Source organism: Thermobia domestica, chromosome 11 (genome assembly GCF_964235325.1).
Source record: "Thermobia domestica chromosome 11, izTheDome1.hap1.1, whole genome shotgun sequence".
In the NCBI taxonomy this organism is placed as follows: domain Eukaryota; kingdom Metazoa; phylum Arthropoda; class Insecta; order Zygentoma; family Lepismatidae; genus Thermobia; species Thermobia domestica.
In genome coordinates, this window is record NC_137464.1 from 189,608,346 (window position 1) to 189,680,434 (window position 72,089).

The following is a 72,089-nucleotide window of genomic DNA, read 5'->3' on the forward strand; positions in this document are numbered from 1 at the left end:
TGGGGCAAACTGAGAAATTTAATTAGAGTGTATTTTGTTTTTCATATTACAAGAGATGAGTCTTTTTAACTTCTTGACTCAGTGCATAATCGGTAATTTTAAACACTGCATAGCGGTGAGTTCAACAAATTCTAAGTTTGGCGCCTTTTCCTACGTTTTAGGATTTCCTGTAACTTTGTTACTATATTCACCCATAACCAGAGAAGCAATATTTTTAAAAATATATATAAACTAGCCTTTGGCTAGCTGGGAGTTCCGCCCCCAGGCACCTGTGTCTACTCGCCCTACGACCTCGCATTTCGTACCTATCGGACTTTGCATCAACAGTGAATTTCGTGAACTTACTCTTCATATTTCCTGAATTTGCCCATCCGGGGGCTTCGCCTCAACACACTCTTTGGTCGGCCTACGGCCTCGCACCTCTTGAACCCATAACTCTATCGTTTCTTTTCTTATTTCAACTATCTAAAAAAAAAAAAAAATAATAATAATAAGATTTTGTATCCCAAGAAAACGCCCATGTAAATAGCATGGGAATTTCTTCATTCCCCTTTAGACCCCTAAAACATTAAAAATATTCATTTTTGGCAATTTTTCTGTCGGTTAGTCCTGGAAGGCTACAATCATGCCAAATTTCATCATTCTAATCCTGCCGGAAGTGCCTAAACATTTTTGGGTGTAGAAGATGTCCCATATAAATAACATGGGAAAGATTTTTCAGTTCCCCATAAAACCAATCTACGGTTGCAAATTTTTATTTCTGATGATTCACTTACGTAAAGCTAACAAAAACGTACAAGCACACAGAATTTCAAGTTTTTATTCCAATTCTAAGTGCCTAAAACATGAGATTATATTTTTGAAAAAAAAAGTCCCATTTAAATAACGGAGAAATTCTTCATGCCCTCTTTAGACCTCCTAAAAATGAAAAATATTCACTTTTATAAATTTTTCTGTGGGTTTGTTCCGAAAAGCTACAATCATGTCAAATTTAATCATTGTAGCCCTACAGAAAGTCCTCAATAATTTGGAGGTGTAAAAGGTGTCCCTTATAAATAACATGGGAAAGATTTTTCAGTTCGCTATAAAGCCACTCTAAGGTTAGAATTTTTTATTTTTATTGATTTGCTTAGATAGTGCTAACGAAAAGATGCAAGCACCAAACTTTTAGTGTTTATTCCAATTCCAAGTACCTACTGTAAAACATTGGACAACACTGGACAACAAAATTTAACTTTTTTCATGCTTCGGAAAAGAAAGGTACATTTTCTTATGCAAATGAGGATGCTGAATACGAAAATGAAAATAAAAATGCTGAATTTGCTCGAGTTTAAGTGTAATCGACAAAAATATGTGTTATGCAATGTTGACACTTTTAGATTCTTGAATTTTCTATTTGGCCTTTTACTGAAGTAGCTATTGCTTCATTTTGTTATCCGAGTATCGTGGTTCATATGTCATTCGCTTCAGGATAAACCAAACTAGCAAATAGTACTATGCGCATGTGTACACGATGTATAAGAGGAGGAAAATTTAAGGTAAAATTAGAATTTCCCGTCCAAAAATGTTTTTTCCAAATGTAGCAAACCCTGATACGGCCCCTGCTAAAGGTACAGAAATATATCTAAAACTACTGTAACATATATGTAATACATCTGTCAAGTTTCATTGTAATATTTACAGTAGTTGTGAGGGAAAAAAATACTTATTAGTTTTGCTTGACAGTACTAAATTTCATATAGAGAAAAGTAAGATATAAAATAAAAAGAATCCAAAGAGTGCTATTCATTTGAGTATCATGACATATACGTCACTCTCTTCAGAATAAAGCAGGCTTTCCAATGGTATCATGAGAATGTACGTGTATGTGGTGTACAATTTTCCGTCCAAAAATCTTCTCCTTATCTTTTAGTCCAGGGCTCAGCCTATACCCCCGTAAAAATTTTTAGGTCCAGAGAATTTGATTGCTGGAATGAGTTATACAGTGACCAAATATAATTAAAATTTTAGGTAGACATCTGGTATCCTGTTCATTTTCTCTGGGCACCCATTTTCCAAAATGGCTGCCGCTCATATGTAAATGTCTATATATCTCGTGAACCAAGGTACTTAGAAAGGTGATTTTGGTGTCAATGTATATGTTTTCGAGGTCGCTAAATTCAAATATGGCATCATCGGTAATGTCACTTAGAAAACTTACTAGCTGGCAACACTGTTGTCTTTAACCGCCAACTATGAAAAGCTACGGTACTGATTCATATTGCACAAGGATGTAGCGTGCCCCTTCCAGGACTACAGAAAACCAATTTTTGCTGGTAGTTGGCATCACAGAAAAACAGATTTTAGAAATTAATATAATATAAGAAAAAAGTGACTTTAAATTCAACATGGCGGCCAATATGGCAGCTAGTGACCAGGCCGCCGAGTAATGGACTTATTCAAATGCCTGTAAGGCAGTCACTTATTGGCCTAAAGAGTTCAAACAAGAAGCAGGATGTACAGAAAAGGACAGACGTTCCACGCGTTTACGGTTTAGGCCCAGGGAACGAAGCGTATTCTCAGGGGGGAAAGATGGGCTGGGGCAGGGGCAGGCATTTTTATGAAAAATAGGGATTTGCTCCAGATAATTATGCATATAACGCACAGTAAAGCACTAAATCTTCCCTGAAAAATGTCATAAGATTCAATTCCTACTTTGTCCATACTGTCTATAGTTGTCTGAGATCAGGAAGCAACTCATCTTTATTGTATTCCATAGTATCTTTTCAGATGAACGAGTTTGCAAGGAGTCTAAGCCATATATGTTGGACCATATTCATACCATGATTGTTCACTTACGTGCCACAAAAACTATATAAAATTAACAAGTACAACTTCTTTTCTTATTTCAGGTAAGAAACAAAGATGACTGATAGTTCTGCAATAAGTATTACCCCAGGTGTTCAACTTAGTCGTGAACGCATGGAAGAGCCTTTCAACAGAAGCAGACGCGTAATTTGTCAACGGAATACGTCGGAACAATTGACCAGTACAGCTGCTGGGATGAAAAGACTAAGAGAAGTTGCTGAAATTTGTGATGACGACGTAAGCAAACGTATAAAAGCAAATCACGGAGAGAAAATAGTGTACCACAGTGGCAACGCTTGTTACAAGACATATATATTTTAAAAAACATGTAGATGCTATTTGAAAAGCAAAGGAAACTGAAGTAACTGAAAGGGCTGTGGAAGAGACAGGATGTTCATTATTCCCACCACAGAAACCATCGCTTCGCTCAGGAAAACGAGAACGTTCAGAACCTAGCAGTGTTGTTTCGCGGTACCAATTACCGTGCGTCATATGCGCAAACGTGGCAACTAGAGGAAATGTGGGAGAGATTGTGAGGAAAAAATATAGAATTTGTGAGTGAACACGTGCAAACTCATTTCTAGCTGCAGCTAGCCATTTCCAAGACGAAGTATTTTGTCGAGTTGCTGACCTGGAAAGTGAGGGAAAATGTTTGCAGCCGACCTGTAGGCAACATATTCGTGGACAGCTTCCAGACCAATCTATTCTTCCGGTATCTTGTGATGAAGCAGTTTTTCGGACTGTGGCGGACATAATACTCCTTTGGAGTTTTAGGATTTATATCCCATGATGGGCACTTTCCATATGACAAAAATCGCATTACGTTGTGCCGGTAATTTCTTGATTGGAAGTGGAATGGAAGATGCTATGATTGAATGTGAAATTTTTGGAAATAAAACAATACAGACTGTGCTTCATGGAACACATTATGTCCATTCTCTTCAAGGTATGCATATCGTTTCACAAGTTATACGAACTCCTCAATGGCAAGCCTTCTGGGCAAAGCACGAAAAAAAAGTTTTCCAAACGCAGATACAGCTAGCAAAATCGTGTCAAAATGCCTTAAGAGAAAGATATCATATTCAGACCCACCACTGTTAAACAGCTGTTGCCAGTGTTTCACGAGTTCGATTGCACCAATTATCTGCGATATGCTTCGTGGCACCTGGAAATGGCCAGAAACCTAGAAATGAAATTGCCGTATCTTTACAGCAAGTTTAAAGATGGACACTTCGTCGTGAAAGACAAGAACGGTTCCTTCAATGCAGTCTCTCCGGATATGAAACTTGAGCAGACTATTCAAAGATCACAAAAAAGCTCGAAAGGGATTGTTGGGCAAACAAGAAAAGTGGAATACGTTGCTAAATGGCAGTTGGTGTATCATGAAATTCTGGAAATAACCAATATATTTAGAGAACTGACAAATTCTCGTTTAATGGGTCACCAAGAAACTGTACTTCATCGTGACTTGATCAGGAAAAGAGGTGAAAATTTTGGTGTGCAAGTTAAGCGTTTGCTAGATTTTGTGATTCAGCAAGGCAATCCATTTGATTACCAGCAGCATTCAGTAAAGCTGCACAACTTTCTAACTAGACAGTACGTACACGAAGAAATTGCACGTCGCTTGTTAAATGTTTTGGCGGAAGGAGAAGAGAATTACAACCAACTGAAGAGGAGAGATTTGTACTAAAAAGTAAAACATCTCACTGACACTGTATATCGCGTCAGTTTGCTCACTTTGTTTGCTTCAAGAGCACATGCTTCTAAAGTTGGGGATGTTGATACCATATCCAACAAGCTGTTAGCTCAAGCTCAGAGAGACGTTGATGTGGCGAAAGAGCGAGGTGTGCCTATGCAAGATATTCTATCACATGACCTGTTCAACACAAACGCACTTTTCGAAGGAGACGCACCAACGAAACCACAAAAATACGTTTTGGTGTCGGAGCTAGAAGCCAACTCCAATCGACTCAAAAAAACGATTACCAAAACATCCCATCTTCCAACAGTTTTGATCGTCGACTTCATGGCTCAGTTGCGTACCATTAAAATGTCATCACTGAAAAACTCCGGAGAGGTGATGCACCGCTTTCTGCAGACAGTGATGTCCACTTGTGATGCCCAAGAGTTGCATATTGTTTTCGGCAACTATTTTCCCTTATCAGTGAAACAATAGGAGCGGATAAGGAGATCATTGGATTGTTCAACAACCGAAATGGTATATATCGACTCTTCAACCCTCATTCCTATTCAATTACATAAGTTCTGGACGTCAACAGAAAATAAGATAAAACTGCAAATGTTTGCGCGAGATTTCATGTTACAAGACTCATCAATGATGGTTAAGGGTCCTATTGTAATTATTGGTAGAATACTTAATGATGGTGATGAGCTACAAGCAACCCAAATCTCTAATCACGTAACCTCAATTGTACAAGATCTTAACAGTAACGTGGAAGAAGCGGACCTGCGTATTGTACTTCACACATAATTCACGGAAAGAAGAGAGTTGTTGTTCTTTCACATGACACCGATGTTGCTGCATTCCTTTTTCGTTTTGTCGAGAAGTTTTTGCTCTTAAGTTTGCAAGAATTTTGGGTAAGCTATGGAACTGGCGAAAAACGATGTTTCTTACCTCTTCACACGCAATTCTCCAAATTTGGTTCACTTTTCTGCAACAATCTTATAAAAGCTCATATACTTACAGGCAATGATGAAGTTAGCAAAATTGGAACCAAGAAAGTTGCTATGCTTGCTGAACCTATAATGTATTTACAGAAGTTTGTAGAGACAGAGGACAACACAATCGGAGTCTCTGTTGTTGAGAAATACCCAGTGTTCGTTTGGAAACCTAGCACAAAATGCTCAACTTTTAACGAAATAAGATATGAAGAATATATAAGAAATGTTCCGCTGGCAAAATTACCCCCAACTTCAAAGTCAATCCAAGGTCACATTCTCCGTGCCTATTATTCAATTAGAAAAGGTCTTACCATATTAGAAACATCGTTTCCGGAACTGGATCGGTATACTTTTGGATGGACTGAATTGAATGGTGTTTTGCGACCAATAAAATTCACGAACCTGTTGCCAAATGATGTGATTCGAAAATGTGGATGCAAGTGTGTAACAATTATGGATGTCTTTGTAGAAGTGTATTTTACAAGTCTACGACTTACTGCAAGTGTAATAGTGCACAATGTAATAACAAATAATAAGTGCAAAGTGAAAATTATAAGCAAACAAACTGCTTCATGACAGAGATAACATAAAAACTACATTATACAAAGAAGATCGATAATGAATAAAACTATCATAATTATACGTTAGAAATATATTTGTATCCAGCGAAACATTTTGTACATACGATTTTTACTATTCCTTATAAATTATAGAATTTTACATCCAGTATTATCATTCGCTCTTTACCTACATAAACTAAAATATTTGATTCGTATTCGCCCTTACAGTATAATGTCTTGGTAGTATTAATTTCCAAAATCAGTGTACTACATTTAAAATTAGTTTGAAAATAATTTCATATGATTGAACAAAACCAAAAACACCAAGTGTAAGTGTCTCCAATTATAATCTGGTGGGTGTTATACCAACCGCCATATTGAAAATGGTTGCCATGATGGAATCAACGGGATATTAGATATCTACCTGGGATTTTATTCTCTTTGGTCACTGAATAACTCATTCCAGCAATCAAACTCTCCGCACCAAAACAATTTTACAGGCTATAGTAAATTTTAATTTTATCTGGCCTATACGGGGTTATAGCGCCGGAAACGAAAGAATTAACAAAAAACAAGGGTTTCCTCCCTTGTCCTCACGTAGTTATGCACAGTACGGACATACTACAAATGGAATCTTACGGGAGATTTCCAAGGAACATTTTGTAGGACATTTTGAGTTGAGTTGATTTTAGTTTAGCGTCCCTTTCAGCAGCGAGGCTATATGAGACGTGGACCTACTGATTAACGTGGAATCCGAACCACATGAGCTCCCGCCGGGAATCGAACCCGGGTCCTCCACGCCAAAGGCAGTAGGACATTTTGTAGCTACATCCTTGTAGGTATAGTTGTCAGGAAACAATGGGTCAAACAGGGGTGTAGCCAAGGGAGGCCCATCGGGGCCGGCCCCCCCCAAATGGTTTCCTGGCCCCCCCAAATGACCAGCTTTTAAAACATCATAGTAAAATTATCTCGCTTCATTCATTTAAAAGTAACAAAGTTTATTGACAATTAATAATTTATGGTAAAATAGTAAGGGGAAATATTGTTTTTTTCCATACCGATCGAAAAATAGTATAGTATCTCTTCCTTATACCGATCGAAAAATACGATACTTTTTTTTTTTTTGTGACAGCAGATTACACAATTTACTGCGATTTATGACAGTTTGAAGACAAACGTTTTAACAAGGTACTATAAATACAGCCATAAAACAAAGGTATTAAACTGATTTGTAAGTACAGTTTATTTTTATATGCTTTAACAAGTGTTTTAAAAGACATAGAGGATGGAAAATTTGGTGACAAACAATGCTTTTATTCAATTTGGATTTCATTCGCTTTCTCTTTTATTTCTACTCAGTGTAATAAAATAATTATGTTTTTTTAGTCACGAATAATAAATATTTTTGTCAGGAAACCCTAAAGAAATTACGTGAAATTTCAAATAAAATCAATCTTGTGTAGATAGGTTCTGTATACAAGGTCTTAAATATAAATATAAAGGTAACCAAGAAAAGTTCTGTTGCTTTTTCACCGACCACCTTCGAACATTGATATGTCACCTAACCTGGAAGATCAAAAATAGTCCCCATCAGCATCGACGACCTTCTGAAAACGTTCTGGAAGGCCATGGAATCCATCGCGGTAAAACTGGGTGGGCCGTGAAACGACGAAAGTATTAGGTGCATTTTGGACTTTTTACTAGGGATTTGAACTGCCGTCCTCTAAGGTGATTGTTCAAAGAATGGAACAGGTGATAATCGGACGGTGCAATACCCGGGGAATATAGTGGTTGCAATATTGTTTCCCATCAAAGGCGGAAAATTGTGTCCTGAGTCATCTTAGCCACGTGGGACTTAGCGTTGTTCCGTAAACGAGGACCCATTTGCAATTCAGAAGCGATGGCTCCAGAGTTTTGAGTTTTTGTTGAGTACAGCTCAACTGCTGACACTACACAGTTGCATTGATACTCTGACCAGCTGGTAGCAGTTCCCGATGCACGATGCACCAAACACACAGAAGGACCTTATTCTGGTACAGTGCTGGTTTCGGCTGTTTTGAAATCGGTTCATGGGATGCTAACCAATGATGACGGCGCCGTGGAGCTTCGTATAGGACACACTTTTTATCACATGTCAACGCCCTATCCAGAAATGGCTCCGAAACAGTAAATAAACACAGGCGACTGCCGCGTTGCCTTCTGGCCCGGAGTCAAAATATGTGAGACCCACTGACCCAACTTGTAGTGCTTCACAAGTTGATGGATGTGCTGCCGAATAGTTTCTCCACACACTGAATTGTAGTCCTAGTTCCTCTTTGTACATGTGTTGGTCTTCTGGCACGTGCTGTTTTCGGGTGTTTCGTCATCGTCCTTAAACTTGTTAAACCATCGCTGCAATGTCCGCGTCGTCACGACATCCTCACCAATGGCCTGGCATATCTTCTGTCCCGCTACAGCGGCGTTTGACCTCCATTTGAACTGGTTCAGCATACATGCTCTTATGACGCTCTGTGGATGTCCCATGTTCCCTCTTTCTTTACGCAATTTCACGGTGTGTCTGAATTGGCACAACCAGGTAGTATGTTGGATATACCCACACCAACAACTGACGTTCGCCTTTTCTCCACTCGCATTCAACTCACGGTGTGAGGTCTAATTGAACACAGACTTCCACGAAAAGGGATAGAACTTTCTTGGTTACCTTTATAGTTATGCACAAAAGTATAGCGTTTGGTCCCGGGCAGTAGTTCTTGATTAAGCATAATAAAAACTACCTTGAATATAATTTATGGATATAATAATAATAATAATAATAATAATAATAATAATAATAATAATAATAATAATAATAATAATAATAATAATAAGCTAAAATAGTGTCTTTAGTTTTCCAGAAGAAAACCAAAATTTTCCTTTCTTTCAGGCCTCAAAAACACTAGCAGCAACACCTTTTTTTTTTTTTTTTTTTTGGCTTTGTACATTGTAGCTGCCCCCCTCAAAAACGACGGGCCCCCCTACACAAATCTGTTGGCTACACCCCTGGGGTCAAAGCTCTGTTTTTCATTTAGAATGTGTGCATTTTTTAATTCTGTCGCCCCTCCTGAGAAGACGCTTCGTTCCCTGGACCTAAACCGTAAACGCTTGGAACGTCTGTCCTTTCCTGTACTTCCTGCTTCTTGTTTGAACTCTTTAGGCCAATAAGTAACTGCCTTACAGGCATTTGAATAAGTCCATTACTTGGCGGCCTGGTCACTAGCTGCCATATTGGCAGCCATGTTGAATTTAAAGCCACTTTTTTTCTTATATTATATTAATTTCTAAAATCTGTTTTTCTATGATGCCAACTACCAGCAAAAATTGGTTTTCTGTAGTCCTGGAAGGGCACGCTACATCCTTGTGCAATATGAATCAGTAGCTTTTTATAGTTGGCCGTTAAAGACAACAGTGTTACCAGCTAGTAAATTTTCTAAGTGACATTACCGATGATGCCATATTTGAATTCAGCGACCTCGAAAACATATACATTGACACCAAGACCACCTTTCTAAGTACCTTGCTTCACGAGATATATACACATTTGCATATGAGCGGCGGCCATTTTGGAAAATGACTGCCCAGAGAGAATGAACAGGATACCAGATGTCTACCTAAAATTTTAATTATATTTGGTCACTGTATAACTCATTCCAGCAATCAAATTCTTGGGACCTAAACATTTTTACGGGGGTATAGACTGGGCCCAGGACTACTAGGGATTTTCCAACTATTCGATCGAGCTGAAGGAGGCTCTGATGAAAAAACGTCGGGGAAAAGTGAGCAGTGGTGTTCAGTTTCTCCAGACTCATCCTAAAAGACTCATCAAACCATGCAATTGCTGATGGTTTCACCTGTGTACCTCACCCACCCTACTCATTGATCTGGCCCCCTCCGACTATCACTTCTTTCCACATTTCAAAAAACATGTCAAGGGCAAACATTTTCCATCCGATGAGGCACTCATTGTGGAGGTGGAGGGTTGGTTTGCACAGCAGGACAAGACCTTCTATTTGCAGGGGTTAGAAATGTTGCAATATGGTTGTGAAAAGTGTATTGAGCTTCGGGGGAATACGTTGAATAGTGTATTAAAATGGTTCTTCCAGGTAAATTTCTTCTTGGTGATTTCATGAACTTTCCAGCATCCCCTCGTAAGACGCTTTTTAGAGATAATCGTCACAAATTTACAATAGAAAACTTGGAGAAAACTATGGTGGTCCATTGCAACGCTTCCAAAAAATAGGCTGCTAAGAGGTAAGCATTTTGAAACTCATTTTTAAGTTTTTATAATACACATAATATTTATATTTCTATTACAAAATATTTTTGTTCGTCACATATTTTTCTGGTTCTATCACATATTTTCAAAATTTATTGCCCATAAATGAATATTCCTGAGCTTTTTAGTGTAAAAAGTTCCGTTCCCTAGAGAGAATTAAACCAGAAATGACGAGCGGCGTGTTTTAGGATACAAATAGCGCCTCAGTTAGGACGGCAGAAGGAAATAAGATGATGGGCACCCCCTGATGGCATTGTCCATTCCCCATGACTGTCCCCTGACAGTTTGCATTGTAGCAGGGGGGTCGAGCCGTGCTACTGCCCAGGGAGGCAAGTCTAATGGGCGGCAAAATTTGAAAAAGAAAATAATACTATCAAAATATATTGCTTCGTAATCGGCCCACAAATTGAAAAATAAACTTATGTTCACCTGAGAATGTCATCGAACTTACTTCACTCACATTCAGGAAAATACTCACTTAGGAAATTCATAGCATACCCCCTCATTTTCAATTATCAAACTACTAGCCACAGGTATCTCAGGTTCAATATTACGCTTGCAGCGGCGTAGATAAGATTTTCAACTAGGGTGGATAAGATTATCAAGGTGTCTTTTATATATATATTTTTTTCCTATTCAGTAATGTTCTAACATTCCACTCCAAGTTTGCAAAAAGTACTCTCCCAATTGAGACCTACAGCATCTACAACGTCTAGAGACATTTAGGTTCTAGCAGCGTCTTTAACTATTTTACAAATTGTTCATTCCGAATATAGGAAATCGTGCAGCATATTTTTTCTTGGGTATGCCGAAGAGAATTTAGAAATAAATTTCCGAGCCTTCTATGTTGTTTGCAGTAGTCATTCACTAAAACTCGTCGTTAATGATGCAGGCACAGCATCTCAGTACGTCGTTTTATTTTATATTGTGTGTGTGTGTGTGGTTAAAAAATATGACTTTTTTGCGTCAGTTCAACGTTGGGCCATGCTAATAAAGGAACATATTAGCAGTCTCGCTTGAAAATCATTAAGCACCACAAGGTGGGAGAGCCGAATTGGTGCTCTTACTCCACTTAGATATCAAATTGGGAAAGTTTATGATGCCTTACTTCAAATAAGTAACGACAATAGAAGTGATAGAATGGTCACCCACAATGCTCTGTGTATAGCAAATCAGCACGTGACTTTACTTTCCTTTATTCATTCGTTGTCTGGTATGACTTTTTACTCCACATAAACATAGTAAGCAAAAATCTCCAAAGCATTGATTTTCATGTGTTGGATGCAGTCGGGTTTGTTAAAAAATATATCTGAGTACTTTAAAAGGAGCAGAAATGATGGAAAGTTTCAATCTTACTTAGGCCTAGTTGATGCGATGGAGTTGGCATCAGCATTAGATATGGATGATCCACGGATAGGTAATACAGTGCAAGCTCGAAGTCGAAAGAAGAGTTTCAGTACGAGCCAGAGGATGAAGTTATTGAAGATCCACAAATAAGATACGAGATCGATTTTTACTACAAAGTTCTAGATGTGATTGTGTTAGCTTTAGGAGAAAGGTTTGAGCAACTTAAACATCACAGCGAGTATTTCGATTTTCTTTGCGATATAAGTAATCTTAAAGATATGCCACCTGAACTTTTGTCTGAAAAATGTACTAAACTTGCCAGCCTTTTAACACATGAAGAATCGAAAGATATTAACCCCAGTGATTTGAAAGAAGAACTGAAACTCTTATCCACTATAATTAAGCCTAAAAGTTCACCAAAAGGGACTTAAATTAATTAAGGAACATGACTTTGCTCGCAATGTCAGTATTGCTCTTAGGATTTTGTTAACCTTACCGCCCGGTAACAGTGGCAAGCGGAGAAAGAAGTTTTTCGAAACTTAAGCTTATTAAAAACTAGCTAGGCCCTACGTTCTTCCATGTCTGAAACACGCTTGAGTGGTCTAGCGATGATATCAATAGAACACGAATTGGCAGAAACATTGGACTACGCGAATGTGAAAAAGGAATTTGCTCATATCAAAGCAAGAAAAGTTTCTTTCAATTAAGATATGTTGATGTATCTCTATTGTGTTTTAGTACATTATACAGCTTAAGCTAATCACTTAGTTTTGCCGTAGTATCTGATTTACTATATTATCTTCATGCACCATAGTCTATTGGAAACACCTTTCGATATAAAATAAACTTAAAAAATAATATTCTTGGTCGTGACTAAAACATATTTTTATTTTATTTTCCGCATGCGCTACTGTATACCACAAATATACAGCGAAATTGAGCATACTGAATGTTGTGTCATATATGGATTCGTTTAAATATTACGTAAGCATTCGAAAAAAATTAAATGAAATCTTTAAGTTTAACGTCCTACGGTTATGCCGGTTAGGCTAAAGGAGACGGTGATGATGAGAGATGAGTGAAATGGTGGAATGAAGAAAGTGGGAGGAAACGGGAGGACCCCGAGAAAACCTACGAGCACGGTGTTTGTCTACTACAAAGTCCACACGGCGCGACCTGGGATCGAACCAGAGACCCCAAGCACCGGAGGTGAACGCTCTACCATTGTGACGTAAGCATTCGAGAGAGATAGTTCAATTTTGTTTATTTAATTTTTTAAAATTTCATATATGTTTTTAAATGGAGTGTCTTACTTTTTCGTGACACTTCAACGCTTTCTGTCTAAAATAAGGTTTGCGGATTAAAGGGGCGGCATGTGAAAGTACTGCCCAGGGCGGCAAAAGTGCTAGCGTCGGCCCTGCATTGTAGTGTAAGTTAAGTAATATAAAACTATGTTTTTGCTATACAAAAAATAGCTGTCCACAAAAATGTATTTGCTCTTCTGCTTTCCCCCTCCTAGAAGTTAAAACTGGTGTCATCACTACTGAGCCCATGAGATTATAGGGAGACATAATTTTTCATTGTAAATGACGCCATTGAACTATAACTATACCAAAATGGTCCTTTACGCTAGTTATGATAGAGAACTCAGCATGATTAACATTTTAAAATAATTAATTTTCATAGCAAAGAATGCATTCTTTTTCGATTGAAAGGATACAATTGTGAGAGTACGTTACGTGAATATGGACTGATTCTGCTTAAAAGAAGGAGGCACAGATTACCAAGTGAAGTAACCTCCTATATATTTCACATACAAATCAGTACGGAAACTTATCTTTTGGGAGTACCTGGATATCATTTTTGAAGGTAATGATAAATTTTGGGGAATTACTTTTAAGCACTTGGGGAGGATGGGTATCTCTGGGAATTATTCTTGAGACATTTATTCATATCAAAAAATGTTTCTTATTATCGCATACTGTTTTTACTCTGATGTCTGTCGACGGATAGACAGGCAGACAAAAATTCGTTCTATAAGACTTCCCATACTAATACAAACATAGTTAGAAGTCAAAAATACATGTTAAACTGCAAATGAATTTTTCTTGTAAGCTCTGCTTAAAAAGTCAAATGAAATCTTCTGTTATCCATTTCGACAAGTGCAATGGACGAGTAAATCGACTTTGGGGCAAGAATTACAAAAGATAACTCATTTGATTTTTAATAGTAGTAATAATAATAATTCTAACATAGCTATAGGGCTATGCAACATGAAATTTAAGATTTGATAAAGTACTAAACTAATACTCAGCATATGTATCCTAATATAACTCAGTTTGATATCTTGAAATAGGCAATAGATCTGCTCAGAGCAATAAGGAACCCTATTTCTTAGAAGAGATAGAAATTACTACTGAGAGGACATCAAACAACACAAATGCTTACTTATTTATTATTTATTAAATCTGTAATAGAGTTCTGGATCCTTTGCACATCTCATTCTTGATGCGTATATCTTGGTATAACGACCTATCAGGAACAGTTATATAGGTTGCTAAGGAACAGTTATTTGGGTTGGTATGGTATACATGAGTTGCTAAGCCCCATGTCCACCCCTAACTATGGGTCTGCTCTACATTTTATTTATGTTCGCCTGCATAATTCAAGATATGTATGTAGCATACCCGCCTTTGGCGCGGGAGACCCGGGTTCGATTCCCGGCGGGAGCTCATGTGGTTCGGATTCCACGTTAATCAGTAGGTCCACGTCTTATATAGCCTCGCTGCTGAACGGGACGTAAAACTCAAAATCAATCAATCAATCAATCAAGATATGTATGATGGATGTAGGACAGGAGTGAGGGGCGCGTAACAAAAGAGTTAAGAGTTAAAGTAGGACTTCATCAGGGATCGACTCATAGCCCACAGGTTTTTGCAGTTGTGATGGACGAGTTTACAAAGGATATCTGAGAGTTAGAATTTAGGACGACATCGTGCTGAGAAACGAGACTAAGGCAACACTGCAAGAGAAATTGGGATATCTGGAATAGGGATGGCAAGAACCGGTTTCGGTTTTCGGCTCTGAACGGATCCGGTTCCGGAACCGGCTTTTCGGATTCAGGTCTGGAATCGGTTCTGAAAACGACCAAAACTACAGAAAAATGCAAGAATAGAGGAAGATACAGCAGAATTAACAGCAACTGGACAGAATGAAGAGAAGCGGTAGGTGTGTGACCGTAGGCTTACGAAACAGTAGTGAGATCTACCATATTATACGAAGCGGAATCTTGGACGACGAAGAAAAGAGAGCAACAGAAGTTGTACGTTGCGGAGATTAAGATGCTACAGTAGATGTATGGAGTGAGTTGAACTGACAGAATTAAGAATGAAGTGATCTGAGAAACAGGAAATGTGAGACCAGTAGTAGAAAAACTGCTAGGGGCATGTAAAAAGAAAACCTTTGGAATACATAGCTAAGTTAACGTTGTGTACCAGAATGAAATAATTATTCTTTGGAAGTGCATCTGGTCCCACACCTTTGATGTTGTCATGATGCAATAATAAACAACTTTAGTTGAAAATCGTAAGAATGAGAAAAGTTCTATCTATGGGAGATGTTTGCTGCCTCTAGCAAGAAACATCGTTTGACACAGAAATGAGTAGAATGCGCGAAATTGAATTTGATAAATAAAATTTTGATTTAACTTAACCCTCCGTGGTCACTCTGGGGTCTGACAGATCCCGGATAAATTAATTTTTGATCTGATGTTTTTCTGATGTTTTTTTGAAAATTTTTCCATCCATGTAAATTCAATTCGTAACACTACCTGTTGTTATGGCTGGTAAACTGCGTCAATTGCGAGATGTGTGCTATACAAGATGGTTGTGAAGTGTGTTTGGGGTCCAACAGACCCCAGTGTGACCGGCACGTAAGCGTTTGTTTCTTTTGTTCGCTTCCTAATTCCACCTATTTTCCTTTATTTCTGACATTTCTATTCATGAAGTACTCGGACTAAGTTAAAAGAAGATGAAATACTTGAACTTTTGCTTTCCAATAATGATGGTGACAGTGGTATAGAAGATTTTAGTATTTTCTGAAAATACAATCACCAAAGCGTTAACCTTTTCAGTACCAACGGCTCAAGTGCTGAGCCAGTATTTTAAACCTCCGTAGTTCGGCTCCTAATTAACGTAGAGAGATGATTTAGATGTCTCTCTCTTCAGGAGGGATAAAACGTTCCAAGGTGTGCATTTCATCCACATCAAGGGTCTCGCAACGGAAAGGTAGGGTGAAAATTGGATGTTTTAGTTCCCCTCTCCCTCAGCATTTGAGGGAGAAATTCTCTCCCCAAAGGATCTACAAGTATAAAAAGTGGCATCAACAAAGATAAATGAACATACTAACTAGTGATACCTGTGTATGGCCATTGGGCTTGAAAGAGATGAATCAGAGGGATATTGAATTTACACTTTTTCAGTGTTTATTTTTTTACACCTGAAAATTGTGGGACGCTGCCAACACAGTTATTTGCCCTACGCCAGAAAAATAATATGACATGTACGCCAGACATTCGGAACATCGTAAATATATGAATCATCCTGTACCCCCCCCCCCACACACATATTGTCGTCTACCCTGACGTTGGCAGCCCTAGCGACGTCCCTAATTGGCACCTAATTGGCACAGAGATATGAACGATACTCGTTGAAAAGGTTATGGGATACAGATTCTAACGAGGTAACTTTTGTGCCTCCCGTGCCGAATCCGTAAAAGAAGAAGAAAGTAAAATGTTTTGAAAAATACACTTTTCGAAATTAGTGGAGCTCTGGCAACACTGCTTTTTGTCGCACGCACGAGGACACAAGAGTTACCTCGTTGAAATATGTGTTCCATGAGCTTTCCAATCAGCTATGGTTTATATCTCTGTGGCAATTAGGGGCGTACCTAGGGCAGCCTTCAGGGTAGACAAAAATATTTCATAAAATATATACAGGATGATTCTCTTAGGAAACACGTTCGGAATTTTTTCTCACTTCGTATTGAATTTTCGCCCTTCATTTTTTTACGTGATTGTACCCAATGTCTGGCGTACATTTTTTCCCCTCCGTACGACAAGTAACAGTGTTGCCAGCCTTTCCCAAATTTTCAGAAACAAATAAATTCTCGTTTTTGAAAATATTCTTCTTCTTCTTCTAAAGGTTTGACACGGGTGGCACAAATGTTAGCTGATTGAAGTCTGTGTTACATTAACTTTACAACGAGGTATAGTTCATATCTCTGTGACAATTAGAAGAGGTACTAGGGCCGCCAACGTCAAGGTCTATGATTTTTTTGAAATCCCTGTTGGTCCTGAAAAGGTTAATTTTAACGTACTTCGCAAGATACTGTTTGGGAGTTTTTTCTTTCATATTTTTGTATAACACGTGTTTGTTATGTTGGTATATAATATGCATATATTTTATTACAAATGATCCCTAAAGTGTTGAGATTTTTAGCGTTTTTTTTTTTTTTTTGATAAAGTGAAAAAACGTATTTTTCCTTCTGACTGTTAATGAAAACTGCAATAAACGTAACCAAATCGCTTATAAGTGCAGATTTATTGCTTATGGTAAATAGAGCGTATCACAGAACAGTAAAAACAAAATATATATATATATATATATATATATATATATATATATTGCAAAAATATATTTCAAAAATTAAATAAGATAAAAAAGGTGGTGGGTCCTGTGGACCCCAGTGTGACCTCCGTGTCACAAAAAATTAGTGTGACCACGGAGGGTTAAATTTCCCTATAACGTTCTGTTTTATAGGGGGTGATATTTTAGAGTGGTACCGCCCGCTCTAGCCCCTTCCTGGCTACGGGACTGTCTCTACTATTAAATTTTCATATTCCTTGCTGCTTTACTTGACATTGAGTATTGTTTTTCTTGTTGATATACAAAAATAAGATTTTATTTGTTTAAATATATTTTAAATACACAAAACTCATATTTAAGTTGGCGCTTCTCGTACGGAAATATTCTGAGAGCGAATATAATTCTGTATAATTGTCGTTCTTCCGAGAACAAGCAGTACTGCACAGTAAAGGCAAATCTTGTTGAGCGTGCAAAAGCTCTTACGTCGCACGAATGATAGCGTCTGCATCGTTGCGGCGAACACCGGTACACACAGAATGCAATCACCGATAGTGCCATCTTATGAGGAGCGAACTGGCTCGTTTGACACAGCAGCGCCACGTCATTTCTGCCATATTGGAATAGGGGGTGTAGCGGTTGTCCTGTTGCGTGTAGTGTAATTATTTAATATGAATATCTTTAGACTTCTTGGAGATTTGTCCCATCTTGTGGCTATAATAGTGTTGTTAATGAAGATATGGAAAACCAGATCATGCGCAGGTAATTTTCTTCCAATAAATCATTTCGTAAATTAACGAAAAATCTGTCTGCCGGCAATCGACTGTCAATTGTTATTTTGTATTTTTCTAAAGTTTATCTTCAGTAGGATTAATAAATCAACAACAATTGGTAATATTTGTGTAACACGTAACGAAAGTGTACATTTAAATAAATTATGTAAGGAATCTTAACGTTTTCACACAGGAAATTTTTGAGAGGACAGGTCACTGACTTCGGGTTTCTAGGCTGCAACGATCCGACAACCATATATCACATTGATATAACAAACTTGAAAGGTTATAAGCTCCATAAACTGATCATAATTTATTTCTTACCTGAAAATATTGTCGAGTTCGTAGTAAAAAAATAATATTGCCTATTGCCGATATCGTCATACATTCTGTATTATGTTGCAACATGTTTGTAGGAGTGATTAAGGTTTCACACGTGTGCAAGTAAAATTATTAGTTTGAATGGCACATCAAACAGCAGTTAGCATTTATGGAAATGTTAACTGACTAGGAAATCGTGGGAAGGCAGTTTATATAGTTTTATTATCAAAACTTGGCTTCTTCATTTCTTAAGTCTAATTAAATATTGGTAGAATATTGATGTGTGCAAGTGAGTTTCTGAGTAACGAAGCTAGAATTGGCCAGATCTTGTAAACAGTATTTCTAATCCATATTTTGAATCTATTTCCGTAATACAGTTCCCTTAATTATAGGCTTTATGTACTTTTTTGAACCACATCAAGGAAAGAAGCTATCATACTCCCTCTTATGCATAATGTAGGCTTCACTAGGTAAGTGGGCTAGAACATTCAAATAGGACAAGATGAAAGTTTGTACTTAACTAAATTAGAATTAATACTTATCACTTTGGGGCACGGTAGCTCAGTGGTAGAGCGCTTACCTCTGATACGTGGGTTCCTGGTTCGATCCCAGGCCAATAAGTTCGTGGTGGACAACATTGTGTCTGGGTTTTCTCGGGGTTTTACCATTTCCTTCATCATCCTCATTCCATTTATTCTTCTATCGTCATTCACTTACCGTAATCACCCTTTTCCTTTGTCTGAAGAACATAATCATGGGGCGTTCTGAAAGATTTTATTTCATTTCAATACTTAACACTTTGAAGCTCTAGGTATAATCAGCGGGCAAAGTTTGTTGTGCAGTAATTAATTTTTAAAAATTTTACACTTTTTTTTTTGAACTTTTAATATTAGTTAATGATAATTTATACATAAGCCGAATTGAAAGTAATGATGCAAAAAGAATAGTTTGCGTAAATTGGCGTTGAGTAGGGATAAATTTAAATATTTGAATTAAGAGTGTATTATTTTTTTAGCATCCTATTTTACGCGCATATATACACTATCACTGACGCGCCTGCTCCCTTCGGACATATCCGTTGGCTGCCGCATGGGCCCCACCAGTTCGGATTCGCTCTGTTCTGATTCAGTTCGATACACTTCTTGCATTTGGTGGCTACCTAACACAGGTTGATTTGTATGGGATATGGTTGCACGCTGTATTTATACGCGTAGCTGTTATACAGTGCCCTCCTAAATTCAACTTTCACCCAGAAATCCAACTTTTCACACAAGAAACAATGTTTCAAGTTACTATAAATCAATTTCCTGCTGAAAGAAGTTACACATATAATGAGCGTCTATGGATCCATAAACCACGCCTGCACCAAAACAACCAAACCCTAACTTAAAAGTCAGGTAATGATGTAATATTGCTGTTACTATGATTTGTTAAATTTTATATATTTATGTATTTATTTATTTTTTTGGAAACTTGGGAAGTCATTGGTATTATAAATCACTTAACGAATTCTGCAGAGAGGGAGTAATAGAAACTCGTGCTTTATCGAAGAAATGATTTGTGTCGACGTGACACGTAATATTTTGCTGTTGTAGGAGGGTTCAACTTAAATTGCTGGCAACAGTTGGGATCCTTGTGCAAACACAAACAATGACTTTCAATCATGAGAACAAAAAGTCATGTTAGGACATGGTAAAACATACAGATTTTCCTTTATATGTGTACCTATACTTTCCTAACGCGCTTACTTCCTATGAACTCGTGCCTTTCTTCTTGCCCCTATTCTGACGCGGATTAGTTGCAGTAGTAGCTTGTAGGGAGCACCAAGTACAGGTTGATATGTGTTTTTCTGACTAATCGACACAGTTACACCGAGGCGAAAACATAGTTTTTCGAAAAATACTTCCAAACCAGCCCTACTTTCCGTTGCACATGAAGGTGAACTGGAGCATGTAATATAAAGTTAAGTCGGTGATATTAGGGTTGCATATATAAGGAATGATATCCTGAATTTCCGGGAGTGAGAAATTGCGGCTAGCTCGGGAATTGAAATCGGTTATACGCCATACCGAGCCAAGAAATGAAAATTTGAGTAATCCGAAGAAAGACTAGGAAGCGTAATGGATAAACGCATCGCCATAGTAAGCGGAAGATCCTGTTCGTTTTCCGGTTTGTTATCACTAAGTTTCTGTAAAATTTTAATTTAATTTATCATATACTAGTGTAGATTAGGTGGTGGGAGTTGGTTTTAACGTGGGAGCAGATTAAGAATTGACCGAATGATGAGTAGTAATGTAATTTTACAAGGTTATCATCTAATGCGTTAAAAACAAGTATTTTATTAGAGACTATCAATTTTTACTGAGACACAATATATTTGCACAAGAGGATTTGTTTTATAACCTACTGGGAGAGTTGGAGCCTCAGTGAGTAAAGGCAGAGTAATAACAGGCTTGTGCTCTATATGAGCCCACCGTAGATTTAAAAGTATAGTAAATTCACGAAAGTTTTGCTTTTCCTGTGTGTTTACTAAATAGGCAGTGTTTCATTGTGACAGATTATATTATGATCTCACGTATAATAGTCTTCCCCTATTTCCTCATCTAGTGAGTAGCGCGCGTGCCTTTCGTGCACGGGATCCCAGGCCCATTTCTGATGGGAAAACCTTGAAATTTGTAAGCATGACGGTGGTTCGAATTCGTTGGCCAAAGAAAATTATACATTTATGGGGTTAAAACAAAGGCGAAAACAAAGTATTAGTGGTGGATTGTTGCCCGTGGCGCAGATGAGGAAGGTCAAAATATATAGTGGCGGTCAACGTGTTAAACTGTAGCTTCAAGCTTCATATAGCCTCGTATGGAAGAGACGTTGGCTATTGTTTAGTTCTGGGGGGAGAGGTTTTTAACCTACTTTTTTGCGATATTCTATTGACATTTGGTTGCTTTAGGTTAATCACATTTAATTCATACAGTATTGCCGAGCAAGCGTTAACGAGTGAAGGCAGGTTAGAGGCCGCAGGGCACGTTGTTTTCTGTCTTCGTTAGTGTTACCCCCCATTACTAAACATTTACCGAGACGTTAAACATCAGCTTTCCAATCTATAATAACTTATTTCTGCCTTACAACTTTAATTAAGCTATGGCGTGTGTGTAAATAATTCTTTAGACTTTTTTCATTGTTAGTTAACAAATATTCAAATATTACCCGTGAATTGGCCAAATCTTAGCGCTCAGATTTTTAATCTGCATCGTTGCCTGCATTTCTAAAATGTATTCTATACATGGGAAGATAGGTAGGCCTAAGAGTGCAGTTTGAGCAGAAAAAGTGATTTTATCATAGGATGTGCCATTGTTCACATAAGATAAAGTAGGGTTAGGGAAGTTTGGACCCATTTTGTTACAAACAAAGAGCATAATTCCTCATATTGCTATTTATTGTGAATCGGTTCCTATGGATGTTCTGCTTAAAGTGCACTTTTGCCGGAAGATAATACTCAAGCAAGCTAAGGAACTGTAATAATCAGATCTAATTCTTGCTAAATTAAAATTTTAAACTTGTTTCTCGTTTGTGAGCCAGAAACTGCAAGTTGGAAGCTTATGAAGCTCACTATCTTTGGTATTATAGCCTGTCATATATCATACTTTACGAGAGTAAATTCTTTATATCCAATATATTTCGTAAGATGAACAAAATCATGTGAATTGTCTGCGTTGCACCAGTAGGAATTCGTAAATCTATGTTGCTATTTTTGTTCCTAATAATTTTAACCAATTAACTGAGGCATGCTTTTAAAAATGGACACTAGGCACGTTGCAAGGAAAAGTGAGTAAAGAATTAGAAAACTAAATTAACTTAAAAAAATAGGACCGTTAAAAATAGCTGAAGTTGGAATATATGTGAGAGATGTTAGACGCGTCCCCTCTTGCAAATAATATATTTCTCTGTACTAATAACAATGTACTCCTATCAACAACGAGAGGAAGGAGTGGTACGTCTTGACTCTACATGAATGATAAGTTTATAATTTATGATAAAAGTATGCGCAGTCAGCACGCCACTCTTTCTCATCGCAAGTACTGCTTATATGCAAGAAAGATCCATGATGCGGAAAAAAGTATTCAATTTATATTCTCACTATCACTAAATAAACATTAAAATTTTATAAAAAAAAAGTTACTGATTGGTATTTCGGGAGATGACGAGCCAATATGTGATGGATAATTGAAAGACTCAACAAAGGAGTGTTAAGCAAGGAGACTCCAAAATCAAGCCTGGCATATTATTATCCTTATTTGCTAACTTGAAGTTATGTGACAGCAACATAACAGTAAAAAATCAGCATTTCTTTAATCATATATTATTAAATGATATAGGTGTACTTACAACACCATACATGTAGACCAAATTAGTCCTAATATTTATCATTGTTTTTTTGAAAGACGAGCTACAAAAGAATCTTATTATATTTCTCGGTCAAAATTCGTTTTATTGTAGATTGGAGAAACAATATTTAACCCACTACATAGAGATAAACTTTACACTACATTTTATTAAACAACTTGATTACATCTACGCTGTTCTTGTTCCTATAACATACTGTAGCTGTGAAATACATGAAGTGTGGTTTCAATCGAGTGAATGTGAAGGTGAAAAAAGAATACTATAATTATTTATTGCTTGATGAAACTAGTGATAAATGTATACCTGTAAAAGTAGAGGAAAAGTATGTATGGGGTTTCACAGTTATTCTAATCAATTATCTGTCGTTTTCATTTTCCAGGTATATCAGGGAAGTCTCAAATCTTGTTTGCATTGGTGTATACAACACGGTACTTGGACTTGGTGACGACATTTGTTTCCACTTACAATACCGTAATGAAACTTGTATTTATTGCTACATCCTATGCTACAATATATCTGATGTATGTAAAGTTTAAAGCCACCTACGATCACAACCATGACACATTGCGGTAAGTATAACATGGAATATAGGCTCCTCCTGTTACTAACTCTTTTGTTGCTTAACAATAGGCGAGAAGTCCTGTTCTCGTGGACTTCGTTAAACCGATTCTCTTTTGTAGCCCAGGTGTATAAAAACAACTGTAAATCAAACATTTTTTAAAAATGTTAATCAGGTTATTCTGATTATACATGATAAGTAAAGCAGAAAAAATATGTGACAGTTTTGGTTGTGATCTTTTATAGTGAACGCATATTATTTCAACTTTTGCGCCTCTGAAGATCTCAATCTAATATAAATACTGAACATTTGATATGACCGTAATGAGGGGGGACTTTGACCGATGGGGTGACTGAACAAGAATTGAGGAAATCTTAGGGTTCAGTATTTGACACTGATTAATCTGTTACAAGATTGTACTAAGTTCAAAATGCACCAGTAATTTTTATATTCTTGTAACAGGTTAATCTGTGTCAAATACTGAACAGTAAGATTTCCTCAATTTTTGTTCAGTCACCACTCACTATAGTATAAACAGAGCTGTAACTCCAGAAAAATAACGAAAATCAAGTTCATGTGTGAAGTAAGTGGAATATGGGGAAATATTGTGATTGAGTTTATGGTATTCCTAAGAATTGTCCATTTAAAATCAATCATCAATCACGATAAAGCGATATATTGATTAACTTAGTTCGGTGATTCACGTACAGAATTAATTTGGTGAACTAGTTACATGAAAACAAGGGTGAGCAGAAATGTTCATCATTGTAAGTTTTAAGCCAACAATATATGAAAGCAAAGATCAAAATTTATACATAAGGCTAGAAACACAAATCAGTGTAAAGAAATAAAACTATGAAGCTCTAAAGTAATAGGGATTTCCAAGAGAAAGTTGATAACTTTTATCTTTAACGGTTAGATTGCTTTAAATTTCTTCCAACCCGTTACGAAACCTACGGATATAGCACTTACTGCCAGAGGCATCTCGTTCCACTTTTGGTAACAACAATCGAAACACACACAGAAAACTATTCATTATCATTTAAATGCATTTTGTTTAGAAAAAGTATAATTATATCGAACATTTTGTTGGTGTACAAAATGTAATAATGCACAAATCAGTGCAGTCGATTTCCAAGGATATTTGTGTATTTAAAATCACGTTGTGTAGGACTAAGATAGCTTCAAGAGTGCAGCTGAATCGTGATAAAATATTTTATACTTTCGTATGTGGTTTGACATCGTATTTCTTTATGAAACTTTGACTGTTACGATGGATTTGTTGTTTGCTTTAAGAAAGAAACATTAATGGGATCAATATGCACAAAATTTTCCCTGTGTCAATGAACGGGCCAAATGTTAATTATAATTTCTTAAGTGAAGGTGTACCTCTAGTACAGTATTTCCAACTTTATTTATAGTACTTAATGTATTTTACCTTATGTTTTTCAGCAAGGTATGTGAACAGGTTTGTTGACATTGATTACCAAGATTGAATCCGTAATAAAATTGCCAAGAAATAGTCAATAAAGATCGGGAAAAGTCAGGAGTTTTTCAAAGAGGAACCGAGCTGCCCTGTCGCGACAAAACGCTGTAACTTTGGCGGAGCAGTTTTGAGAAAAAGAGCCGTAAAGTCGCTACAGACCGGCTAATTTCCTACGTACATCGAAATTCTCTTTGGTATATTTTCAAAAGTATTTGACTCAGCTCAATGCTGGGCCTGGTGAACTTAAATATCGGTGGCGGGAAATTCAAAAATGCTTATAGCGACATAACAATGTAACTCAAGTTACAGCGTTTTGTCGCGACACGGCAGCGAGTCGCCACGCGTTTTACGGTCATAATTAGTGCTGCCTTTGCACCGAAGCTATTGAAAGAACTGTGCTTCCGAGCTTCTATATGTAATAAAAAAAAAAAGATATCATCGTGCTAAACAAAAAGATAAAATTACATTAAACATTATGTTAATTCGCCAAAGAATTTTAACAATAATTCCACTACTTGAAATGATGAGTTACAGTAATTGAAACATACTGTAATATTCCTTTCGTTTCTGGCAGAGAAACACTAAAAACTCGTATTCTTGCACTCGAATCAGGTGGAAACACCTTGAAGAAATGCAACCTATCTGCTTAATACAGCATAAAGCACTGTTAGCCTGGAGAACAGCTCTGATCCAAGTATAGCACACAATTCCGTCAATGAGAATGGAAATGATCTGCTCCGGAGTTTGGACTGGTCTTTCTATACGTGCTCAATCATGTTGAGGTCAACGGATTGGGCAGGCTAAAAGAGGTATTTTAGTTCATCCCGATGTTCATAAAACCACGCCTTAACGGATGCAGCTATATGAATTGGCGCGTTGTTATCCCAGAAAGTTTCATTATTGGTTGGGAGTAACAGCTGAACCATAGGATTCATGTGGTCATCAAAAATGTTGGTAATCACTTGCAGTAATGCATCTTGGGAACATGTCACACCCAACATTGCGTTAGCTTCTTTGAAAGTCCACTGTACGTACTGCACTGGCCTGTTTTTGGAAATGAGGTGACTCGTCGGACCATTCTGCGCATTTTCAATGCTATCAGTCATGTCCTCCCGACCATTTTCTCTGCGCTAAAGCATTGTCAGCAGTTATCAGCGATTTAAAAATTGCAGTCCAACCGCTGTTATACAACTCACATTGGATTGTGATTTTCGCAATAGGCTGTTCAGGTGATGATTGAGTTCTGCAGTCCCTTTTCTACATTCGCTGTGTACGGTCCTTCCTCCTTGACAATCTTCGCTTTCTCTGAAGCTTCTCGTTCGTTCCCTACTTCGACAATGTTGTTTTGCCATGAGTTCTCCTTGGACGGTGTTTCTTGCGACATACACTGGCCACCTTATTTTACGCCAGTAACCACGTATCAATTTGGCCTCTTTGAAGCTCAGAAGTGTGTCTATTTTGTGTCGTAACAGTCTTCCTACACGCTTCCGTCTATCCCATCGGACTTAGTACAGCGATCACCTAACATCTACTAACAACGGTCAGGCAACATTAACTTCTATTAAAATTTATAAACTTACTAATTAAAAAAAAAGGTTCAAGATATTCAGGTCAAGTTTACAGTAAGAATAGATAACTCAAAAGATCCACAATGACAACGTACAGTGTCAGAGATAATTTTAAATCATAGTAATGTTCCATTTAACAGCATGAAGCTGTGAGTGTTGTTTTTGTGATGCTGATTTCCCATTCCTAGAAGAAAGAACCTTAAACACTGAAGCTGCAGAAGTACATTAGTATTGATTATTATTATTGTATATTTGGGAGTTGAGGGGAAAGTTTAATTTTGATTATTATCACATTAACGTTATTAATTCTATATAATAAACTAAGTTATTAGGGTTATGTGTTAAACAACAATACAACGATGAAATTAAGTATACCTTTGTTGTTGTCGAGTCTTAAGTATCATTATCGCAGGAAGAATGAGTAAAAGAATTCCTGAATGAATTTGGTAATGAACACATTGTTTTTTTTTTTTTTTTCAGGATTGAATTCTTGATTATTCCTGCTGCTGCCTTGGCTTTGTTAATCAATCATGATTTCAATGTTCTAGAGGTGAGTTTGATATATATATATATATATATAATATTAATAACTTGTTTTTAACGTTTTGTGTTTTTAACGTGGTATAAATGAGTCAGTAGTTTGAGCACGAATTATCTAGCCAGTGTAATTTTTCAAGGAGTGAAAGACAATATTCGTATTAAACGACTTCAGTTAAAATTTTCCCAAGCAGTTAATTTAGTCAGTAGTTACAGCATAATTAGTACACTTTTTTAAAATTATTTTCTCATGGGTTAGTAGGAGTGGTTACCAAATAGATACACATAATTTGTTGTTAAGTAGTTAGTTTGTGGTGTAATTTGTATCGATTTTGCCAATGTTATTTGCCAAAACTGGATTAGGTACTTCACAGTACTTCTGTTTTACCATATTACTCTTAAACTAAACTGCCGAGACATGTTCAATTTTCTACTTATACAGTTAAGCTTAATTGATTCATATATTCACTAACCCTTGATGTTACTTATTATTTAAGAGTTAACTCAGTTTTTAACAGCGTCCATTTATTATATTATTTCATATTGTACGAGCATCCCCTAATATCATAATTCCCGACTACTTAACAAGATAGCCAAAGATACGTTAGATGGAAAACTATTAGCTATCTTTACTGTAATCCTTATCCGTTACGAAGTTACTAATAAACAATTATAGTGCAGACGATCTGCTTAACAACAAAGTATGTGTATCTGGTAGAAAAAGAATTTCCTTCATTATTAAAAGCAAAATATTTTAGATCAGAACATTATGCTTTTATTAAGTACCTTTCAATAATGAACTCGATGAAATGTCAGAAAGCTTTTGCTTCTGGTTTAGTTGCTGTTGCGCATGACTTCGGTGCACGGGGTTCCGCGTTCGTGTGAGCCTTAGAAAATTAAAACACATTATGGTGGTTCAGATTCCACCTTAAACTATAGGTCTTTATCGCATATAGTCTTGGTGCTGGAAAAAAACTCTCCAAACTTTAACCAACCTATTTAAAATATTAGAAAAAGTATACAGATAATCCTCTTAATTCAGTGCACTTCAGCTTTAATTTTTCCCTGTTCCGTGTACTTTTCGCACCATCTGCAAACCAAAGCGTTCTTTCTTGTAAAAGACATTGCAGTGAGATTCTAACGGTTATAACGGTCGTAGTGTCTACATTCGGGAAAAGGAACTTACTGACGCAGCAGGTAAGCACACCTTGGCAGGAATTTAATTAAAACAATTCTTCAGGTAGAAGCATAAAACCTCGCTGTTCTGCAAATTAATTATAAAAAATGTAAAATGAGTTAAGTACAGAAACCTTGCTTTCATTCATGCGAAACGTGTTCTTCCCTGCCATGACAGTCTTTGATTAGATTTGACTTTGAACTAGAGATGCAAAAAAGACGGCTTTTTTGAATCGATGGTTTTTTTTCACATAAAAAGCCGGCTTTTTTGGGGAAAAAGCGAGAATTTTGGAAATTTTGGCTTTTTTCAACTTCATGATTTTTCTATCCAAATAGCTTTCTTATAGTATATTCTATGGTTAGATAAGAATTCCATTACCTAAATGCGATATTTCGCTCTGAAATTCATCATCAACATGGATGGAGCACATGTTTTACGAATTAAAGCTAACATGAAGAATGTAGTATTTGAGGGCAATTTTAGAGGCTATTTAACTTTATTTTAACTTTTGAGTTATCGACATCTTTTTTTCTTCTCTAGACCATTTTAGTTTGTCATCCGTGTTTCATTTCTAAGAGCTTTTAGTACTCTAGCTTCTAGCGCAAAAGTTAAACTTGCCCGTTTTTCTATTTATCCGTCAAAGCGTACGTTTTTCAATATATCCGTCAAACCGTACTTCCACATATCTGTTATACTGTAGCTGTGAAGTGATTTAGCAATAATTTTCCGGACACAACCTTGAATACCAATTTATACAAATAATCAGTAGCGGATTTAAAAAAGTACTTTAGGAGGGGTTTTTCTGATTGTTTCGTTTCCTAAAAAATCCTAATTTTATTTGGGAAGTGCTTGAAGTTTATGAGTACATGCATAACTAATATTTCGTTTCGTTTATATGTTTAGCAATAATCTTCCGGATACAACTTTAAAAATCATTTTATACTGAGAATCAGTGGCGGATTTAGAAAAGTATTTTGGGAAGGGTTTCTTACTAATGTTTAGTTTTTTTAAACATTCGTAATTTTTATTTGACGGGAGCTTAAAGTTTATGAGTAAAGGCATAAATAATAGATATTTCGTTTGTTGCAGACATTCCGTAACTTTGGGGAACGGACTTCAGTCCGAAAGACCGCCCCCCTAACCTTCGCAAAACCGTCACTGCTGGTAATTAGTAATAATAACTATTTAAAAACAATAAGAAAGGAAGTCGGCCAACTCACAGTATACGCACTATTTCTACATTCACAGATGGAACAAAGAAAAGCTTTGTCAGAATGGTCGAATGCTGGTTGAATCCCGGACTTCCCGATAGAAGCTCAAAAGCTAATCACTCAGTCATGTTTGTTGTGCAGTTGTATTTAGCTTAACTTAAATATATTCCGTAGTCTTTTTTGGGGGGGAGGGGGGAGTTCCGTAATGATATGTTGAATCCCTCTTGTTAAAAATTCAGAAAACTTGAGGATTGGGTAAATCGTGATGGTGGTTATATAAAACTTAACTGTAGAATTTCAAGAATATACAGAACCAAAAGCTCTAGATGTGCAGCCTTTAAGTGTATCATATAAATCTAAGTATTTCTCTTATGTTTTATTTTAATTTTATTTTGTTTCAAAAAGAGGGTATGGAATATTTTGAAGTAAAAATACTACATACTATTTTGCTAGTTATTTGTGTATTCTTTAAAAAGAAGTGTTTACTTTTAGGGTTGGCTGGTTTACACCAACTTTTTTTTTTTAATAACTGGTTTAAACCACAAAAATAAAAAGAATGAAAAATGCAAATCGTGTGAACTTCATGGTGACGTTTCCAGATATCAAACCACCTGCAATAGTTTTATTTCCCTTTCACCTTTTAATCAAGGTGTCCCATGTTCAATTCTCGGTCGACCCACAAACCTTCTTTCATGCGTAACCCAAGTAGCGGTTCGGATGTCAGTTTAAGCGAAAGTCTTCTCCTTGATAATCTCGGTATTTCGTAAGGATGTTAAGCCTAAATATACGAAACAAACCAAATTGTATATTTCTGCATGCCTAAATGCGTGTTGTTTTATAAAGAAGCCAATATTGCTTAAATATATTGATAGAAATTGGGAAAATTTATCGATTGCCTACGTAGCTTCCAACATTAGCTTGGATTGGACTTTCAATGATATCTACGTACCGGTACTAAATTTGTAATTTAATACCTCAGTTTTAGCGTACTGATATGGTACGTTGACCTTTAAATTTTACATGCAAAGCAATAACAGGATTTTCCTGTTATTGTCTTACATTTCAAGTAATGACGGGATTTTCCCAATGGCTAGGGCGGGAGATTCTCAACTTAAGAAATTTACTGACCGCACGTCTTTAAGCTTATGGGTGTTCTTCCGGCATAACCCCGCTGTTGCATAATAACATCAAGGCGAAACAAACTTATTTCTGTGAATATGTAATATAAATACATAAAGCAAAAAATCTAAGTCAAAAAAGCCTGGTTTAAACCAAAAAAGCCTGGTTTAAACATCCCCCAAAAAACGGGTTTTTGGCATTTTCAAAAAACCACGGTTCTTGCCAACTCTGCTTACTTTTGTATATAGGAGGTTAAAAAATTATTATATACATTGGTTAATCCTGTGGAATTCATAATGCAAAGAATGTTGAAGAAAAATTGTTTGAAATATTTTTTTCGAAATTCATAGTTTATTTTCGATGTTTTATATTATTATCAGCATCAACCACTAATTAAATGATTTTTTGTGTTATAGAGAAGCGATACAAAGTCTGTTTTATCAATTTAAAGCAGTATTTTGAAAAAAGCCCAAAATTTCCCAAGCAAAAAAGCAAAGCAGAAAAAACAGAGTTTTTTTTCCAAAAAAGCCGGTTTTTTTCCGAGCCCTTGCATCTCTACTTTGAACACATTCGTAAAGTGAGCAGTCTATTTTTGCTAGGCTTTTTTTCACTACATACATTGTCCATTGGGTTTAATTCGGCGAATTCCTTGACCAATCAAAGGGTTTTATTTATACATATACGAACTGAGCGCATATATATATACAGAGAGAGAGATAAGAATTTATTCAGTATCGTAGTTTAGTATCTTATGTATATCTGCGAATTCATTATTTCATGTGTTGGAACGCGGACTCCACTCCAGGTCTCCTAGAAGTGGGGAGAAAATCTCAAAATCATTTATTTTGGAGAATGTTTAACTTGACAAAAACAGTGATTATGTTGCAAATATTCTGGTATTGAAGATAGATGTACTTCAAAGATGCTTATCAAAGAAAATTAGCTTCTACCAATCAGCAGAGATAGATGTTTATCATCATCTTGCTCATAGTATCTGTATATTTCCTTTATTTTTGGAGGCAGATAGTTCTTTTATTTATTTACTTATTTATGTATGTTGGCTTTGCAATGTTTCACCAAACTTCAAAAGATGGCGCTGTGTGGTTGGTGTATTATTGTTAAGTCCTAAAAGCTTGTCAAATTATGTTTGATAGTCAATCGTGTTTTATATGAATGAATTCAGCTCTTGGTAATTTTGTCAGTTGTTACCACGAGAAGAAAGAGGAACACTCTTCCTAAACTGTTTGGTATGAGAGAACTCATATAACTGAAATAACACGAATAAGACTACAGAACATCACAGCTGTTCACAAGCAAAGCGATTTTAGTAAGTCAATGCCAATCACTCCCATCACCGCAAAGATTAATATAACAATCTGTTACCAACTATAACGACTTAAAGGTGACTATGTGCTTTCCGTATTAATTTTCACCCGTTGTATGAATAAAATACTAATAGTAGTAGGAAGAGGCTAGTTTCACACATTCGCTTCAAATTTGACTCCGTGTGTAAGTTAAGATTACTTTAACATTATTTGTTTAACACCATAAAATCGAAATAATTGTTTGTTGGTTAGTTTGAAGTTTAATGTCTCTTTTCAGTATCGAGGCTATGTGAAACATAGACCTGCAGTTTAAAGTAGAATCTGAACCCGACTTCGATGTGTGTGCTAATCATATAGCCCCGAGGGAATTCGAAATAAATGTATTGTTTCATGAGGAAATCTGTTAAAGCTTTCGAAGTGTATTAAAACTAAGTTTTACTTTTCATTTGGAAATATATAGGTACAAGTAATATTTTCATGGAGTTTGCACTTCATTTGTGTTCAAATATGTTGATTGACCTTGTTCGTAGCTTCTGAAAGGGTCAGCAATAAAGTTCGTGACTAACGATAAATAAAAAAAAAAAATAATAATCGGATCTTCTCAAAAGAGAGGCAAAAAGTTAGGAATGGATACTGTAGTGTGTAAAAGATTCTCCTTTGAGAACTCGAGCAAGTTTCATTTTCTAATATAAGCATCATTACCATTTGAAAAGTTTTTAAAGCTGTTTCAAAAAGAAGAGCCACTAATTTACATGAAGCTTGTACCCTTATCAGAGAGCTTTAGGTCGCTTCTAAACGTCAGTGAGTTTTGCTTGAGATCCGCTGAAGAACTTATTTAGGCAAAATTTCCAGTCGCACCAAGAGTTAATAGTATTGAACTGGGAAGTAGGATCGAAAACAAGAAATTTCCAGAGAAATAAATAATAATAATGAAAAAAGACTGAAACAATGTGTTTTCTTGCGTGGACTGAGGAGGTTTTGTCAGGTTACAGAACGTTTTTCCAAAACTACCATTGACCAATCCTGTTCTGAAGAAAGGCTTCATAACTTAACGTAGAAGATTGTCTTCAAAAGCCATTATTTTACTGACAAGGGAACATTCCAATTTGGTAAATTCAATTGCTGAAAATGATTGCTAGCACTGGATTCAGCACCAAAAGAAACAGAGAAAAAGAGGGTGTTTAGTAGCAGACCATATACTGGGTGGGAGATAAGTGAGGGCAAAGTGCGAAGATAGAACGTAGAAAATGCCTAGAAATGCAATGTTAATTTTGAAACTGGTAGAGGAGTTGAGGCCAAATATTGGATATGAGGAATGCATGTAGAGCTCCACTGAATAGGCGTAATGTGAACAGTGTTTTAGCTGCCAATTGTATGCAACTGGTTGTGAGAAGAGTCACCAGTATCATACTCGGAACGTTTTGTTGGAAGACTCATTAATATATGAGAACCCTGAATGAAACAGGTGTCTTTGTGCAAGATACCACACGAGCATTCATCCAGTGGAACTACTTCTCATTCCGTTGCACGTTGCAAACATTCTTGATGTTCCAGAATTCGATTCTTGCTATCCCTCGTGCATACAATGTGCTTATGGACCGTACTACAGGATCTCTAGTTCCTCATTCACGTCATCTTTACAACAGTATTGATACATTTCCGTAGCGTGGAATGTCTCCTTTTACAGAGGTCTTAAATTGTATTGGTCACTCTTGATTTCAATAGATGGTGTGCCTCAAGTGCTATATGTCACATGATCCCTTTCCCTTATATTCTTCTTGTGCTAAGTCCAACATGGCTGCTTTTGAGATGTCCCTCATGATTCACATTACGCCTATTCAGTGGTGCTCTACATGCATTCCTCATATCCAGTATTCATCTCAATCCCTCTACTCGTTTCAAAATTAACATAACATTTCTAGACATTTTCTACGTTCTACCCACCCTGTATACGGTCTGCCACTAAACACCCTCTTTTTCTCCGTTTCTTCTGGTCTGAATCCAGTGCTAGCAATCATTTTCAGCAATTGAATTCACCAAATTAAAATGTTGCCTTGCGAGATGAATGAAAGATACTACAAAGTGAACACAATCCAGAAGTATTTTGCAGAAGGGCCAAACAGGATGAAGAACACTCAAATGACGAGGAAGCACATGAAGTTCGTTTTTTTTACCTCCAGAAAGGAAATTAGCCAGAATTCATAACCTCTGGCTAACCATGACAATGTTTAAATATTATATGATTACGAAACTACCTCACATTTATTTAAGAAAAAAAAATACAGGTATGTAAACATATGTGGAAAGGATATGTACCAGAGATCCCACTTACTTCTTTTGACAGAAATTCATACTTTATCATTAAAAACCATTTGAATCTCTTAAGTAGAACGGAAAACTAATAAAAGAATTGGAAAAGTTTAGGGGAGGAAAACGTATTACATATAATTACAATGGGGAAGAGAAACTGGGTAGGATGTTGTTTGAGAAGGCGATAGAAAGAACGGGTGGAACAAAGAGGAAAAAAAAAATAATAGATTTTACAGGGAGGACAATTCTTAGACCAAGATGAATATATTAAGAAGAAGAAGAATATGATGCGTAGAAACTTACCAGCTTGTGTGGCTAGCAGTAATAACACGAACTGTAATTTAATTTCGAGGGGGCGGGAGGACTCAAGTGGATGGACAGAGAGAGAGCAGCTTATATATATAAGGGACAGTCAAATGAGAACCGAACACAAGCAAAAAAAATACCAATGGAATGTTTTTTATTTATAAGTAATTGTCAAACGCGTTAATACATTTATCCCACTGGGAGACGAGACGATCCATTCTTGTAGAAGGAGTTAGGGCCATAACCTCACACACTCTTGCACTTCTTCGCCCGACTGAAACCGACGTCCACGAATGTCTTTCTTCAGGTCGCCAAAAATATGAAGATCACAAGGAGAAAGATCGGGGCTGTACGGAAGATGTTGAAGTGTTTCCTAGCCAAAGCTCTGTAGCGTATCCCTCACCACATTGGCAGTATGGAGACGGGATGCAAAAGGATGATTCCGTCCGATAGCATTCTATGGCGCTTTGACTTTATGACACGTCTCCGTTTCTGCAGAGTTATCATAGGGCTTCACGTGGCCCCGCGCTCGAGGAAGTCAACAAGCAGAGGGCCCCTACAATCAAGGAAGGAGGTTATCATGACTTGACCGGAACTTGTGTGAACAGCTGTGAATTTCTTTGGCAGGAGAAAATTGAGGTGTTTCCAGTATTCGCTTGCCATTTGCTCACGGACTTAAAATGGTAGCACCACGTTTCGCCCCCTGTGATGATATGGGGCAGAAACGCTTACTGTTCCTCATGGCACCGCTGCAGATGCATTAGGTGTGAAGCCACTCTGTCAATCTTTTGTCCGTCCGTCAGTTCATGCGGAACTCATTTCGCGCAAATGTTTCGGAACTGCAAATGTTCTTTGATAATGGCATGCACGGACATGGCTAATTCCGACCTGTACACAAATTTGTTACTCTATGATTCGTCTGTTTTCTCGGATAAGACCATCAATACGCGCAACCACAGAGGTATTATCTCGATGGGCCTGTCCTCTGCGCGAATCACCTTGCAGTGATGTGCGTCCTTCTCGGAATCTTATGCCAATCTGCACGCTTGTCAGTGACATGCAGTGTTCGCCATACATAGCAGATATGCAACGATGAGTTTCGTGTGTTCCAACGTCCTTAGCCACCAAAAACCGAACCACATCTCTCTGCTCGTCTTTGCTTGCCTCCATTTCTAATGCTAGACGAACACACTTTTTACTACGCTCAACTATAGAGCAATACACGAACAGCTGTGTGTACCTGTGTGTTGTCACGTTGCAGTTCTTCTCTCGATAGCATCTATAAGTAACAGCAGTGTTGCCAACTTGTGCGAGGAATGTGTTTTATGGAGGGTGTTCGGTTTTCATTTGGCGGCTGCTCATATATATCCGAAAAAAGTTTTATATCACTTGACCTGTCGTACAATCCATGAGAGGGGGGGGGGCAGACGATGCCCCCGGGGACGTTCCCTTGCCTTCCTTTAGCGTCGACATTGGTGACAAGTGACATGGTAATAATGACAGACAGGGTTCCCATATTCTGGAAAATCATTGAAATCATGCATTTTGCGTAAAATGTCAGGGAACGTAAATGTGCAAGACAATTCATGAAGTGTAAATTATGTTTCTTCAAAACCGTGACAGCAGTGTAAACCATTTTAAAGGAAATTCCAGTCTTGAGCCATTTGTTTGTTTCCTGTACTCAGAACTTCTCTCTCTCTCTTAAGAAATCTAATGAGTCGTATCAAACAAAGCATTATGAGACTTGCTGACAATGCAATGAAGCATCTTGCTTTGGATTTGATTGCAAATGAAAATTTACTAGAAATAAGAAAGCTGGACATTGGTTTTAAGACAGAAAAACTACTGAAAGAACTGAAAGCATCAAATTAAGATAAACTAGCTTTCAGGATTGACTGTCGAAAGGAGCCCTCAGAAGTACAAACTAGTACGTGCTCTGTCAGATTTGGACTCCGAGGTACAAAAGAACAATCCAGAACTTGTTCAGACTAGGATGAAACTTATACTATCAACTCTGCATTAGCATAACAGAATATCTGATTCTGTAGCTGAGAAAGCAAAATGTCAATTTATGTCTTTCTGTACTGAAATTCAGGGGTCTCTTGCAGTTGTCCAAGAAACAAGAATATTCCAATTTGTGGCATGCTGTGAAAATATGTTTAATTTTATCCCACGGCAATGCCTCAGTGGAGGGCGTGTTCTCACAGTCAATAAGACACTTATTGTAGAAAATCAAATCGAAGATTCTCTGGTAGCACCGAGGCGGGTGCGTGATGCAGTTATGTACTATAGAGGTGCGGAATCTGTTCCTATTAATCGAAGAATGCTTCTCTCAGTTTGTTTAGCTCGGAGACGCTATGATGAATACCTTAAACAGATACCAATCAAAACTGCAGACAAAAGTAAAATCAAAGGCGAAAAAAGAAACCTAAGTGCTGAAGTTCAGAAATTGGAAGAAGGAAAAAACAAATGGAATTATGTTACAAACAAGAACAAGACGTTCTCGTAGAGCAAATTCAAGAACTGAGAGCAAAACAAAATTTTGTTTAAAATTGTAAATGTGAGGATTAACGTGTCTCAGAGTTGGTAATATTAGGACTGATAGTATTAGGCTCAGAGAGAGTTGGCAATATATTCTTGACTGCTTTTTATTTTTTTATTCAAAAAGTCAAGCAAAAAAAGTCTTAATTTGCAATGTCAAGGTAAGTGTTACTGTATCATACATATATTATTATATACTTACATGTTAAATTTCGTGTAAATAACAATTATATTGAACGTAAGAAATATTTAAATGATAATTAAAGATACGTGTTGGATGACCATGGGGATGAAGGAGGCCGGTAAAAAGTGTATGATAGAACTCACCCCATATCTTTCTATTTATATTCAAGATTTTATGTCGGAAAACAAGAATTAGTGTCAGGGAAATCGGTCTTGACTTTTTTGTGGGAACCCTGGACAGAATACTACTTACAATGACTATAGTAATGTCTATGAGAATAATAGAAAGTTGTGCAGAGTCAGTCAAGTTGCATTCGGAACCACTGTAAAAAAGAATCACTAATGTAGACATTATTCTGCGTTTAAAATGAAAAGCAAGCCGGGCCTAGTTTCATGGACTTGTAATTCAGCTCTGTTGGATCCGACATAGTATGGGGAACGGCCTGTACTGAGAGAATTGATTAAGCATGACGGTCCGTGCATCCGCCTATTGCACCGAATTGAAACCCCGGTCATGGTTCGTATCTCACGTTATTAGTAGGTCTTCATAATCTCGGTGTTGCATAAAGACACAAGGCACACACTCAAAATGAAAAGCTGTATGAAAATACACCAAATATGTTCATTATAGTGGTATTAGAAATATTGTTAATACAAAATTGAGCGGAAGTGTTAAAATGTTGAGTATTATTGCAGTTTTGTCCAGTGTAATATATATATATATATATATATATATATATATATATATATATATATATATATATATATATATATATATATATATATAATATGTCGAGCTAGTTTTGTTGAGTAAATATGACCCTCAGTATTCTGAATAAACATAACATTTTTATCGTTACAGGTTTTATGGACATTCAGCATTTATTTAGAGTCTGTGGCAATCTTACCTCAGCTGTTTCTAGTTTCAAAAACTGGTGAAGCAGAAAGCATCACTTCCCATTATCTGTTTGCCCTGGGATCCTACCGTGCTCTTTATTTGCTGAATTGGATTTATCGTTACTATTTTGAAAATCATTATGATCTGATAGCCATCGTTGCAGGAGTTGTACAGACAGTTCTGTATTGTGATTTCTTCTATCTGTACATTACTAAAGGTAAGTGTATTACGTTTCGCCAGTGAAAGACGTTTTTGTTTTATAAATCGAACCTTAGAGACAAACCGTGTATACCGTATAAAAACTAGCTGTTGCGTCCAAATCTTTGCCCCGCTGTACGCTTTAAGTTTTCCTATTTTGAAATAATTAAATTGAAATTATGTACTTAAACCGTCATAATAGTTTTAAATCTGTAAATTGCCTGCACGCTAGCGACATCTGTTGAAATCAGGCGGGTTCTGACGCCTAGCTTGGCTGTTTACTATTAGGAATTAGCATTGCTCATGACTGACGTGTTCTGTTATTATAAATAGGTTCACATGACTTTTGATAGTTCGCTTGAAATAAACATAAAAATAATCTGAGTGTAATGACTTATAATGATTTTACGAAATTTTTACCAATACGAAAACAGTATATAAGAAACTATCTACCGTTTTGTAACTGAAATTCTGCTACTGCTTCTGATATTATTTCTTTTTTCATGTGGTAGCAAGGTAGTTATTGTATACTTTCATGCTAATTACTTCACATAATAATGCTTTGCTTCGAAGAAAGTAGTTCTAAAGTGATAGCAAGACAAAAAAAGTGTCAACCAACGAATGTCCGGCAGTGAGTAATATAGAGCTTCCTAAGTCTTGAAAAAACTAATTTTTGAGCTGATTAATGCCAAAACATATGCTTGTCTTACATGTATAAATCCACTCTTATCCAATAAAGCACAATTCAGAATTGTGCAATATGGACGCAAGTGTTTGCCCCATAAAGCGGAAAGAATTCCTTTTAATTCTGGACAGTGAACGTAAATGACTATATGTATAGGACTACTGATCACCAACGAACGAAAAAGTCGTGTGCTGTACATCGGTATCTCATAGTGAATGACGTAATATCCTATGTGCGTAGTTGCATACCACCCACATGGATGAGAAATGTATGCCAGGTCAGGTGAGTAGGTAGGATGTGGAAGTGATTCTTAACACAAATCACTTAAAACATTTCTTGTTTGGCGGGTTGTATGGGGTTTTGTGTTTACAGGGCTCATAGCGAGTCACTTTTTTAACTAAAAGTTACTTTTTTTCAAGTTGGTCACTAAAAGTTACTTCTTTTCAAATTTGTTACTAAAAGTTACTTTTTTGGAAGGTAAAGTGACTTTTTCGTGTGATTTTTGTTTTGCATTGGCAGTTTTCTAAGAAAAATATAAAAATAAATGGAAAAAGGCAGAAACTTGTTACTCATTACTCTTCTGAAAGCTTCAGTACTTGCTGCCACATGTGAAACAGTCAGCTTTATTCTCACTTCAGCTTTTATTCTTTCTAAAGCACAGTAGATGGTTCGCGGATGCTTAAGCTCTCAAGGTGGGGTTGAGAACCCTTCTGTGTCTATTCTTTCTTCTATCATAATAGTCTTTTAGTTTTCTCTCGTAATAGTTAACGCTCCGCTCAACGTTGTGTGTGTGTTTGTGTGGTTCTCATGTCCGTCTTGTGTTATGCTTCTTGTATGTTCTTCTTAAGAGTAAGTGATGAATTTGAATATTTCACGGCTTTGAGAACTCTCAATGCTAAGTTAAATATAATGTCCGGGATGAAGAAATTCGGAAATAGGCCAGAACTGGTTCCACTTACTTAGAAGCTTCTTACCGGTACATCTGCTAAGTTTGCTTACCGTAACTACAACGCATACTTAAAAAACATAAGAAAATAGGAAGCTCAAAAAGAAGAAGAAAAGATGAAACAAAACAACAAACAGATAGGTGATGGAGAAATTGACAAAGGAAAAAAGGGCCATGATGAGATTTTGGTCACTTTTTCGTGCGCTTTTGATTACTTTTCAACTATTTACAAGAGACCAGACCACTATGAGCCCTGTAAAGGTGTCGCATGCAACTTTCCAATTCAATTTTTCACGAGTGCTTGTAATTGACCGGACAGAAGTTTGGAATAGTACTCCGCGTTAATTGTGCTTTCCAGTGATAGGTAATTATCACAGTTATTGAGATTATCCCTTCATAATCCCCAAAAAATAATAACTATTACCTTGCATGCAGAAGAAAGTGTGCGATCTTGTAAAGATGAGCTTTCCTCTGGTCTTCGCCATTCCTTAGATTGACTTTGTTTCCGGGTATGGGATGCAGTTTCGTCTGTTATTATCTACTCTAAAATTGGTTGCTATAAGGTGGCGAAAGAACTTAACAAGTTTCCACTGTGTTCAGCTGTTGTTCTGGCTTTAACAACAGTCAAGGTACCCAACATGCTGAAACTGCTCACGCCTAAATGATTATGCAGGATCTCTCTAATTTTCTGTGTATCAATGCCTACCATGCACTAATCTCACGAATAGTCACTCTTCTGTCGTTCATCAATCTAGTGTTTACAGCTGTTATGTTCGTCATTTACGGCGTTAAAACGATCAAGCCATCGATACGCCATGTTTTTGATTTCCTCCCAAACTGAAACTAAACGTTTAAAAATTTCTTACTACTTTTTTACAGCATCTTCTATAACGGAGTGTAAACAACTTAGAAACACGTATATACTTCCGAAGCTTTCGGATCATACTAACCAGCTTTCGGCGAGATCGCCAGAAAAACGTATCAAGACTTGACTAATCCCAATAATTATTAATAGTCCAGTTTGTTGTTTTTCAGAAATTCTCAGGATTTTGAGACATCCCTTGTGTTTTTATTATTATTATTAAATACGAAGAAATGCCTTCGAATTTTAATATTAACAAAAATATACATTTTTCTCTATCCTTCCCATGTACATATCACAGAAATCAGATAACAGTAACAGGAACACAAATAAAAAAATTAAAAAGATACTCATGACTTTTCGCTGGTACTTTTATCAGACATGAAAGGGAGGAAATAGGAAGAAAGAAATAGTAAAAAGAATGGCATCCAGGTGCGCACCCAGAAATTTTCGTTGGAATGAGTCCATGCTTTGGGGGGCCATTACGTCTATATAGTATTGAATGGGTATTTTCTGCACCCGAAAAGACGATAAGTAATTGTAAAATACTTCCAGCTATTTATAAAAGGATACAGCTGAATTGAAGAAATTTCCATGGTACATCAATCATTTCTCTGTTAAACAAGTATAGTTTTATTGAGAAAGTGTGCGAATTTACGTTAGATTTTTTTGGGGGGGAGGGGGGGTCCGGGGTAGATGAAATGTTATTTTTCGACAATATGATTGATGGCAGCACGCAATATTGAAAACCTGTTCGAAAGATTACTATGTTAGAATATTACTAAGTATGATTGGACTTGCATTCATTCGTTTTAATATTGCACGTATGAGATACTATAAAATTTTGCTGTATTTCTTATGGAGTAGATATAACATATTGGTTAGGTTGCGAAATTCTTAATCTTACTGTTAGGAACTGACAAACTCGAGAGTTTGTATGTGCAAATGTGTCTCATATTTTACATTTTCTTCTCTTTACAGTGTTGAAAGGAAAGAAATTACAACTTCCAGCATAAGTAGCATTTCAAGACATTTGAATGATTTATGCCAGAGATTTTTTTTGAGTGTAAGAAGTACAGTTTCACATCTGTGAGTGTGTGCGTTTGTGCAATTATGGTGCCACTTTCGAATCGGTAGAATGAATTTAAAATATGGGTAATCGAGGCAACTGCAAATATCAAAACTAAAAATAAGATGAACAGTCATTGCTACAAGGAAAGAAAGTTTCAGAATAGAAACTTATATCGGAAAGATTTCTTAAAAGAAATAAGGAAAAATTATTGAATTTTTTTAATAAAATGGAAGGAGGGGTACAGAACTCGTCGTTGAGGAACAGGGTTCCGTTCGTATTAAGTGAAAAAATAATTAAAAAAAATAATTTGTGTATGTATGTGTTTGGGTTATTTGTTATTGCGTTGGTAATGCATTTCTTGTAAATTTTTTGTTTTTTTTTTAAAGTGACGCTGGTGCAGTAAATGATTTTGACGACATCAGAGAAATTGGATGATCAATAATATTAAATTTAAAACGTAGTAGATATATGTAATTCTTTGTAAAGTATGATTTTTTTTCTGTCCTATCATTCCTGGATCTTTGACATGGTCTGTGCAGTTGTCATAAGAAGAAGGAAAAAAAGAAAAAACACGAAGAACACAGTACAAGACTTAATAACATTTTGTTTTCTCCTTTGGGAAATTGTGCACATGGTAATGGCAGTTGATCAGTTGTCTGTTGATTTATTTTTCCTTTGAATGTATGTATATATGTGTGTGTGTGTGTGCGTGTACGATCATTATATATATTATAGATATAATATAACGTAGAACACGTAAAAGGAGTTATTTATCCTAGGATCCCGTAAATATTTTTGCTGCTACTGATCATGAAAGTATATAATATGCTTAGAGTTCGTTGGCGAATGTTTAACTCCTGCATACCATTCATCCACCGACGTATTTTATTTTTCTGTCTTCTAACAAATTATGTTCATTCAGAAATGTGACGTATGTTGATATAAATTGTTTATACAAAAGAATTGTACTTATCTGTAGAAATAAGTAGTTAATACCCACACGTGAGGCTTTCCCTCCAGATGCTTGCTTTATTTTATTGTTGTTGATATGTTCTTTATTTCTTGTACTTCTGTGCAGGAATATTTATTTTTACTTATGCCTGTGTTTACTTCAGGTAATCTTTTAAAATGATGCTACAATCAGTTGTAGTGTAATATAATTCCAAGCACATTCTGTCTGCATTTATTATTTGAGTGAAATATTCTTAGTTTGTACACCAAAGCATGTGCTAAATATAAAAAACAAATTAAAAAGCACGTTAACGCGCACCTACACACTAACAGTTCTGTTTTACTGTTATTGAAAAGTCATGAAACCCGAATATATGCATATGTGAATAATATATGAAATGCATAGATAATTATTTGTATTATATAACATCTATACAACAAATAAAATAATTTTCTAATTGGATTAACGAGTATAATCTAGCTGAAATGAGACCTAGGTGATAGCTGGTGATAAATGAACGTCTTATTTAGAGATGAGTCATCTAGCGTAATGAATAACAATAGTACAGCATTAGTTCATTTGTAGTTTGAATGAGTGTTTCCAATGTACATTGCAAATTATTCTTGAGCGAAGGACTGTAAAAATTATAGAACTGAAAAAAAAAAGGTATTCAGCAAACCTACGGGAAGCATTTAAAATTGAATTTTTGGGTAATGTTGGTAGATATGCCGGATGAGGCGAGAGTCAGAAACCAGCCTTGTAATTTAGAAACTGCTATTATAAGATGATAAGGGAGGTAGGTACGGCTAATGGATGGACGGGGGTCTACCCGAGAGAAGAATGAGAATGTGGCGGTCATCCTGATTCTCAGTTGAGAAATTGAAAGAAAAGGGGATTCTTGTGATATCAATTAAGGCAAGAATAATGTAACAGGATCGGAGAAAATCGGTCTTTTATCATTTTTTACCAATTTGGGAAACTAAAATATCTAGTTTTTAATCTATGTAAATAAAATAATTAGTTTTCGTTCTTTGCTATACACTCGTTGCTGAATTAAATTTGAGTGGCAAATTTTATACAATATTTTGCTCCTGTTGTGCATAGTTGCATATCTACACTTCCTGCTGCCAGGGGCGGAATTCATTCTCAGCCACCATCCCCTTTCGAACATACAAAAACTTTCCAGTTTAATTTCCCACTCTTATGCTTTTTAGGCTAATAGAGATGGATGATGATGGAAGAACTCGTTAAATGAAAATGGGGAAGGAACGGGAGTACCCCGATATAACCCACGGACACGATGTTGTCCACAACAAACCTTTCTAACATGCACACAAGCAAACATGTTCAAAATAATAAAGAATTAGTTCTTGGAGTCAAAATTATATTCATTAACTAAGGGCGTAATTATTTAAAGTTTAGTTATTTGTTTTTCACGAAAATTAACTTGTATAATTTGACTGATAGAGCCTATGGAATACATATTACAAGATAAAAACAGTACTCACCTAATTGTCTTCATAGAAAGTGAAAAAACTTTCGATATTTCGGATACATGAGCGGGTATCGTTTTTCAAGAATTATAGAGGCTTAGTACATGTTATGCAACAGATTCTGAACATGCGTTTAACTTCAATGTCAATGGACATTTTAAATTTCTACACGAAAGAATTTATTTTTGCGAAGTGCGTCGTTTTGAAAAACAACGTTTATGTGGTTTTTGTCAATCCCACAAGTAAAATAAGTTCTTCTAAAAGACGTCACTTCGTTAAAAGTATATTATTTCGTATAGAAATTTAAAATATTCAGTAATTTTAAAGTTATTATTTTTAAATGGCACTATGTCAACATATTTTTTTTTTTTTTTTTTTTCGTATTTCAAATCTACATGTAAAACGAAAACTTATACCATAGTTGTTATTCAGTGTTACAAACTAAAGACCATACATATCACAAACATTGAAATTCAACCAAATTTTAGAGGCTTTTGCAACAGTGATAACGCAAGTGAGACGGATGGGGCAATGCATTTCCAAAGTACTTTCGTGTCGAATATTACAATCATCATATATTGTGTTTTGAAAAAGTAGAAGCAGAGTATACAAGGAATTATTTTTTTCAAAGGACTTTACTTCGAAAAAGTGCTTAGATGTGTATCATATGTATTACATGAAAAGTCAAATTTTCAATCATTTCGTAACGTTTGTTTCTATTCATTCATCATGATCAAAGTATGAAACGTTAAGATATATTGGATGTCTATTGCTCTGTCCGTCTTATTTATGTTAGTACTGCTATATAGGCATCCAAAGTCTGGACGTTTGTGACACTGCAAGACTAAATAATAATAATTAAAAAATGTGGTATTGTAAGTTTTCGTATATGTAGATTTTGATTAGCTTGAGAATACTGTGAACGTGTACAAAATTTCAATTTTTGTTTTATTACTTTATACGATGGTAATCCCAAAAGCAAGGTCTTGAAAGCGCTGGAGATGCAGGGAAATATTTTGTGCGGCTGTTAGCAACATTGTTGGTTTGTTGTTTCCCCTACTTGCAAACAAACTTGCGTGTACTTCCTTGGAATGCTGTTGCATCTTGGCAGCTGTTTGTAATGGAGCTCAGAGCGAAGTTTGCGTAGTTAGATTTTTCAATAGAAAAGCCTTTAAAACGGCTGAACGGAAGTGTATGGTGAGTCGTCCATAGATGTCGAAAACTTCCGCAAGTGATATAGGGAGTTTGCAGTTGCTCCTATTGAAATTCACAACGAAGAAAGGAGAGAGAGACCGCCAATTTCAGACAAGATTGTCGTAGAAGTTGAGCAAACCAGTGACTAACATCTTTCGTAAGTTGAAAGAACATTGCCTGGAACGTGCTTCAGCAACGACGACGAGATGAAAGTTAGGTTCTTAAACATATGGCGGTGGTCCCGCATGGCGTAGTCGCCTAACGCTCTCGCCTTTGGTGTGAGCGGACCCGGGTTTGATCCCCGGTGGTGACACTGGTCGAAAAAGTGTAATATCTTTTTCAGGCCAGCTATCTTGAGTGAAGTTTTTCTTGGGTTTCCCTCATTTACACCAGCAAATGCAGGGAGGTACCTAACATAATGGTCCCAGGCCGCTTTCTTCCTCCCGTTTCATCGGATAGTGTGCTCACCGAGGGACGTCATCCCGCATATACGTGAAGGGCTAAATGGCCTTAGATGCCGACAGCCCAGAAATCTAATTCCTAATCAAACACATGGCGGTGAGCTGGTATGGCATGGGCATACAAAAACTACTACAGAAAGACATCAACCGAAATGACGATTACGTAGAAAAGTAGCTAAGTGTACAAACTTGAAAATGATATAAACGTTATTGAAAATAAACGTTTGTTTTTCGTTAAAAAAAAAAAAAAAAAAGACCTTTCTTTTGGGATTTCCCTCGTGTGTGTGTGTGAATAATATGTAAATGTATGTAATTTTCAGAATAGGTGTTGATGCAAGCTCGATTTTATGAGTTACATAAACCCTCGCGCCCATCTAGTCCGTTAGGGGTCACATTTCGTAAAATTCTATCTTGATCAGCCCAGGCTGATGGGGAATATTTATTTACAAAATTCAAGTTCTTTATCTACTGGTTTCAGAGATCTGACGAGAAAGTCAGAAAAGCTTTCAAGCTGTCCTTTAGTAGTCAAATTTCGTAAACTCCAGTCTTTTCAATTAGAGTACAAGGAGATTATTTCTGGAAAATTTCAAGGTTATACTGTTGTAGTTTCAGATATCTAGTGATGAGCGAGTCAGTAGATTTACTCTTATATATCTGGAAGTTGATTAAAGATCTTTCTTCACTCAATTTCATTATTATTGACTAGAAGCATTGCATCCTCTATAATTGTTGTATTTAAAGTAGGGAATATTAAATTTAAGTTTATTTAAAATATAGTGAAAGAAATCATACAAATATATTTTTTTTTTCCTAAATTCTATAATCTTTCTGTGGCGGGGACAACAGGAAAAGTTTTCTTTCCGACTGTTCAGAATTTCCGGATATTTTACATTGCACTAGAATTGAATAAACAAAACTAAAATTACCTTGTTTGTTAAGGAGATAATGCTGTTTTACACTGTTTTATATTATGTCCATTTTGTCTTTCATAGGCAGTTTCATAAAATCTTAGTTAACTCGAAGGAAAAAAAATATAGTATGTTCATATTCTTTGTTAGAGACAACGCATGTTTAAGATTTTAAACGAGAAAATGTCTTTGAGATGGCCTCCAAAAAAAGAAAGATAAAAAAAAGTCTTCATAGACCGAACGAACGTACAGACAAGTTATTCTTTGACATACTACCAACAAGATGTAGTGGTGTACGGAAAAGAAAAAGGAATAGCAAAAAGAATTATATTTCAGAAGTGATGGATGCACTTGGTGAAGGGCTGTTGCAGTTGAATCTTACAAGAATGTGTGAATCACTCATAACTGACATTTGACTAGGGCTGTGCGATATTTGAATACTGTCGATATCTTACAAAATCTACAGTAATGTTTAACTGATGTTCACTATACATGATCATACTCATAGTCGGAGAAATTGATTTAAAATTTAACGGGTTAAAATTAAAGCTATGGAAAGATAGTTGATTAAACTACAAAATTAGTATCGGAAAAAGTAACTTTCAAAATTGATTAAAAACCTCAATTTCACAACTATGCAATAACTATTATGAAAGTTGGTGAAAAATTTAATGGATAAAATTATGTACTTGAGAAAATTAATCGATTATTATGGAAAGTTCCAGCTTCAATCAGAATTGATAGTTAATAATATAAAATTCCGAAACAATTTTCGGTGATGATAACGAAATGGTGGAATGACTAAATTGGGGAGGAGAAATCCGCCCGAGAAGAGCCATTCACGTGATGTTTGTTTACTACACAGCCCACTTGGTGCGAGCTGAGATCGAACCACGAATCCCACGCTGCAGAGAAAAGCCCTTTACCACTGAGCCTCCGCGGTCCTTATATAGATAGATGTATTAAAATATATCTGGAGAAGCAAAGGACTGTAGTGTGGTATTGACTACACAACTCCATGACCACCTTTATCTCTACACATACAATGTTGGACCGTTATGGCCTGTCCAGAGTAGGAAGTGGCCTTTATTTACTTTACTTAACAGTGGTAAGTGTTTATCAATAATGCCAGTTGGATATCAAAAAGGTATGTATAATACTCTTAAATGATGATTTCATTATTGGAGTTTTGAGAGTTCTCGAGACGACTTTTATAATACAACCAATGTAACTATATCTTAGATTAGAAGATTAATATTAAAATAAAAGCTAAGAAATATAGTAAGCTATTGTACATTACTTTTAATTTTGATTTATCTATCTAATATTACATACGTATTTCATTTAAAAGTATGTTTTTCAAAAAGTGCATATTTTGAAGACACCTTACTACATGAAAATAAGCATGATTCAACTATTACATACATTAAGTCTTGGCAGCGGAAAGTAACATTTTTGTCAGTAGTGTAAACCAGAAACTATTTTTTTTAAAAAAAATAGAAAAGTCATTCTTAATGAAATAGGCTTTAATAATAATATTCTTAAATGACTGAGCAAGTTCCCACTTTTATTTAGCTCATTCAATCCTGAAGAGCAACTTCAATATTTAGAGTTGAGTTGATTTTAACGTCCCTTTTAGCAGTGAAGCTATATGAGACTTGAACCTACTGATTAACGTAGAATCCGCCGAGAATTTAACCCGGATCTCCCACGCCAAAGGCGCGAACGCTAACCGCTTAGCCACAAAGGAATTCAATATTTAATTAAAATATTATATGCTATACCTACTTATATATTTAAAGTGCAGCGAAAAATATTGAATTAATTTACGGAAAATATACCTAAAAACAAGACGGATCTTCCCCTTGAATTTTTTATTAGCAAAAATTATGAAATTCTGTGTCAGAGCTCTTGAGACAACAAACAATATTATATTAGGCTATATATGTAACTTGATCGGAAAGTTCTAAGAATCGCTCATAGAGAGCGTTGCAATCGGAATAAAAGCATGAACATTACAAGACCACGTCTATTCTAAACGTGCATCGCCACTCGTCGAATAGTCTGGTTTGCAAAGGCACGGAAAGGAGCAAAAGTGCTAGTGATGTGACAATATGAAACAAAATTCGTGTGGTCATCAAGTTTCTACTAAGTAAGGGACTAAAATCGTGACAGCCATCAAAGTTGAATTGGACACAATGTTAGGTGACTCGATACCATTATTTACCACTGTTAGCAACTAGACGACGCTGTTTAATCTTGGACGAGAGAGTTGAAGATGACCTCCCAATGGACGTCCACTAACCATCACACCAGAAATAATCGAAAAAATCCATGATATGGTGCTGGCTGACCGAAGATTGAAAGTGCGCGAGGATCTCAGGAGAACGGACACACCACGTTCTTTCTCAAGAGTTGGGCATGAGGAAGCTTTCGGCGCGATGGGTGCCGCGCCTGCTCACACCAGGAAATGTCCTACCCCCTGTACTAGCCTAATCTTATCCCCAGTGACTTCCATCTGTTCCTAAACCTTAAGAAATTCTTGGTGGCAAGAAAATTCAGTTTAAAGTCATCTCCACAGTGACTTGGATGAGTCGACATGTTATGCTAGTGTCAAGGCATTGGAAGGTCATTGGCAAAGTGTATTAACCCATGAGATTATGTTGAAAAATAAAACGTCGATCACTGATATTGTCCTTCGTACTATCCGATTTTTAGAACTTTCCAAATAATCCACGTACATGAGGAGCAGAGAAACTTTTCTTTGATTAGTATGGTCATTTTTCGACCCCCTCCCCGAATATAAAAACGTAAAATTGTGAATTCATAGATATAAGTTTTCAGAAACTTTTAAACGTCATGTCATGTTGCTCATGCCAATGAATCATGTATTATCCCTTACTAATCAACCATATGACCATAAGTATAACCCAGTTTAAGAACCCGGAGGTTGAATACCGCGTTAACAATAGCCGCTTTACTGCAGCTACAATAATCATTGCTGCACCAACAGGAATCAAGGTATTTAGATGAAGCTCTCCATTGAGTTCTACTTAGCCTACTAGATCCAGTTTCTACTTTGTATCCCTGTTTCTGTGAGATCCATCTTAATATTGTCCTCTCATCTGTGCCTAGGTCTTCCTAATGGTCGTTTTCCGATTGGACTTTCAGTTAAAATTTTGAAAGCCTTCCTACTTCCATTCTGGCTACATGATCTGCCTACCTGAGCCTCCTAGATTTGATGATCCTAAAAATGTTTGGTAAATGGTATAAATTATGTAATTCCTTGTTATGAAGTTTCCGCCATTTCCCATTCCCATTCCTCTTGGGTCCGAATATTTGTCTCAGGAAATCATTCTCAAATACTTCCATTCTACGTTATTCCCTTAGAGCAAGCGACCATGTTTTGCAAACATAAAGAACTTAGAGACCTGCACGGGCCGACTCTGTTATTTCTTTGGGCCGGGCCGACACTGATTTCTCTTCAGGTCGGGCCGGGCTGGGGCCGATTAATTGCAATTCTTTAATAATATTGACTTTCGTTAAACGATAATTGGAATAAAGCCAAACGTTGAAGAAGTGTGCCCGTGAAAAATGTTACAAAGAATTCAATAGCTATTTACAGTTTGTGTTGCTTAGCGGCTCCACTTTCACTATAGAGGATTGCAGGCATTGCGCGGTAAATTGAGCTCTGACCTTGACCTTCACTGAACCCAAAATATGACAAGAAGGGGTGGGAAAGTTTTGCCTGTCGCCAAACAATATTGTCATCTTCACCTTATGCCAAAAATCAATTAAGTTAGATTTTTGTTACAGGAAATGGAGTTTTTGTTCTCTCGATGACAGACAAAGTTCTAGGAGGCAATTGCACCATTCGGGAAGCAAGCGTCAAATTGTGAACCAGAGTTTAGAAAATGTTTCTGGGGGTTAGGTCAAGTTTAATACTAAATTTTGAGAAAGATTGGGGCTCGAGCTAATTTTTTAAAAAAAATATCGGGTCGCCAAAAACTTTTAAAATTTGTCGGGCCCGGCTTGGGCCACGAATTTTAAAAAATTTATCGGCCCCCGTGCTGGATTGGGCTCGGCACGAAAAATTCGGCCCATGCAGGTCTCTAAAACTACAGCCATAATTATAGTTTTATATATTTTAAGCTTCAAATTCGTAGACAGAATTTGCGACGACAAAAGATTTTGAACTAAATAATAACCCGAATTCCCTGCCTTTAGTCGACATTTAATTTCTTCGTGAATATGGTTTCGGTCTGTTAATATTGATTCTAGATATTTGAAAGTATCACTTGATATTTTAAACCATCCATAATATCCAGTATTACGACCTCGACGAACTTCCTTGTATTTAGTTTTCTAGGCATTTATTTCTAAACCCTGTTTCTGTAAGCGTTGAATAAGACCTGTGCATTTCTTTTCTATTCTTCTACCATCCCCTATTAAATTTACATAATCAGCATACGCCATAACCTTGTAAATATCATTCAGCTCTAGGTCCTGGGTGCTATCTATGATTTTCCTTATAGCGTACTCTAAAACAAAGTTGAATAATAATGGCGACAACATAAGTTCCAAGGCCATTCTCGACGTGAAAGCTCGACAAGAATTTTCCTACCCAGACTTTACTTTAGGATTCATTTAAACATATCTTAATTAATCTGACTAGCTTTTATGGTATTCCAAATTCTGTAAGAACGTACAACGTTTCTCTCTTAATCGAATTGTAAGTCTTTTTAAAATAAATAAATAAATTGATGTATCGGGGTATTCTCATTTCTTTCGAGTATTTGTCGAATGGTAAGCATCTGTTCGATAGTTGATCGATTTCGCCTAAATCTTCGCTGATAATCTCCAATCTGCGAATGGGGTCAATTTTGCAAATTGAATGTTTGAGAGGATTTTATAGGATGTTAACAGAAGAGAAATGCCTTGATAATTATTACAATCAGTTTTGTCGCCTTTTGTTGTGAATTGGAACAATGATTGATTCTTTCCACTCTTGTTGCAATTCCTCCTTGTTCCAGATAAGAGTGAGATAAGGAGAGTAAGTCCGTGAATCTTGTTTCACAATTTCTCTCCCCAGCTAAAATTAACTTGCTGGGAATTTAGTCTACAAAAACAGTTTAAATTTTTCTGTTATTTAAAAATTTCGTCTATTTTTTTTTTCCCAGAAATTCGGATGCATTTCACACAATTGAAAGAACTTTAGGCTATATTTATTAATTACCCAATTACATTCGTCGAAAGAGAGAGAGAAAAAATTCTCAAAACCGAAAATTTTCGTAATTGATTTTACTATTTGATAGTAAACCCCAGATCATGTACCAGGCATAATTATTGATAAAGGTTAAAAATAAAATTCCTTGAAGATAACAGATACATTTTAGAAGTAGGTAAAAAGATAATAGAACATACTTGATTTCAATTTAATGTGTCATGTAGTTTCATGCATAATCTTTATAACAGGAATGAGAAAACTTGTGATAAAACCCATGCAAAACCTACTGTTTTCAGTTATGGTAGAGCTTTCACGATAAGGAAATCAAGAAAATTATTTGCTGTTACATTCTAGTGTTATCATGGAACAGTCGAACAACAACAACATACACAAATGCCAATTCACTCGAATGGTAAAACCTCACTATGTTCGCTTCAATTACCAGTTTTGTCTGTCAATTTGTTTCTTTAAGTCGAATTCAAAATCTTTACGTACAGATAGACGTACATTTAAAGTCATATAAAGTACTTTCTTGCAGTTTGGTACGGAAATACAAACATTTAAATGTCAGTTACTTTTTTTTTCGAAACATACGCAATATACTACAAAACGCTTTCATACATGTCATTACACTACATACAAATAAAACATGTCACTTTTCTTTGGTCTGTCAAATATCCTCCTCTTATGCCATGCTGAAATTCTGGACACCGAAAATTATGAAGGTAGAAATTCTGAGTTGTAACAAAAACATAGAACAATCTGCCGATTTTATTTGAAGATATGTAGAAAGATTTTAAATGTACTACATTGTGTACTCTACATTTCCAATATTATTTATTATACTATTGTATTTATGATTCATGAAGCATTTTCACCATCTACGCTTTAAGGAGAAATCTGCAGTTAAAATTAATTTGCAGCCATTTTTTTCTAAGTACTCTTGCCGGGTATTCAACCTGAGTCTACCGACAAAAACATCACACATGCCATCCATCTGGCTATTTAGCAGTTTTATTTCTTGACTGTTCAAAGAAATATTAGAAATAGTAAATTTACGTCTTGTTTCTTCAGAAATTGTAAACATAGGGAGAGCACAAAAAAAAAAAAAAAAAAATCTCTTTCTAAACCGGCATTGCTTCTCTTTGTTTGACTACCTGATAAAGTGAGAGTATCATCAGCATGAGAAATATTAAAATCTCAAGGGAGAAGGTTGTATAGCGGTATATATTTCGTGCTTATTTTTGTGTTGCAGGTTAGAGATAGCAACAATATATATTAAATAAGTATGTTGAGGATGCAGACCCTTAAGATCATCAAATTCGAGACGCTTTGTCTCTTGTATCGTGGCTCTTTTAGCAGTTACCAATATTTATGTGGTACTTAAGCCACAATCCGCTAGAGAAGCAGGCGGTGATCACATTACATTACCGCCAGTAATTCTATAGCTGAATAAATGAAACTAAACCACGAGCACTCAAAAAGTGACTGCACTGCAAAGAGAAAAATTGGGAAGTGAGTAAATCCAAACAACCCCGCGGTTAAACAACATAAGCCATTTGTCGTTCTCCAAAGGACTTCGGGCGTGTAAGAACTATTAAAGCAACTGGTCTTCCCCTCTTTGAGAGAGAGTACACTGACATCTAAGGCAAATTGAGGTCAAAGTGTTCACTTTAGAAAACCTGAAAATGACTGTTAATGGAATGCTCATGAAGTATTTGAAACGTAATTGTATAATATCCATTTCGCATGGTTTTTGATAATAATAATTAATGTTTTAATTGTTTCGAACTTGTTTTAACAATTATCAATTAAAAATTAACAAAACTTTCAATTGATTAATCGTTAATTTTTACTGGATTAATTACAAGCCTGATCGTACCTCACTTACTCAATATGCAAGGGCACTTTTCTTGGCTAATTGTAGCTTTAAGCCTGTTTTAATAGGCTCTTTGATTCTCTATCAAGCTTTTTTTCCTTGATATTAAAACTGTAATCTATCTATATATGGTACGACAGTGTGCCAGAATATGAAGATGATAATGTAGACTACATTTTTCAACACCACGGAGTTCCGTCCCACTTTCGATGCGTTGTATCTTGTCCGCACAGAGCTTCTGACGATACTCTTTTCTGCAAGAAATTTTTCAGTACAACCTTTGCACAGATTTCTTCATGTTAATTCTTTTGTAATAATCCGCCGAACAGAGTCTGTTCAGGTTCACTAATTCAGCAGCCACTGCACGTATACTCAGTCTTGGATCTGATTACCTTGCGTACTCTGTTGATACTTGTGTCAGTAACTAAGACCACGGTTTACCTAAACGATCATTATCTCCCTTCTCCGAGAAACGCTTATGCCACTGAGGGACTTATACACCGGACATATAAGTATCACCACATACCTTAGTCAGTATTTGGAATGTTGTAATTCATAACTTTTTAAGTTTCACAAGAAACTTGATATTAATTCTTTGTTCTACTTCCAAACTAGCCATTTTCGACATAGTACACGTGTTTACGGAATGATGTCTTATTCGGAACTGCCATGGTCGGGCGAGTCCAAACTTCATGATGACGAAGGGATTAATGATGCTTCAATACACACTAATCAATTCACTGCAGCTACTTCTGTTTATGAAATATATATATATATATATATATATATATATATATATATATATATATATATATGTGTGTGTGTGTGTGTGTCACACCTTATTTTATATAGGCAAATTATAAATGTCATAATTTCTTGTTACAAGAATAAGGATATGCAGTAGGATCAACGCCAACTTCCATAGCGGTCAAAAACAAATTACCTTATTTGAAAGGAATTCTGTTTCTAACATAGCGAGAAGATTATTGCGCCTTCTTTACAATCAATGATAAATGGGGTTCAGGAAATTTGGTAGATTCATTAAATGGTCAGGATGAACCCACCATATGTAGCAGTAGAAAACAATTTTTCCAATTTTCAGATTACTTTGGATTGTGATGGTGCTGAATCTTTCTCCTCACTTCTAAAACAGCTTTGAATCCGAAACTTAGTAGTATGTAATATGCTGTTTCCGTAATGTGTGTTACCTACCAAAATTTGGGGAGGAGACAGGAAGAGCAACTGCCCTCTAAGCTTCTGACGTTCAAGGGGGCACTTAAAGATAGAACTTTCTTACTCGATATGATACGATACGAACATTAACGTATAAATGGAGCATGGAATAGGGTCACCACATCCCTGCTCTAAAAAAAAAAGAAGAAAAAAAATGCGATCTGAGTCCATTTCAGTACATTGTCTAGTATTAATAATTTATATTTGTTTTAAGTTGTATCAAATGCCTCCTCAGTTTAAACTTGTAAAACATGAAATGGACCCACCATACCATTTTCAAATGAACCGAAGATACATTTAAGGTGCTGCTGTTGCCTCATCACGTGAACAAAATATATTTCTGTACGATGAAGCATTAAATGTAATTTGGGCCGATTTCAGTAAAGTGCCATCTGGGGCCCCTAGAAATAATAAAAATGTTCCAAGATTTTAAATTCTAGGGGGTTCAATATTAATGCTCTCTCTCCTTCTCCAGGAAAAGTTGCATGTTATGACGGTACATGCCACATAATTATATGAGGCGTTCTGGGTAGTAATGGCGAACTCAGCAAACATTACGAGCAGTCTGCATGCTCGGAAATTACTTTTGAGGTATTCGAGTAGTAATACCAAACTGCTCTCTGACAGCTAATTGTTTTGTCTACAGAAACTACACTTTTAAAATAAATGATCGATTAATCTGACCTTTCAAGAGTATATTTTCAAGAAACAAGCCTTTCTTGAGTTCGTCCTTACAACCCGGAACCCCATATCTTAACTCATGTCAGTAGTGTGAGAATATTTACTAATGAAATTGATAGATATGTAAACAAAACACACATTATATTATTGACCTCATCGTTGTTTTAGAGGTTAGCGCGAGCGGCTTTGGTGCACGGGGTCCCGGACTCGATTCTTGGTGGGCGAGTCTTGAAATCTGAATGCATTACGGTAGTTCGGGTTTAATCTTAAACTATAGGTCCACATCTCTCATAGTCTCTATGCTGAAAGAGACGCTGAATTCCAATCCAACCAAATTATCTAGGCACATTATTGTTAGACATGATAAGTTACATACTAAAAACATTATTATAGTTCAATTTGGCAGATTACTTGATAACATACAGACAATGGTAACAATTTCAAAATACAAAAGAAACAGTAACTTCTTCATATGAACCAATACAATAAGCAAGAAAAAGATGTCTTGGTAGCATACTTTTAAATGACAAGAAAGAATAAAAGAATTTCAAATACAAAAAATAGTAATATGTTCAGATTGAACAGTTATTTATTATTATTATTATTATAGGAAGCCTATCCATGATCGAGTTCATTATATTAAAACTAAGTTTGTCATACAGTTGGTAATATTCAACTTACATGCTACAAAAGTGAAATTTAGTATCTGGTGGCTGGTTTTCATCGCTGTTAATGGCTGCAAACCTGATTTTGCACGTATTCATAATGCTACTTCGGAGTTCTACTGGAGTCGAATACCATGAATGTTGTTTCACTTAGGTTTTTATATTGCACAATGGAATGTCTTTCCTCTGTGTTTTGTTTCATGTTTTCTGGAAATTTCTGAATTATTTCTTCCTTATAAAATGACATTTGGTCCTATACTGAATGGGATAATACTGAAACGAGTTCTGATGTACTATTTTCTGGCTCATCTGTTGACAGCTATTTTTTCATTTGTTTAAAGGATTTTATTCTACTTTTATTTTATTTATTTACTTATTGACACTACAGGCATTACTGCCTGATTACAGTGTCTACATGTGTTAGAGATGAACTTGAATACATAATGTTAGAATATAACGTAAAACTTGAATACAAAAATTAAATTATAATGAACTTGATGCTTGAATATAGAATATTACATTAAAATAATACATTTTTTTTTTTTACTACAGAATACTCAATGTTAGTTTTTCGAATGACTTTTCAGAACAATGAAATATATCTACATCTCTTCATAAGTCTTAATGATTTTATTGTATGTAGCAGAAATTCTCCATGTAGGTGACATAATGCAGTTTAGTTTAACGAGCCATGATTATTCTCCGAGGCTACGAGAAATCGTGATAATGAATAATGAACGAAACTATGTTGAATGAAGAAAGTGGGAAAACCCCAAGGAAACTTACGCACATGATGTTTGTTCACTAAAAGGCCCACTTGTTGAAAGCTAGGGACCCCACGCACCAAAGATAAGCCTTCTACAACTGAGCCATTACAAATCCCTATCTGACAACTGAACAAATGTTTATAAAGTTTTTAACATCTTTCTTTGTAGCTTTGCAATAGTCTCTTCAATTTGAAACACACCGTCTATCGACCGTATTTCCGATTACAGAACTTCATATAAAATGGTGTTAATTTGTTAATATAATCTGTATATCCTACACGATTTACGATATCCTGTCCATTTATTTAATTAAAATATATAATTTGCTTTTTATGATTACTCATGTTTGAATTTCAAATAATTAAAATCATGATGTAAATATGTACAAGTAGATACCATCTCATGTAAATGTTCGGACTGAGAGAGGTGCTTCGCTGCAGCTGCGAATTTAGAGAATTGTACGTAGCTCCGAACTTAACCCTCTAGCGCGCAGCTTTGTATATATGCAAAGTTTACTTTGAAATTGTATTGCAACATGTAGTTTCTAGTTTGGACATAGGAAAGCAGCTTTGCGTATCAGCTAAGATGCCCTTTTCACTAATGAAGTTCTGAATTTCCCGCTAGAAGTCATAGTAAGCCAGCGTTGGACTCCTTTGTCTTACTTCCTGTACGCGGAGTTGTCATTTTTGAGCTTTCTTTTGCTCGTTTAGGTGGACACGTTTTGAACTGTTGATTTTTTTTTTCTGTGTTAGACAGAAGTGCAATGAGTGCAAGAATGCAAGTACGCTGACATTTGCCGCGTTTTATTGGTTCTATCTGGTTTTAGTGGACTTTGCAGATGACAACACGCAACTTTGCATAGATCCTATATGCAAACACAATAAAATATCCCATAGACCACATATTATTTGCATTAATTGTTTTTAAAAAAATCCCTTGTTTCCTACACAAAAACCACTCCAATTTTTTTTTTTTTTTAATCAGTTTGATCGGAAAAAATGGCGCATTAAAGGGTTAAAGAGACCGACTTGAATATGTATTTTCATTACAAGTAATGTTATTTACTTCATTAAAAGCAGCGTAGGCGAGCTTGTAAATTTCGATTTAACATGCATTCGTGTCTGTGGGATGCAAAAAGTTATTTAGTTCATTATCGTGAACTAAATCGCAAATTTTGTGTTGCGTTGACGTCAACCGCTATGGAATGTGCCAGTGTGTCAGTCTAACATCATCTTGAGACTGAAATATGTAAGAATAAGGGGACAAAATCTACCCCAAACAAGAAGTTCGCAAATATAAATAAACAATTTCCCAAGATTATTTCCATAAATAAGTTATTATACGATTTTGATGCAAAATTACAGAACCCGCTCAATCCTCTCCATTGCTTTCGTTAAGGACAAGGAAGGCTGGTAAACCGAATTCCAAAGTTTCCACGTGCTTGTACACTCATGTCCAAAATGGTTGTCGCATATCTATAAGTGTCTTCTTGTAAGAATATAATTTCATAATGATTTTGCAGGGTATTTTAATACTGATACTATAGGTATAACCGGGAAATGTATATTTGTGGAAAATTTCACAGAAAAAAAATTATACATACGAAAATTATAATGAGTAAAATAAAATATTGATAAATGGACAAGAAAGTTTTATTTTCGTTTTATTGTTCTTATTTACTGCTCTTTTGACATGAAATTTAGCACATACATGTCTTTGCCGATTATACACAAACTAACATTATAAGAAATACCGGGCGAATTCGTTATCAAATTATATTCCTAGAACAACATATTTATAGACATGCGACAATAATTTCGGACATGAGTGTACATAATTTAAGAAGGAAATGAATTTCCAAGATAGTCTTCATAAAAACAATTTGAATTTGATAGGATACAGCATATATTTTCTTTGAGGCTTCTCAATTATTCTCATTGGTTGGAGTTGAAATTGGTCAATGATACGGGTTTCTTGCGTAAAAGTTTCCCGATTTTCATAAAATATAGTGTGTATTTCCTTTCAAGCTTACAGAATTTTCCTTATTGCTTGTGGTTGAAGTCTATCAAGTATAAGATTTGAATTTTCTGCCAATCGAGAAAAAAAAAAAAAATCCATCGCTCTCTTTACTGTACAGCACTACTAGTTCAGTAACTTGGTTTATAGAGCCCAGAACGTCAATTTACCCTGAAGTTTTTGAGGAAAAGAAGTTGATCAGGAACTATTTTAAGGGTGTCACTTCCGCCATCTGCCTGGTGGAACTGAAGAAAACTCTACAAACATGATCAGTAGAGCAACCCATATTGTGCTTTATTTTTTCCAAATTATGCTTTATTGTTAATTTCAATCATTGTTTTACATTATTCCTGTATAATGAATAATATTTACTATTTATTAAATATTCTAAATATCTTGATTTATTAATATTTTATGCAACCTGTTTCTTTAATATTTAATGAACTTTCTACTTAATGCACTTGAAGAGATATGCTTTAGTCGAGTGAGTTTTTTTTTTTTTTTTTTTTTTTTTATCACTTGTGTGCGTCTTAGAAGTGCATATATACAGAAAGGGGAAGTAAAAGATGCCACCAAAGAGTTCTTGTGCACTTTCTGTACGGTTCGAATCATCATACATAATTGCGCAGTTACACTTAGTATAAAACTTATTTATTCAGTGTTGACGGAAAGTTTTTTTTCTTCTTTCCCTTTTATCTTTTCTCCACTTCAAAGGATTACACCAAAAAGTTTACAGAAATAAAAATAAGCTTTTCATTGTTGCATTTTTATGTTCTCAAAGGTTTTGCACTGTATTTTTGGTTTTAAAAAATATTAATACGGTATGTTAAACTTGCAGTTGTTCTAATAGAATTTTCCAAGAATTGTGCTAGATATTTTAAATTATGCTTTATGTTTTATTTTCCAACATTATGCTTTATTATGCTTTTAAAATTAACTTCTTTTGGACCCTTAAAGAACCACAACCATGTTGAAAGTACCAACCATATGTGTAAACTGCTGTTATGCTTTTGGGTTGCCCTAATGATCAGTCATGAGGTTCAATCCCTGAATGCTCCAGTTGTGAAACAAGAACGCTAACTAATCTCACTTGACAGAAACTAACACAGTTAGTTGATCTACCTAATATTGTACCTGGATGGGTGTGAAATGGAAAACTTTGCCCCTCTGCACTACTACAAATGATTACCGCAAGTCTTTGGACTTGTTAGATCAAAGACTACTCCTTCACTATAGTTTTCAATTTGGAGAATACTTAAAAATATTTCGAAGAACTATACTATATATACTAACATCTTTAAGATTTCGTAATTCATATATAATTTATAAACATTTAAACATTTTATGAATGGAAGTAAGATTCCGGAATCTCTTTCGTTATGCTATTGATGGTTTATACAACTAAACGAATGAGGGAGAAAAGTATGATTGAAGTGATGCATTAATATATATATTTACTTCGAACTAAACAGAAATGAACTATTGATAGCTTGAAAATGATGTCTGAAATTTTTAGCACTAGAATCGGAGATAAACTAATGTATGTCATCTGGTAGCACTTACTCACTGACATGTCGCATGAATTAAGTTTTCTTAGACAAGAGACAGGGTTTCCACCGATCTGGAAAAGTCGAGGAATTTTAAGTACGGATTTTTATTTATCAGAATCCATTTCTCTTTTTGCCTTATCTGGCTCTTTGGTAGAGGATATTCTATGAAGTAAATTAGTTTGTTTTGCAAAACTCCTGTACTCAAATAGACACTATATACATGTACATTTATAGTAGACGAGGAACCCTCACTCTCATATCATATATATACCTGTACGTAAATCGAGACCTGCAAAACCTGGTAAGGCAAAGAATTCGTGCTCACAAATAAGCGGAAACCCTGATAGAAAGGTAGGACTTGAAAATGTTTTATAAAATGAGAACAATATGTATAAAAATTTTCACATTGTTTATTATTATTTTTACTACAAATGACCAAAGTCCCTGCTTCTTAAGAATTTTTCACTAACAGCTCAATATACTCAGTCAGTTTAGACATATGGACTTGTTCCTGAAACAAATGCATACAATATAATAAGAAAATGGGTCCTTTAGGATAGAAAATATGGCTAATAACTACACTTATAAAAAAGTAAAAAAAAAAGGAAGAAAAAAAGAAAAGCTTATCCACATAAAAGCCATGACGATATAAACCTGAAAATAGAAAATGTATGTGAAATAAAAACTATTAGTGTTACATGCATAATCTAAGTTTTCTTTATAAGAATTTCGGCGCGAATGTTGGACTGTACTTTAGCCTTGCTTTTACTATGTTTACAAGTCGTTTACAGAGGAAAGTTAGGTGGTAAGAAAAGAGTAGTTGCTAACATTTGTCACTGTTATGATGGGGCAGATTGGACAATGAAAATCTGTGTGAAGTTTTGGCCGATCTTGGATTTTCCTTGCGATATCTGGTGTGGGACAAATCATAAAAGAGAATTTACACAGACCAATGACATGCTCACATTTGAATGCGATTTGGAGATCTACCAAACTCCTCTAAAATGGAGACCTAAGGGCTAAAGTGTGGTTGCTGAGTACAGCACTTGCTCACTCCGATGTTGAGTGTGTGGAACGTTTCCTCCATACTGCCCGTAGACCTCGTTGGCATGTCCTCCATAAGGGTGTACCTTTCTTTGCCTTTAACTATAGTTCAGGTAAGATCCGATCATAAAATATAATGCGTATGTACTGTCTTTACCATAGCACTAGTCAAGGTTTACACTGCGCACGTTTCGCAAGCTTTCTGTTCTGTGTTGCTCTATTTAGAGCTACCAAACAATTCAACACAAAATTTCAAATAAAATTCTCTGAGTATTGAAATATTCCTCTATATTGCGATGTATTCCTTTATAAATTTGTTTTGTCTTTTGCAGTGGGAATTTTAGTACTTTCTTGTTGATATATTCGTCGATCACTTGACCTGATCGAAGTTTCTCCTAAAGAATTATCAGATGTAAATATTCAACATGAGAAAAATGTGCACTATTGTAATAGTAAAACACTCTCCATCTGTTGCTATGTTAGAGACCAGATGCATTGAAAGAAATCATTGGTGTCAGCAGTATATAAACTTTGGAGTTGACAGACTATCAGAGGGACTAGGGTACATAGAATATCCCAAGAACGCAGGGGGTCCGGGCGCCCTCCCCCGTAAAATAAAAAAAAAAAGTCTTCGTACATTGCATTTTAAGGCATTTTTGACTTAAAAAGCAAACAAAAACTTAATTTTTGTGTTTTATATTTGATAATTTAAGTTTATTTATTTTTTGGAAAATGTGATATTAAACCACACGCACACTTTACAGTTTGTTTGTTTATTCAAACAGTAAAATTCAACCTTGTTTTACAATTTTAGTTAAATTTAAATGATACCAAGTGTATGTCAAGAACAAAATAATGATAAAAGATAGTGTGAAGTTAATACTCAGAAACAAGTGTTGAAAACAGGTTTTATGCCTACTAGCCTACAACTAACGTAAATGAGACTCAACAATGTATAATTAAAGATTAATTGATTTTTTTTTCTACACTATACTCGCTTTTGCTGCTCACTATCTAAGCAGACAGTTTGTTACTTTACAGTTTATTCCGCCTGCACCTCATAGGGCCAAAAACTGCCTGCCTTTTCTCACAATTGAAAACACACTTTTGTGCTACTTTTTCATATCCAATTTGTCTAACATTGTTTCGTGAACGTAGCAAATTGCTATATGGCTGAACCTCTTTTGTCATAGTTGACCTAATATACTTGAAGCAATGGGGGCATGAAAATCGTTTTACAAATATTAGGGGAGGGGGAACACGTCCCCGATGGGATTGACGCCCGTGAAAGGAATTACCAAAAGTGCCAATCTAGAAAAGTGACAGGTCATGATTCAAAAACGCCTTTATAATAGGTAACAATAAAACCTGAAACTCAATTGAAGTATGGAAACAAAAAATATATTATTATAAATCAAACCGAACCAGGGGACCCCACACCAGAGGTAAGCAGTCTACCACTGAGCCATCGTCCTCCTTTCCATGTGGTGGTGCCAAGTTTCGATCCGTAACATGTAACTGAAATTTATAGAACTAGAGACTTTTCTTTTGACAGATTTCGTATTTACTTCTCAAAATTGAAATACTTCCAGAGTCTACGATGTATAAGGTATTAGCCAATGCCCCATTTATTATTGTGGGCAATATTTTAAGTTCCTCCTCATGAACTTTTCATACAGAATTCGTCTCAACTAGCAAGTCCCGCACAAAATTCGAACGCCTCTTATGGGCATCTCAGGGAATCACCCCCATTCCTTTTCTTCCTGTCTAGGTCAAACATTTAAAAACGCTGAGACAATTATTTTAGTTTTTATTACTTTGGATGAAAAGTCCAAACATCAAATTGCATGTCTTTAACCTTAAAGGATTCCGAGATATGGACATCTTATGAACTTCCACCTCCTTTTCTTCTCACTTTTTTTTTTCTAAAACAAATCAAAAACGATTAAACATGTATTTCATTATTCTAAATGAAAGGCCTAAACACAAATTCTATGACTCTAACCTTAAGGAATTCTGGGATATGAACATCTTATTACAATAATTGTAATCCATCCCTTTTTCCTTGTCTACCCGATTTTTTCCCTTCTAGGTCAAATATCAATAAATGCTGAAACACGTGCCTTATTAATACCGAATTTTATGAATCTAATCGTGTGAGAGATTCCGAGTTGTGGACTCTTATTATAATACTTATAATATCCGCACATTTTCCTTCCACTGTCCTTTTATCTTTTCTAGATCAAATATGAAAATACGCAGAAACACATATCAAAAACTAAGCCAAAATACCAAATTTCATGTCTCCAACCACAGGAGATTCGCAGATATGGGCCATTTTTCATTCTCAGTTTCTTTTCATTCCTTGTAGGTCACATGTGAAATCCATATCTAATTATTTTAAATGAGAAATCTATGTACCAAAGTTCATGTCACTAACCTCAAGAGATTCAGAGATGTGGACATTTTAATGTAATTACTACCCCTATTCCCCCACCTTTTCTCATCGAATTTCTGAAAATCCTTCCTTACTGGACTTTACGTCACAAATCCTATGCACTGTCAAAACTTCAAGTTTCTAGCTTAAACAGTTTGGCCTGGGCGTTGATCAGCCAATCACCTAGGACTCCTTTTATATAGAGAGATATCCTTCTGAATAATGGATTATATAATAATGGACATACGTTGCCGTTATCTGTACAAACACACTACTATAATCTAAGTATATGGGAAGATTTCCAATGGTTATACAAACCTTTAACGTAGTATCTCTGCTTCGAAGTCCAATGATACCGTTACTAAGACTGCTATCATTAAGTACAATGGTATATGGTATACCCATTTCATCGTTCCTGAAAAAATAAGAGAAATTGTGAGGAAAAAAGCCACTTATGTTTACGCTCTTACTAATTATATATAGAACACATATATATATAGGGTGTATCAGAAGTCCGGGACCATAGTCCAACTCCCTCATGAGTAAAGATAACGAAAACATGGCCAATCTAAAATGGAATTGCTCCAATCACGTCAATCATTCGGGCTCCATGTTCCCAGTTGAGCAGACTGTTCCCTTGAATCCTCACCATACCAATAATACAGAATTGTTGAGAAATGCATTCGAAGTGTTCTAGATTCCCTCAACAACGTGCATGTTCTCCGTGTCATTTTTTGCGTGCTCTTAGTTCCGTTCGAATGGCTTGCTGAGCTTTTTCATGTAACATAGGATGCCTCACTAGTGTGAAGACGAAACAGCTGGTAACAGAAAAAATCCACAATTTTAGACTGAAAACCCCCTAGTTTGGCATTTCCTCCGTCCATTTTTTTCGTATCTTGACTCATATCGGAGCTGCCCTATTACCTGGACCTTTGATACACCGGCTGCACTATAAGCATATTCGCTGAACATTTTATCGAAAAAGGAAGCGAACTCGGAAGGGAAAAAATAGAAGGAAAAGGTAGTTGTAAGTGTTTAACCAATATTTAGCATCTAGAATTTCTGCGAATAGTTGCAATAATTTGAACTTTATTTTCCAGTTTTTTCGTAAGTTAAGATTTTGCTTTGGAAGTCAAAATTTGGCTTCAAAAACCAAAAACCAGTTACTAGTTACCTAGGTGTGCATCATCTCGAACAAAGATACTATTGTCTTTTACTATACTACCCCTTGAGAGGATCGCCACAACTTAATTTTCATATTCGTTATTTTTAAGAGTTTTGCACCGTGTGATGCTTATTTATCCAATCACATTGATGCATTTCATGCCTTTGTCTTCTGTAAGACCTGGCAGGCGAAGCTGCAACCACCTAATCACATGCACAGCGCTTTCGTCTTTATGTAATGAGACACGTCGGTAAAACCACTCTTGAATCTGCAGCTTTATGCACCAGTGTGACTATTTTGAACATACTTTATAGTGATATTACGTTTTTATCAATTTGTCTAATGAATTTTAACTTTCATTATAGAGATCATAATTATTTCCTTTGTAAGCGATTACCTAAAGAAGCGCGAATAAATGAACGCTATTATACAGGGTAGTTGTAAATTCAACACCTATTTTTCATTATGATTATACTAGAAACTAGTATCAGCTCTAGCTGGCGTGTAATATTGTTTATTAATATGAGGTTTACCATTTATGATTTCAGAAGTTGATTCAGTGAAAACCGCAAAAATGGCTGGTGCATACAACGTAGAAGATAGAGCTGGGGCAATCCAAATGAAATCGACCAATTTCCAGGTCAAAGGTTGCTGACAAAATGTATTTATTTTTTATTTTTTACCTAAGATTGTACCACATTCAGGGACTTGTAAACGGGTATTCATTTATTTTTTAGCCGCGCAGGTTTGTTTGTAGCGTCCATTTTTTATAGGCGCGTGTGCGTATTTTGAACTTTTCAGAGGATTCCGTTAAACGCTGTAACTTTTTAAGTTTTAAAGATAATGAGTTCAAACCAAAACCATATGAAAGATAATGGAATGGACAACATTTTGTGTTCTGAGGACATTGAGACGTACTTTAGAACGTCGGGGGAAAAGCTCTGAACATTGATGTTGGAAATCTAAAAATGACCGTTTCAGAATGTATATTTTGAAACGAAATAAATGAGACTCACCTTCAATTTTTACCCACTTGTTACTGCAAAACTATCGTGTATTTTGTGCAAATTTCAAAGTTTTCACTCGCGTCCTTCCTGAGATATTTGATGGTGAAAATACACGATTTTCGAAAATTCGCAATGTTTAAAAATTTCCAAAAATCAAGTATATGTTTCTCAGATCTGAAACTTGTTTGGGCCGTTGTCTACTATCTAGTCTCTATGTAGGATTGACCCAGCTAAGATTGCCTCCAGGTATGAAGTTCGGAGGTCAGTGATGCGTCCAGTACCGATAGAGTGGCCTACACGCGGCCCCGATCTAACCTCTTGCGACTTCTTCCTTTGGGGTTGGGCTAAGGAACAAGTGTACAAGTTAAAACCAAGGGATACTAACAGCCTTGAACAAAATATTCGTGAAGTGTTTGCAAATGAGTTGAGATGCTAAGAAGAGCCGGGGATTCTGTTCCTAAAAGGTTCCAAAAGACTATGGAAAATGCGGGTGCATACCTTGAAATGTAACTTAATAACCAAATGGTACACCCTAATAATGTATTCAATAAAATTAACACTGCGATAGGTTCTTTACTTTCTGAAATATTCATTGTTACAAATAGGTACTGACTTTACAACCACCGTATATATGTATATTCTCCCCAAACTAGAAAGGTGAACTGCGCCATAATCACGAATTACAATAGATAGTGTGTTAAACTTTTTTTCAAGTAATATTTTATTAACAAAGTGCCAAGATCTCAATATATATTCGTTTGTTCACATATCTTCTTAGTTACAAATTAACCGTGGTGGTATGAGTGTGTGACTTGAATAAGTAATCTGATAATCTTCTGTGTGGTCAGTAATATTTTTTAAAATTTTTTTTAACATCATCAACACGATGTTCACATTTGAGTATGTGACTGTTCCTCCGTTTCTTTATTTTCAATGCCTTCCTAAACTTACCATACTTTGTGCTCAATTTCAGTAAGCCGTGCCTCTCCACAAAAGGTAATAACTCCTGTTCCTCACCTATATATATGTTTCATAAAACTGAAAATCAAAATATCACATTGAACTGCCACCTATTCATAGGAGTAACTAAATGCTTCATTACATCCTAATGTCTGACACCAGCATACCTTCACTTCCAATTGTACAAGACGAGCTTTAAACATGTTAAAATAATACACAACTTGTTTAGTTTGTACGAATTTTACGAAAAAAAAACTCACCATTTTTTCCTCTAAATTTTACGTATTTTCCATTTCTGGACCTACTTCCTGGCATTTAACCCTGTTAATATTTATAAATGGAATTTCATTTGATAATATTAAATTCATCTATAAGAAAATGCATTTTAATGAAGTGAGGAACAGTTAATTAGATCTGAAGAAAAAAATGTTTTCCCGTATAAATCAAAAGGCTAACAATTCTAAGAATCGGGACGACTAATCGATAATATATGGATAAAGATATTACTCCTTATATAAACTATTGGAAGAAATGTAGCAGAATAATGGAAATTTCAAGTCTGAAAGACGAAAAATCATAGAACATTTATATCGTCTTTCTGCTAAGAATATTTAGTATGTCTAAATAAATTAGCTATTCACTATGGTTTAGAATAAGTAATATATCTACGTAAACAGAATACGGACAGTAACATTATATTAAAATTTAGAGCTACAATGTAATCCTACACCCCTTTCTCCGTTCCTGCGCTCCTCATCACACACAGCTGGACACGAATTAACTTGTGGTTCCTTATTTTAATCCTTTAATAGCATGACACTGACCTGGCATATTGCGATTCCAAGGACTTCTTTACCACATCGGGAAGCAGAAGAACGCTCACTCCAACTTTTCGAAGCCGTTTAGCTAACAGTAATGCCAATTCGCTTAATGTTTCACCTTGTGTTTTGTCTAAAATGAAATAATCAGAATTTGCACAATTTAATGAACCTTACATTACGTTCATAAATATTATATATGCAAACAGCATATAGGTTGATGAATGTCAGGATATATATACATATATCGGTATACTGGTTGCTGAAAACTTGGTAACAACAGGGATTAACTTGGAGAAGCAAAAAAATTATAATAAGCATACGGATAATCTTAACTTATAAGCACCCGAAATCGAAAGAAAATAAACTTAAGCTCCGAAACTATGGAATCTACTGTATAACTCAAGGAATTGCGTAGAATTAGTGTGCATTTTAACTAAACACCCATGTTTCAGAATCCTGTATTATCGTAACAATGAATTTTATAAAGGAAACTGGGATATGAGAAGCACTTTTCAGTACCAATTAAGCTTAAATTACAATATTCTAACAGACAACACTTAACACTCATTTCAGTTCTATGTTAGTGATCAGAAATAAATAATTTTACTTTTCACTTTTAGGTAAAAGCCTATATTACTTTCAGGAGTTACGCGATCATACACAACATATTTTCTCTTCACAGACAAATTATGATAATAAGGTGGGATTAAATTTACATCTTGCAATATAATTTGGTAAGTTGCTGAAGAGAATATTCAGGAAGTGAACTGTATATATAAGAAATGGAGAAGAAAACACTAAAAATTTAGAATTTCTTTTTTAGTCTTTTCTGTTTTTGTAATTAGTATTAATACACCTTAGCCTGTCAAGAGTTTGTTATTACAGGGTTTCCAGTTACGAAGACATCAAGAACGCAACTTCAGATGATTAATACAGCTTTCACCGGTACTTTGGTGAGGGTCTTCTGAACCAATAAAAAAACAAACTAGCCATAAGAATCAGGCATATTTATGTTCGCACTAGATAATCATTCGCAACTAACAAGCATCATCTATGGAACAAAGAAAAACAATGCAGATTAGCGCTATGCTGAGAGGGCAGGAAATTTTCAAGTAGCAATACGAACTCAGTGGCTGTGGGAGAGGAAACTTGCAAGTAACAATACGAACTCAGCGGTTGTAATGTGTGCGCTCGCCCAATCTCTCCCTCTACCTTTTAAATTTAAAATAGTTCCAAAGCACAGTTCTGCGAGTCAAAACGACTTCAATTTTCTTCTGATACACTTTCTCTATTAATTTGAAAATTTTCTAATTTTCAAGGTTTGATCATGAAATTCAAAGCTTACTCCAGGATTTTTCATACGGTAGTATACGAAGTCCACGACTTATTAAATTTTTTTACGGTTAAGTAGGCACCCTATGAATGTAACTGGCTAGGAAGTGAACCTGAGTTGTCTTTCATTTGATGTCAGTTATGTCTACCACTTATGTATCCACTCATTTTTTTAAAACTCTGTTTGATACTATTATAAGAGAATGAAATCAATTAAGATTTAAATTATTGTTTTACACCTGATTATCATTAGGTATACCAAGAAAAATCTAGACTATTGATTCAAGAGGACGACTGGAGCCCTATCTCTTCCATTTCCTGGGCGGTTGGTTCTCGTAGTATCCATTTAGAACGGATTGCCCTATAAAATAATTGCCAAGAGCTGTAAGTCAATGAGGCTTGAGAAGCTCTATAATTCAGTGATCAAAAACTATCCAGTATGCGGAAGGCTGTGATTCATCTCCTCTCACTCCAACTAGATTTTGTTGCAATGCCCAACATCGTTCCTTACACCTGTATTGTGCAAAAGCAAGATGATTTAGTACGTAAGTCCTCCGCACTGGACCACTAACTAGAGTGCGTGTCTTCGGTGCTCGGGGGTCCCGGATTCGATTTTCGTTGGAAATCTTAAATTTACGTTTCACGATTATGCCGGCTAGGCTACAAGAGACAGTGATGATGAGAAATGAATGAAATAGAGGAATGAAGAAAGTGGGAGGAAACGGGAGAACCCGAGAAAACCCACGCACACGGTGTTTGCCCACCACAATGTTCATTTGGCGCGCTCTGGGATCGAACCAAGGACCCCATGCACCAGAGGTGAACGCTCTACTACTGAGCCACCGCAGCTCCTCGATTCTCATTGGAAAGCAAACTTGAACATATTATGGGGGTTCGGGTTCTACCTTAAACTGTAGGTTCCTCTCTCATATAGTCTCGGTGCTGAAAGGTACACTAAACTCCAACCCGACCAACCACTTCAGTACATAAGTATGTTTTGTAGTATCAGCTAATGTTACAATCTTGATATGGTCGAAAAATATAAAATGAATGTTGATGTGAACCGTAGACTCGCTTTCATTCCATATGACCTGAAATAGGAGTTTGGAAATATATAGCATTGATGAACAACTTCATTTGCATGACAAATGAGTTAAAACGAAGACGAAAAATTTAAGAAAATCATGTCTATCACATTAGAGATATTTATCCGAGTATTCAGAAATGAGAAATGTAATACGTATTATCTGATATATTCGGCAATAACTTCTGTTTTAGAAATGGAAGAGATGTCTAAATAAATACTAAATGTTTCAATGCAAATTTTACATACTCTATTTCTATTATTATTATTATTATTACTTACTAAAACATATTTTCTCAGCTTGATTATTTACTTATTTATTAACAAGTTTCAAGGTACAGACAGAAGGCCATTTTACCTAAGTGAAATTAAATGAAATATTTCAGTCCCACGGTTATGTCATGTAGGCTAAAGGAGACGGTGATGATAAGAAGTGAATGAAATGGTGAAATGATGAAAGTGAAGGAAAGGAGAGAAGCCTTAGAAAACCCATGCACACGGTATTTGTCCATCTCAAAACTCACTTTGTGCGAGCTGGGATCGAACCAAGGACCCCACGCATTAGAGGTGAACGCTCATTTTACCTAATATCATTAGCGGTGGAAAGTAATTTTATTAAGAAGGATATTGTATCAACCTGTACAAACTCGGTATATAATTGGTGATATCGAGGATATAGGATATCCTGCTAAACCTAAATGGAAATGGAAAGACGTGGATTCTGCCTAGAATCTTCATACTAAATGCGGATAATGCTACGAGTATAACTAATGCCTTTCAAGAAACCAGGTAGCCTATATTAGCCCAATCGCGCTCTTCAATGTTTTTAGAATCCATCACAAGGAACACAAGGATTCTGAGCCTGCCAATAAACGACGAACTTTGTGGTCAAGTAGCCGGTGCAAAATAACCTTTGAAATGATTGTCTGGGAAGTAACCCTGCTACCTACGGTAAAATATTCGCAATATACACCGCAGCTAAGACACTGCAACCGATCATAATCTGCTGCATTTTTGACAGTCTTTTACTACTGAATACTCTCGTATATAAAGTAAAGGTTTTACAGAGAAACAAAATAATGCCTTTGCAATGTTCGCATTGTGCGTATATAGTTAACTGAAAAGTAGGTTTGAATTTATAATTAGCAACATCCACTCGTGAAACGTATTTTGAGTAAATCTTCGAAAACTTTGGCGAAATCCAAAGATTTCTGACAATTTTCACCAAACAATGTGCATCCATCAGAAACATCAAAAATGTTTGTTTGTTTTTTCGACTGCACTGAAGTTCACAATATTTGGTATATAACTAGGTAAGATACTAAAACTAAAATCAAAATGATTA

At 35.8% G+C, this 72,089-nt stretch overlaps 2 protein-coding genes across 3 annotated transcripts in view; one reads left to right on the forward strand and one right to left on the reverse strand.

Moving 5' to 3' along the window:
- The first annotated feature begins 17,910 nt into the window (after positions 1 to 17,910).
- On the forward strand, positions 17,911 to 43,282 carry KdelR (ER lumen protein-retaining receptor). Its single transcript, XM_081731424.1, has 5 exons — positions 17,911 to 18,152; positions 23,265 to 23,454; positions 26,979 to 27,048; positions 38,070 to 38,322; positions 41,778 to 43,282. The coding sequence occupies exons 1-5, from the start codon at positions 18,062 to 18,064 to the stop codon at positions 41,810 to 41,812; spliced, it is 639 nt and encodes a 212-aa protein (XP_081587550.1). The 5' UTR covers positions 17,911 to 18,061; the 3' UTR covers positions 41,813 to 43,282.
- An 18,002-nt stretch (positions 43,283 to 61,284) lies between these two features.
- The window catches only part of PolG2 (DNA polymerase subunit gamma-2, mitochondrial), a 37,008-nt gene continuing 26,203 nt past the window's right edge, over positions 61,285 to 72,089 (reverse strand). For both annotated transcript variants that reach the window (XM_081731425.1, XM_081731427.1), the window contains 3 exons: positions 68,332 to 68,458; positions 64,694 to 64,790; positions 61,285 to 61,405 (listed from right to left, as the gene is read on the reverse strand). In XM_081731425.1, coding sequence (XP_081587551.1) covers positions 61,346 to 61,405; positions 64,694 to 64,790; positions 68,332 to 68,458 — 284 coding nt within the window. In that variant the 3' untranslated portion in view covers positions 61,285 to 61,345. The remainder of the gene's footprint in view (positions 61,406 to 64,693; positions 64,791 to 68,331; positions 68,459 to 72,089) is intronic.

What these genes read in the sequence shown, in the direction of transcription:
- KdelR (XM_081731424.1), top strand. Translation starts at nt 18,062, where the DNA reads ATGAATATCTTTAGACTTCTTGGAGATTTGTCCCATCTTGTGGCTATA. An exon ending in CACAACCATGACACATTGCG is followed by an intron (nt 23,455 to 26,978) that starts GTAAGTATAACA and finishes TTTTTTTTTCAG; the next exon opens with GATTGAATTCTTGATTATTC. An exon ending in CTATCTGTACATTACTAAAG is followed by an intron (nt 38,323 to 41,777) that starts GTAAGTGTATTA and finishes TTCTCTTTACAG; the next exon opens with TGTTGAAAGGAAAGAAATTA.